Raw genomic sequence first — 72,089 nt, 5'->3', positions numbered from 1 at the left:
TTCAAAGACACTGGGAATTATCACATAATTATGCATTTGTTCTGTCATACAACACACACACACACACACACACACACACACACACACACACACACGTCTCAGAAAAACCACCAACATTTCCACCAATAGTATGACTCCTGAAAAGAGTTTAAGTGGGTTTTGTTTTTTTTCTTGTAGCTCTATTTGTCCCTAGGATGCATCTCCCTAGGGACCTGAAGTCAAGCTGAAGTTTTCAAGTCCATGGAATAGTTTTTCTGCCTGTGGTTATGTAAACTGTATTGACATTTAGGATAATTTGTTTCATTTTATTTTCCAGGATTACTTTTTTGACACATAATTTTATAAAACATTTACATGGTTTGAAGGTCAAGTCTATAAAACCAAATATATTTAAAGTAGTTTGGCTTCTATTTCATATCTTCAACCCTATTTCTTCCTACATCTTATAAGTAATCATTTGTTTTTAAATTTTATGATTTATTCTTCTATTGCTTGTTTTTAAAATGTTACATAGGGCTTCCCTGGTGGTGCAGTGGTTGAGAGTGTGCCTGCCGATGCAGGGGACACGGGTTCGTGCCCCGGTCCGGGAAGATCCCACATGCTGCGGAACGGCTGGGCCTGTGAGCCATGGCCGCTGAGCCTGCGCGTCTGGAGCCTGTGCTCCGCAACAGGAGAGGCCACAGCAGTGAGAGGCCTGCATAATGCAAAAAAAAAAAAAAAAAGTTACATATACACACACACTCACACAGATACATATTTCCTTTTCTTAGACATACAGTTGACCCTTGAACAACAAGGAGGTTAGGGGTGCCCACCCTCCCCGCAGTGGGAGATCTGCATATAACTTTACAGTCGGCCCCCAGGATCCTCATCCCTCATAAGCAGATTCAACCAACCAGGGACTGTGTAGTACACCAGTGTATAAGTGGATCCTCGCAGTTCAAACCCGTGTAGTTCAAGGGTCAATTATATATACACAATCTACTCTGCTCTTTTTGCTTACTATATCTTGGCGGTCACTCCATAGTGATATATAGAGATATTTCTTTTTTCTTTTTAGATTGGTTGAATTTATTCAGCCAATCCTTTAATGATGGATATTTGAGTTGTTTTATCTTTGTTGGCAAAAGTAATAGCTTTGTACTTCTTCTTCGTTCCTTCCTTCCTTCCTGCCTCCCTCCCTTCCCCCCTCCTTCCTTCCCTCTATTCTTTCCTTTCTTTCTGTATTTTCAGCAGTATATCTTTGGAAAAGGCTCCTAAAAATGGAATTGCTGGATATAGAGTAGTTAAAAAAGATTTTTTTTAAACAATCTCAAACTTTAAAAAAGTTGTAGAGTACAAAGAACATTTATTTCCTGCACCATTTGAGAGTCGGTTGCTGAAACGATACCCTATCAGCACTGAATCCTTTAGTATGTATTTCCTATAAGCAAAAACATTTGCCTGAATAACCACAATATAACTATTAAAATCAGGAAATTAACATTGGTCCAATACTACTATCTAATCCTTGGACTCCAGTCAATCTTTGCCAATAATAATCTTTAAAACCAAAGGATCCAGTCCAGAATCATGCATTATATGTTGGTGTAACCTCTCTTCAGTCTCTCATTTTGGAACTGTTCTCTCTTTCCTTAGCTTTTATGACCTCAGTATGTTTGACGATGACATGTCAGTTTTTTTGTTGTTGTACGTTTTTCAATTTGGGTTCATAGCACTACTAGGTTTTTTTGGGTTTTTTAATGTATTAATGGTGATCATGTTCTTCTTAATTGGTGTCAGGGCCTTGGGGGAGAGGGCGGAGCAGGATGAAGGGAAAGAAATATCTCTAGAAGAGAGGGGCCCATCCCCCTTTGGAAATGTGTTTATCTCACTGTACACAAAGGATCAGGGCCTTTTTTTATGGAGGGTGCGGGTAGAAAGAGGAAGCCGATTCCCCGGGAAGCTCTGCCAGATAAGAAATCTGTCTCTGTAAACTCATCTGCTTCTGTGTTTTTGTATCTCCCTCCTTAGCTTCCTCCTTAGTTCCAGTAAAATTATTTGTGAGGGAGAAAAAAATCCTGGTTTTGTTTCAGCTGAACTAAGGGGAAAGGAATTGATCAAGAGAGCTGGTTAAGAGAGGGCTGCTGAACACCGTGTCAGCTGAGTCTGCCTTTCTTGGGAGTCAGACTTGGCAACTGGCCCTTACATAAGGACGAAAGGAAATCCTGTGTGAAAGGTGCCTGCATGTAGCAAGCACTTGATGGCTAGTTACTATGTAGACTGTTAAGAGCTCTTCGTTCCTCCTGTCAAGGGCTCTGTTCGTACACCTGTTATAGGCCCTACCCTAGTGAAATTGTGTCTCTTTACAGGACTGAGGGTACCTGCTGAATGGGGGCCGCGAACTCTTCTCAGAGCTCAGCAAGGGGAGTGGCATTACATTAACATGTCTTGCAGCTGCCTAACCCATTAGTATGCAGATTTAGGAGGGCTTCAGTCCCACAGCAGGAATCTTCTCCAGGAAGAAGGTGGGTATGGGCCGCTTATTAATATGGGCACATGTTAATATGGGCGAAGAAAGGAGAACAGTGGGAGTATTCACAAGAAGGACCTGGTGATCATCTACTTGCTGACCATTTTAGGTCCATCAGCCAGAGTAATTTCTTTTAAATTGAACTTGAGGAGAGAAGGAAGAGAAGGGAAAACAGGAAGTTAAAGAGTGTGTGATTGGTTCCTTTTCAAATCCAGGATGCAGGAACCTCCAGAGAGACCCAGTTTAACCAGTGCTCCCAGGAGACCCTGCAGCCCAAATCTAGCCAGGCCCAGCCCTGGAACTCTAAACCCTGAGCCCATCTGAGACTTTAGTAAGTCAGGAAGCAATTTATGTTAGCTGAATTTGTAAAGCCACGTTTTCTTTACAGGCCGAAAAATATAAATAAAAAAGGTAAAACCATACACCCTTAGTTGAGTGAAAGTGTTTGCACTGTTTGTCAAAGATAGAACAGATGCGATTTCCCCTAAGGAGGGGTGGTGATAGTTTGACGGATGGTGTCTCTGTGTGTATTTAATTGGGTAAAATCCCTAAATAGAGTGAGTCCTTTTTTTTTTTTTTTTTTACCTGATAGGAACTCCAAGCCACTCAGCAAGGAAGAATCGAGGTACACCTTCAAACAACAGCTCTTAGGTAAGCTCAAAGTCTTACAAGTCAATATTTGCTTATAGGAACTCTGTGTACATTCCAGACATTTCATATTTGGGTCTTTCTAAATTCCTTGTTTCTGATGGGGTATTGCCTGGGCATCACCACTCATAAGATGGTCCTTATTCCCCTACCCGCCCCCCTCCTTTGGCTTTTTTTGGATGAAGCGTTATTTTTTATCCCTCTAATGATTGGTATTTGGCTATAGTTGGAGCTCTCTTGATAAGAGGGTTTTTTGGCATTTAAAAAATTTGTGTATCATTTTATGAATTGGGGAGAGACAGCACAATTTGACGTTAGGTAGAAAAGACTTTGTTAAAACACTTGGAATTTAAAAGCTCTTCTTTCCTTGTAATGAGTCCTTTGAAAGATAATCTGCTTGGGGCCCTACGGAGTTTCTGAGGAAACATGCAGCTTTGAGGGGAAATGCTCTCTCTCCCCCTCTGGTCCCACAAGTGTGCATTTCTCAACCCGACACTCTAGCTGGATCGCTCTGCTTCCTGATGCAGTAATCAGATATTTTGGTGAAGAAAATTTTAAATCGTGCTGTAGTGGGAAGGTGGGATTTCTTTCCTAGCATGTAACTCAAGGACACATTTTCCTCAAAAACCAGGTATTACATTTTGGCCTCTCACAAGGTGTCCAGCCCATTACTATGAAAGAGCCCACAGTCTCTGCCCTTGGAGAGGTTACCATTCAGAATGGAGCAGAGGCAGCTAGCCAAATAATTTACACATGTGGTAATTGCAATAAACTTTTATTAGTGTTGTCAGAACATTTGACACATTTATTGCATTAATTGAGCCCACTGCCCAGGGGTTCACAAAGGCAAATACTAAAATGTATCAAATCTAGGACTTCCCTGGTGGTCCAGGGGTAAAGAATCCTCCTTCCAATGCAGGGGACAGGGATTCCATCCCTGGTCAGGGAACTAAGATCCCACATGCCCTGGGACAACTAAGCCTGTGCACCGCAAGTGCTGAGCTCGCGTGCCTCAACTAGAGAGCCCAGGTGCCGCAAACTAGAGAGCCCGTGCGCCACAACTACAGAGCCCATGTGCCCTGGAGCCCGTGCACCCTAACTAGAGAGAGAAAACCCACACACCACAACTAGAGAGAAGGCTGCGCGCCGCAACAAAGGCCCGACACAACCAATAATAATAATAATAATGATAGTAATGATGAAAATAAATAAAATATAAAATAAAAAATGTATCAAATCTGTTATATATTGCAATCACGCCATTGATCCTTTTTTTAAACCTCACTAAGAGAGGAAAAAACACTGCCAATTGTAATATAAATGCATCCTGATTTCAGAGATGCTAAAAAGTTGAAAATCTGCATCTTCAATGAATGAGATGCAGTAATTCCTTCCAGATTCACCTGGAACACAACTAGGAAAACAATCACAAAGCAAGGTAAGAAGCACCATTAGAGAGGTCTGAAAATGTGCTAAGTTGGTCCAGAACAAGGAGCAGCTGATGCTAACTAAGAGGCAAGGTGGGTAGGCTTCCCAGAGGAGGTGACATTTGAACAAGGTCTTAACGAACGAGTAAGGATTTGCAGGTGGAAAAGACAGGGCATTTTGGACTGAGAAAATTACAAGCACAAAGGTAAAGAGGAAATGATAATCACATTCAGGGTTTCAGATATGTGTTCCAACTTAAGGCCCCCAACACAATGTTAGGTGTTATGTTGTATTATTTCTTCTGTCTTACAGAGGACATAGGCACAGGTTTAGTAATTTGCCCAAGGTCTCTCAGCTGGCAGTCAAGAAATATTAACTATTGCTATTATTTCAGTCCAGTTATGTGGGCCATTGTTCTAAAGCTGTACTATCCAATATGGTAGCCTCTAGCCAGGAGGGACCATTGAGCTACTTAATAGTCACTCGAAATGTCGAAATGTGGCTATTCCAAGTTGAGATGTGCTGTAAGAATAACTACACACTGGATTTTAAAGACTTAGTAACCCAGAGTTCCCTGGCGGTCTAGTGGTAACGGCGCTTTCACTGCCGTGGCCAGGCTTCAATCATTGGTCGGGGACTTGCAAGCTGCATGGCACAGCTAAAAATAAATAGACAAACAAATGAATAAATAAAGACTTAGTACCCAAAAAAGATTGTAAGATATTTCCCTAATAATTTTTATATTCATCACAAGTTAAAAATGACAATGTTTTGGATGTATTTGCTGAAATAAAATATATTCTTAATTTCCTTTTACTTTTTTGTAATCAAGAAAAAATTTTAATTACATATGTGGCTCACATTATATTTCTGTTCATCAGCACTGTTCTAGGGTGGTCTGCTGCGAGGGGGCAGGGGGTGGGAAATGGTGCCCAAGGGCCAAGGCATGCAGATGTGCCCAGGTGTGCTGCTCCCTGCCAGGAATCTCCACCTGCAGAGCCTCACACACTGGTGCCTCGCTGCTTCGGTAGCTTGCCCCACGCTCCATGGCTGCAAGTGGCAGAGCTGGGCTTGGAAACTGGGCAGCCCAGCCCCAGAGCCTGCCTTTGAGTTCCAGAAATGTGACTGATTGAGATGTAGTTGGCAGTGAGTGCAAGGGGCCAGGGTCAGGGCATTCATCTGTTACCCTTCAGGGAACAGGTTTGTGCACATTTCCAGAAGGCCTCTGAGGAGTGAGTGGAATGCTGGGAATTTCTGGCACCAGCGGCAAAGCCTCAAGGAAATAACTTCCATCCTGAACCAGCATCCTGTGAGAGCCAGGCGCTCCGGGTGCTATGTAGGAGGGCAACGAGGTTTTGGCCCATTTTAGCGAGCTTCTGTCTGAAGCCTCAGCACCGCACAAAGATCCAAGCTCCTCCACGCCCGGACCCCTGCTTCCTAACATTGTTCTAGTATCTGCCCCACCTCCTGCCCACCACACACCCGGCTCCCCGTAGACCTCACACACTGCTGAGGTCTTTGTTAATCCTCTGCAACAGCTGATGGGTCCTTTCCTATCTTGCCCAAAAGACCAACTCATCCTTCAAGACCCAGCTCAAACATCACCTTTACTCCCGCCTTCCCTGACTCACCCGGTACAAAAAGTATCACCCCCTCCTCTGTTCTCTACCTATCCGTGGCCCCTGCTTGATGATGTGCTCTACCTGGGTGCTGGCAGCATCCTACTTGTCCTGGCCGCCCCAGCGGTGCCAGTGTGTGCACACACCAGATGCTCCATGCCTGCTTTGCAATGGAATTGAATAGAATCATATTTAACCAACTGAAGGAGAATGGTGACAGCTCCTTCACAATGGAATTCCCCTTTGCAAATCCTCAGGAAGGCCAGTGGCTCCTGCCTGTGAAAATGCAGGATTGAAAGAGGAAACAGGTAGCAGCTGTTGTTTAACTTCTGAAATGGTTGTTACAGAAGCAAACCATGCAAGAAGAAACCCCATGATAACTCACCTGTGTGAGTCAGCAATGAGGCACATTCCTGGGGAAACAGAGTTGGTTTAGCTCACAGGCTCTTAATCTGTGAAACTGAGTCACTCTCCCTCGCAGGGGTCTCATGCTCTGATGTCTTAGGGCAGGGATCCCCAACCCCCTGGCCTGGCCTGTCAGGAACCGGGCCGCACAGCAGGAGGGGAGCAGCGGGGCGGGCGAGCAAAGCTTCAGCTGCCTCTCCCCATCGCTCGCATTACCGTCTGAACCATGACCCAATGCCGTCCGTGGAAAAATTGTCTCCCATAAAACCGGTCCCTGGTGCCAGAAAGGCTGGCGGCCGCTGTCTTAGGGCTCAAGGCACAACTGGGGGCCTGGTCTGTGACATTGGAAGGCTTCTATGCTTGATTCTTCACTTGATTCATTTGTTTCTCACAGCAGCCTCACGGAGTGTAGGATGTTTGGGGGTATTTTCATTGGTCTTAAAGTTTGGTCTCATAAATTAACAAGTTGTGACAACTTCTCCCACCTCCGCATGGTTTGATGTTTTCCTTTCAAACCCACTACTGATGGTCATAGTGCTCTGGATCACGCCTTTTGAATCAGTACTTGCTTCCCCGACTGTAGCCAGATGCTGACAGCTGCAATTAGGTGGCTGGTGATATCTTTAAGACGGCAGTAGGGCCTGGAGGACACGCCACAGGCCCTGAAAAGGAGCCCCGTGTCAGACTCAAGAGCCGGTACATGCTGCTGTGTCTGTGAAGGAGTTGTCCTCCCACCAGAATAAAACTCTTATTCTAAAAAGAAAAAAATTGACAACCTCCGCCAAGCACACTGTTATTCTACCCCAGGAGCCTGTCCATTCCATCACGTGAAATATTATTTTGCATTAAAATTTCAATTATTTTCCTGTAATGTCCAGTGAAGATTTGGCACCTTGAAGCCAGACAACTCAACAGGACGATCTCTCAGTTTTCTTCCTGGTTGTAAATTTGTATCATAAATGTTGGAATATGTACAAATTAGAGAAGGAAACCTGCCTTCTGCTCAAAGTGGGGAATTTGTCTATGCAGTCAATGTGTGAAGAACTGTGTAGTGGAATGATCTGCTGATACTTAGCTTCTGTGGTAGTGTTCTCATTCTTCTCCCCCTACTCCATCTCTTCCTCCTGCCTCTCTTTTCTACCAAGAAAGAAATCAGAAAGTCTGGGTGGGTGACCTGTTCTGAGGTACTGCAGTAGCTCCCTCCATCTGAGGGCAATAGGGCCCCTTAGAGGCCATCAGGATGCCCAAACATAAGAAGTGATGGGTAACCCTGTTTGCTGGAAATGAAGACCTTTTGTATTTCAAGGGTTGAAAAGGAAAGGTTGCCAGACCTACGGTGGCGTGGTCCCTGGAGATGGAAAGTTTATGGAAGTTTGGGGTCTGCAGAGCTGGACAGCCTGATAAAATCTGATGCAGCCCTCTCAGGTGACTGGATCTTTGGGGAAAGATCACATAAGGGACTGAAAATTAGCACTAAGAGCTGCAATTCTGGGAACCTAAGCAAGGGACAGTCTCAGCTGGGCTGAGCATGAGGTCTCAGGAATCTCCTTCCCACACAGATCTTCAGCAGCTTGTGCAGAGCCCTGCACAACATCATCCAAAGGCTCGTGCGGGGCATCTTCCACAGCCACGAGGCGGCAATCAGTGACATTTCTTCCACTGGCGTGTAGAAGTCAGGCTGACCCCTCTTTAATCCAAAAAGAGTCCTCAAACTCTGCACTCCCAATGCAGGGGGCACAGATTCAATCCCTGGTCAGGGAATAAAGATCCCACATGCCCCGTGGCACAGCCAAAAATAAATAAAATAAAATAAAATAAAATAAAATAAATCCTAAAAAAACCCAAAAAGAGTCTTCAAGAGTTTGGACGAGTCATGGGGTGGGAGACAGCCCCATGACAGAGATGCTGGACTTTTTGCTAATCCCACAATCTATTAAATGATGGGAAATTAAGCCACTTGTTTTGTGTGAAAAAACTAAATATGACAGTATTTGCCCCCTGGATTTCTGGAGCAATCCTACTGGTCATTATATCCAGGATATGTGTATATATGAACAATTTGAAAGCCAAGAAGTTTTCACCACCAGCCCAACATTGAAAGTTGCTGAAGGTGCTGACCCCACGCTTCTGCCCTGATGGTTCTGAGATTCACTGAGTCAAAAACAAACAGCAGAAGCCGCTTAGTGTACATTTTGTGTTTATAATGAGAAATGAAAATCATTACTCTTGGGGCAGATGGTGCTAAATCAAAGCAACACGAGAGCCTAAGCTTTGAGACAAGGTTTGCCCATAGTCATTCTGCATTTAATAAACGTCCATAGTACCTACTCTTTGCCAAGCACTGTGCTAGATACTAGGGAATAAAGTGATAAAGCAGACGTTGTCCTTGCCCTCTGATATAGTGATGGAGAAATACATTAACGAAATCATTACTCAAAAACGTAACTGGCTGTAGTTAGCACTGGGGACTAATTATTATTTATTTTCAGGCTGATTAGTTTTCAGCTAAGAGGATAGATGAGACTCTAGGTATAGAGTTCAAGATAGCAAAGAGTTAAGCCCTGCATGGGGCCTTGCAGAGGCTGTCCCAGGGGAAAAGAGGGGCCTATTCATCAGTCCTTGGGCAATGGGTTGGTTCTTCCTCTACTGTCATTTCAGAGAATGTATGCTCCCTCCGGCATCCTTGCTGGCCTGGAAGGTCACTGCAGGCTCAGGGTGCCACAAACACAGGATTGTTCACTCTCTTTGGCTGGAGAACTGGGCTGGGAACCAAACTGGCCCGCAAACTCAGGTTTCCCCATTTCATTTCAAGGGCAGCCAACTTCAGGGACTTAAAAACGAGCTTATGGCAACACTGAGAGTGATGGTGAGGGGAGCCAAAGTCAATGCCATCGATAGACCATGCTGCCTTCAGAATAATTTCCCAGTATTTGAAACAACTACAGAGTGATTGCCAGAGGGTTCAGAGGGGAGGAGAGTTGGAGTGACTTTGGCTAGTAGGTTGTATGTTGAAATAATATGAAATAATACAAAGAATTTCCTAGGAATCCCCGACCTAGTCTATTTTTGAACAGTATGGTTTTGGTTTCTTCCTATAATTCTTGGGCATATGGTGAATTAATATGGAATTTTCTATTAATTAGCTAATTAATTCAACACATATTCACTTTAGTCCACTCTTTTACTAACTATAAGACCTTAGGTTACAATACATCCATCCTTCCTTCCATCCAACTGATCATTTATTTAGTGCCTACTGCAAGTCAGACATTGTGCTACACACAAAGAAGGGAACCTAACCCAGAATTCACCAAATCTCGTGCCATTCATCTCTTTTCCAAGCACATTTCCTAGATCCCTTTGGGAGTCCTTTTCAGGTTGGGGCCACATGACTGGATTCTAGCTAATAGGATAGAGTAGAAATGATGTATGTTACTCTCAGGTCTGACCATAAAATTCATTGTGTAATCGTCCAGTTTCTTAATTTCACTTCTTTGGTGAATCCAGATGGCAGCAATATGAGATGAAAGGAATGTGGATCCCTGAGTCACCACTTGGAGGAGAGCCACAGAAAGATTGCAGTTTGGAATTTGTTGTAACCTAGCCTCGCTTTCCCTAACCAATACACACTCTCTGAGTGCGGGGATGTCTAAGCTTAATACTGAAAGAAAAGAAGAAATTAGGCTAAGTCAGGTAATGTGAGCACTTTTAGCTGTATTTTTCCAGCTAGAAAAAAAAAAGTATATAAAAAAAAGCCAGCTTACCAAACAAAGCCTTGAATGAACCCCAGGTTTCTACTTGAACAACCGGGTACAGTGGTTGCATTCATCAAAGTAGAGGTTGTAGAAATTTCCTGAAACACTCTGACTCACACTTTACAAAGTTTTAACAAGACTAAAGGAGGTAACAGGTTAGTTGAAGAAATCACTTTCTTATCATAAAAATGGATCATCTACTTCTTGACTACTTGGAGTTTACAGCTTAAGTGTAGAATAGAGGAGAGCAAAGATAAAATGTCAAATTCATTCAAGTCCTAGAGCCTTGGATTTAGATTTTTTTTTCTCCCCTTCCAGGCAGGTTCTTCTTGTCATTTGCTTCCTCGGAGAATGCTTTGCTGACAGCTCAATATAAAGCAGTCACCCAGTTACTCTCTATTGAATCCCCCTATTCTAATTCTCTGTGTAGCTCCTCACTGTCTGATGGTTTTCTTGTTTATGAATTTGTTTGCTCTATTGGGTGTCTTCTCTCACTAGAGTGGGGGAAATAACACTTTGTTCAACATTATCTCTAGCATACTGAACAGTGGCTAGCACAGAGGAGGGGACCCATAAATGTTTATCAAATAAATGAATGGAAGGCAGCCAAACAGGAGTGAAAAATCAGATGTTTTATTTTGCAACAGGTTTGCAAATCTGAATGGCCAAGCTTGAGATGTGCTTCAGATGAGAACTATGAAGTAGCCATGTTTATCATTCTGTATCCAAAAAACCAATGTCAATTGACATGGATATCTTGCAAAATTTCTCAAATGACACATTGAAGCAAGTCTATTCCTGGAGAATTCTTTCTTTAGACTTGAAAAATTCCCAGAGATGCAAATAGTTTTGAATCTAACATAGTTGATACACATTAAACCCCTCTATTGCAACATGTCTCAGATAAATTGATGCCTAGGATGCAATTTTTGCTGTAGAGGCTGAAGGAAGCAAGATCTCTCTTTCAAAAGGGATATGAATTCTTTGGCTTGGACCTCCTCTACCTGACCTAACTTCTCTACACCCTCAGCCATGGGCATTTCAGATCTGAGTTATCAGGAAATCATAATAACGTGTGTGTGGGGGGGTCTGTTCCATGACCTAATATCATCTTCATGCAATCAACTAAAATCTCAGTTTTGAAAGTCATGTCTGTAATGAGTGTAAAGACTTAAAAGGATGTGGTTGCAATCCTGAAGCTAGAAGCTATAGACAGAAAATAGGTCAAGAAAAAATTGACAAACAATATCTGCATGGAACTGGATTCTGCAAGGGCTAGCCTTACTGGTTCAGCAAACAAGGAGGACTCCTCAGGAAGCTGCCTGAGAAACTCATTTCAAGCCTTGCTAACCAACTAAAGATGGGCTCACAGAATAATAGCTTTAAGAACAGTTATATCAACTAACACTTACTGAGTGCTTACGGTATGCCAGACACTCTACCAAGTGCTCTACATGAATCACATACTTAATTCCTTATGGCATGTGCCAATAAAGGAGGGATAAATCAGCTCTTTATGGGCCAGGAAGCTGAGGTTGATTAACTTGTCCAGGTATGGACAGACTTTCCTGACTCTAAAACTCAAGGTTTTAATTACGACCCCTCCAACCTTAACATTCATTGGAATTCATGAAAAATAGTAACACTTCTAGAGTGGCCAAAAAAAAAAGAAAGAAAGAAAAGCATAGGATATGAAAATGTATAGATACAGATATATTTCATTTGAGTCTTCTTATAATAGAGAGGATCAAAGTATTCAATTCAGGAGACAGCACGTGGTGTTGTGGGAGGTGTAAAGTATGTCAAGGCCTCTGTGTCCTGTCTCATTCCTGCACTAACCACTCCTATGACTCTAGGTCCCTCACTGACTTTTCTCTGTCTCAGTTTCCTAGTCTATAAGATGGGACTAATCTCTGCTCTGTATTTCCCAGTCCTGAAAAACTTTCTGAAAGGCCTAACAGAAGAAGGATTCTAACTTAGCTTGTCTAAAACCGTTTCAATCCATTTTAGCCTCCAGGACTTTTTTTTGCTGCCCACAAGGAACACAGGAAAAAAAACAACAAACCACCATATAATCACAATAAAAATCTCATCTGCACTACAGGAAACCTAAACCATTCTCTGTGGCCTATATTGTGCTTTTTCCCTTTAGAGGAATAAATAGGAAAGGTAAAATCTTATGATCCATGCCACGGAGGATTAACTTAACTTGTCCAGGTTAAGCAGGAGGTAGCTTGGAAGAGGGGTAGACACCAAGTTTTCACCTCTAGCTCTAGTGGGAGGCAGCTGGTATAATACAGCAGCCGAGAAAATGCCAGGAGAGTAGAGGTTGTGCCATATCCATCTACTTAAATTTCTTCAACATTTTTATTATCTGCTGTACAAATTATAAAGCTTCAGGATAACATAATTTTGGTGTTTTTAGGTAAAAATCTTGGATTAACTCCAGTTTTCTGGTCTGCCTGCGTGTCCCTGAGAGGCAGAGGTAAATCCGGGAGGGCCCTGGATGCTGGGCTGGGGGTTTGTGCATCAGGAAGACTGTAATGCCCAGAGGTGCTGAGGGACCTGGGCTTGAAGGGCTCTGTGGTTGAAGGGTGGAGCCCAACAGATGGTTCAAAACAGTATTCTTCCTTCCACAAATGTTGATTGTGTGACACATGCCAGGCATTGTCCTGAGCACTGGAGATGCAGTAACAAAGAAGATAGTCTTTTATATCCAGTTTAGGAGACTTGAAGCAATCAGACTTGGGCTTAAATCCTGCCTGTGCCACTAATTAGCTGTGACCTTGAGGAAATACCTTGACTCTTGGAGTTCAGCTTCTTCAACTAGAAAGTGGGGACAACCTCAAAGATATGCTTGTGAAAATTAAATTAGATTATGTAAGTGAAGCTCTTAGCACAGCCACTGGCATACTTAAAATGCTTACAATGATGTAAGCCCTAGGAAGCAGGGATTGTGTCTTGGATTCATTTTGAATAAATGGTGCTTGCCTTAGTACACAGAAGGTGCTAAAAGCACTATCTGTAGAAGGCTTAAAGGTTAATAGAAGAGTCAGATTGGAGGCCAGGAAGCAAACTAAGGGTCTGGAACAGGATAAAAAGCCAAAATATCAAGAAGTAGAAAAAGCAGGGACTTCCCTGGTGGTCTAGTGGTTAGGGCTCTGCGCTTCCACGCAGGGTTCACTCCCTGCCTCGTTGGGGAACTAAGATCCCGCAAGCCAAAAAAAAAAGAAGAAGCAGTAGAAAAAGCAGAAACAGGATGTAGGAAGAGAACATTCATAGAAACTAAGGTTACTGATGGGGATGCCTCTGTACGAGGTGGTAGATGTACGGGTGAGCACAGACCAACCAGCTCCACAGGCTACTGACGCCTCCTCCTTGCTCCCATGGACACACCCTGCTCCCTTCTAGCAACAAACAAAACCAACCAGCATAGCAAACAGTTCAGTTATGAGATATTTGCCTATTGGGAGAGCCGGGGACCGAAAGACAGGCTCTTGCGATCATAGCCTTCGCAAACCAGGGCCCAGTTTGAGCCGTGGCTGCTCAAACTTCCCTTCTACCCCTTTTAGGTGCTCCCCGCACCATCTCCCTTAGAGGGAGGGTGACCACAAGTCCACAATGTCCGAGTTTAAGCTCATGTCCCAGTGCAAACATTAATACAGGGGAAGGAGTATACACTGCATATACAACTGGTATACGGTATACACTGTATATACCAGTCACCAAGGGATCTTGCTAAAATGCAGATTCTGACTCAGTAGGTCTGGGTGGGGCTTAAAAGTCTGCATTTCTTAAAAACTCCCAGGTGAGGCTGATGCTATTTGTCCAAGGACCACATTTTCAGCAGCAAGGATCTACCACTGACTCTTAAAGGTAACTAGTCAGTATCACCTTTAAATTGCAGACTCTGAGACCCCAGCCATCTACTGGTGTGTCTCAAGGGCTCAGAAAGACCAGCTGTGAAATAACTCCCCTTTATGAATTTCTACTTGCTTTTCTACCAAGCCTTTTCTTTGGGTTAAGGGAGTACAAACAGAAAATCAACCTGTTAACCTCAATGAACACACCTTGGTCTACATGCAGGGGAAGACATCAAGGGACCTGGCAATTATGAGGTACTGGGAGGGTAGCATGTCTACCAGGTCCAAGGAGCCACTCTGGAGTTTGTCCTTCAGATGTCCTGGGGTTTGGCTGGGAGACACATGTGAGGCTTTGTTGGACCTGGTTAATATACTACGGGCCAAGTTCTGAAAGAGGCACTGTGGAGGGTGAGGAAAGCCGCACTCTCTGGCTTTAGGGAATTTTAAACTAAGAGATAGGATTTCAGATCCTTTGAAAGTCCCAGCTGACACATGCAAAAGAAATCACACAGAACACCTGGGTGCTGAAAAATAAACCTGTAGGGAACTGAACTGGATGAGGTGGGAAGAGCGAGACCTCCAGGTAGAAGTGAATTTCACACTGAGTCTTGCAGGGGATAATCCAGGGGCAGTAGCAGAAGTGGATAGAGGATGTTGCTGAGTTAAGGGACTGAAAGGTGGAGGTACCCAGGCAGGAAGAAACAAGTTCGAGGAGGTGTTTTAAAAATTGGAGAGAATAACCTCACTCTGTCAAGGACCCGCAGGGCACTCTCCTCCAACAGCTCCTGATGGTGACGATGGTGAGTGCCTGAGGCAGTGACCAGACCACATCCTGCCCTCCTGCTCAGGGTAGTGCGGCAACCTGCAGTGCCTGGGCTTTTGGAGACTCCCCAGGGGTGTTATTTTGATCGTTCTTGCCCAGAAGTAAAATAACACCCAACGAATGAGCTGCCGATTGCAAACTGTTGGAATTACCTCCTCCTTCCCTGTCCCTATTCTAACCTATCCTGGAGTGGCCTCACTTGGGCAGAAAGGAATGGTAGAAAAAAGCAGATTTTCCACGCATTTCATAGCAGGGTCAAATGAAAGGCACAATCAGGACTTCTGAGGGAGAGAGGAAGGGCAGAGAAAGGGCTGCCTTGCTGCAAGACAAAGCTGGGTGAACAACTGACTCTTTCCCTCATTGACAAAGGAGAATGAGGGACTTGTGCCAGGCTGACTTCAATTGACTGGAGAAAAGTAACTTTTGTAATTCATGGCACTCTGCATACTCTGGAAATGCTGGCAAAGCAGTGAGACAGGCACGCACCCTTCAGGCAGAAAGAGCATGAACCGTGAGACAATTTTGGGCTCCAAGGTCAAGGATGGGGTTGTTCAAGGTGCCAGGGCAGCCTTGGGGAGGCAGGGGCTGCTGGGGTAGGGGTCTGGCAGTGCCTGCAGACCTCTGGGTCTACCACTACCCCTGCCCCGCCTGCTGGGCTAGAAGGGGCTGCAGCTGGCTCTGCCCACTTCTGTAATCACGTGGGACAAGGTTAGCCATCCCACAGCTGGGTGCTGTGGGATGTTGAGGAGAGCTGGGAGACTTCTCTGTAGGGAGGGAGGACACAATGAACAAGTCGGAGATTTGTTCTGACTGCGGCAGGAGAGAAGCTAGTCTACCCTCTCTGTCAATTGGTCAACAAGACACTGGGTGTTTCCACTGGGCTCAGCATGGCAGCTGAATTTGGCTCCCGCTGCCTAATTAATGGGTTTGGGGTGTAGGTAGTGACTTAGCAAGGATGAGGTATATTGAAGTCTTGTCCCCTCAGCCACTACCTAAACCTCAAAGAGGAGGAGACAACCCTGTTGATGGCCAATACTGGATTTCTCATCAGTGTTGGTGAGTGTGGCCAAGCCAGAGGTCATGATTTAGAACAAATAAATGTGAAGTTTCTTACATTCAAGTGGTCTGGGAAAATCCCTACTAATTACATGGTGTAAACCTGCTGTGATCATGTGCTAAGTTGGGTGGCAGTTGAGTACTGCTGTGGTGAAGTAGAGCGATCCCTAAGGGCCAGAATGATCAGGAAAAGTTTTGTGGAAGGGGGAGAACTGGACACAGGTGCTGAAGGATGGGCAGACTATGGATAGGGAGAGGAAAGTGGGAAGGCATTCCGGGAGGGAGGGGCAGCATAACCAAAGACCCTGAGATGAACATGGTGAGTTTATGGGGCTTTAGAGGGATTAGGCTGTTTGGAGTTTAGCAAGTGCTTTGAAGAGCATGGGAGAGAAGAGAGCACAGGTAGCTGGAGCTTAGAGAGGAGCTCACTGCAGGACCCCACAGTGCTTAGGAGGGCCTCAGCTGTCAGAGTCTTCTCCTGAGACGCATCCTCAGCTCCTTTGGGGCTTTAGGGAGATCTTTCATCAGAGTTCCAAGCACTTCAGTTGATTTTCAATTCCCCCTCACTGAATTTCCATGGATGGGAGCCAAAAAGACTGGTGTCACTTATCAGACGTACTAAAACTCTGGTGCTGAAAGGATGAGGCTGCTCCAAAGGGACCTTTGAGAGAGAAATATGGGTGTCTTAGAAGTTTCTAAAGTCTTTTAAGCATGGATCCAAGAAGGCAGGAGGAGATGCTGAGGGGAGACCCTAAGGAAGCAGAAAGACTTTGGGCACAGGACTGGCTGTGGGGCCAGGAACCTGGGCTTTAAGAAAGGGGCAGCACTGGGGAGAAGCTAGATAATGTGAGAGTCTCAGGCCACTGCTATAAAGGTGCTGCACTGTGAGATCCTGGGTATCTGCAATACCTCCTCCTTCTGGAAGAGACATCAGGGCTCCCTTGAAAAGAGAACATCCAGGATCTGTCAAAAGGACAGGACAGAAAGAGGCAAGAATGTTTGCTTTCACTACTTCTATTCAATTTTATACAGGAGTCCTAGGCAGAACAATTGGGCAAGAAAAAGACATTAAGGACATACACATTTGAGAGGAAGAAGTAAAACTGTCTTTATTTGTAGATGACAAGATCTTGTTTGTAGAAAAGCCTAAGGAACATATGAAAGTCTACTGGAGGGACTTCCCTGGTGGCACAGTGGTTAAGAATCTGCCTGCCAGTGTAGGGGACACAGGTTTGAGCCCTGGTCTGGGAAGATCCCACATGCCGTGGAGCAACAAAGCCCGTGCACCACAACTACTGAGCCTGTGTTCTAGAGCCCGCGTGCCACAACTACTGAGCCCAGCTCCGCAAGAAGAGAAGCCACTGCAATGAGAAGCCCGTGCACCACAGCGAAGAGTAGCCCCCTCTCACCACAACTGGAGAAAGCCCGTGTGCAGCGCAGCAACAAAGACCCAATGCAGCCAAAAATAAAAGTAATTAATTTAAAAAAAAATGTCTACTGGAACCAATAAGCAAGTTTAGTGTTGTGGGTTACACTATTAACAAATAATCAAAAAATGAAATTAAGAAAATAATTCCATTCACAGTAGCATAAAAAAGAATATAATACTTAATGAAATGAAACGAGTGCAAGACCTGTACACTGAAAACCTCAAAACATTGCTGAGAGAAATTAAAGAAGATCTTAACAAATAGAGACATGTACTATGTTCATGGATTGGAAAATTCAATGTTGTTAACATAGGAATTGTCCCCAAATTGAGCTATAGTTTCAACACAATCCATATCAAAGTCCCAGCAACTCTCTTTGGGGTAGGATTTGGTAAGATGATCCTAAAATTCATATGAAAATGCAAAGGAGCTAGATAAATCAAAATAATTTTGAAAAAGAAGAACAAAGTTGGAGGATTTATTATAAAGCTATAGTAATCAAGACATTGACCAAAAGATAGGTACCTAGATCAATGGGACAGAATAGATTCCAGAAATAAACACTTACATTTATGGTCAGTTGATTTTGACAAAGCTGTCAAGGCAATGCAATAGTCTTTTCTATAAATGATGCTGGAACAATTGGATATCCATTTGCAAAAAAAAAAAGAACGTATATCCTTACCTCACGTCATATGCAAAAATTAACTCAAAATGAATATAGAACAAAATGGAAGAGTTAAAATTATAAAATTTCTAGGAGAAAACATAGGAAAAAGCCTTTTTGAACATGGATTAGGCACAGATTTATTAGATATGATACCAAAAACATGAATTATAAAATTTTGATAAATTGGACTTCATCAAATAAAAAAACTTTTGCTTTTCAGAAGATACCACGCAAAAAATGAAAAGGCAAGCCACAGACTGGGAGAAAATATTTGAAATCATACATCTGATAAAGGACTCATATCCAGACTATATAAAGAACTCTTATAACTCAATAAGAAGATAAACAAATTGATTTTTTTTTAACATGAGCAAAAGACTTGAGTAGGCATTTCGCCAAAGCAGATATACAAATGGTTGTAAGCATATGAAAAGATGCTCAACATCATTAGTCATAAGGAAATGCAAATTAAAACTACACTGAACCACTCCCACCCGCCACTAGAATGGCTATAATAAAAGACCGACAATGTCAAATATTGACAAGGATGTGGAGAAACTGGAACTCTCATACATTGCCTTTGGGAATATAAAATGGTATACCTAATTTGGATAACAGTTTAGCAGTTTCTCAAACTGTTAACTACATATTTACCATATGACCTAGCAGTTTCATTCCTAAGTATTTACTGAAGAGGACTGAAGATATATATCTGTATAAACATATGCAAATGTCCATAGCTGCATTATTTATAAGAACCCTCAAAGGGTAGCAAAATATGCCACCCCAAAATATACATTTTTGGCATAAGGATTATTTTGAGAAACATCAGACACAGGAGAAGCTCTGAAAACAGAGTAGAAGTTACTGTTTTGCAAGTGAAATTTACATTTATGAAGGAAGTCTCCATTTGTAACATTGTCTCCCTCTCTGTAAAGAAAAGGATGATTCTAAATCACAAGAGAATCTAAACAATGGAGAAAACACTGACTTAAATGGGGCTCCATTACCCTTGTTTACCTTGCTCTTCTTGGTAACCTCTCATAACTCCACTACCAGCCTCCCATACACAACTCTCTTTTGTCTTTAGCTGAAGATGGTATTTAAGCTAGTAGCTTAGGCCACCTAAGGGAGTTACTTATTTTATTCCTGGATATCTCCCATATGTACTTGAAGGTATACATGTTAATACACTTCCTTTTTAAAAAAAAATCTGTCTGGGAATTCCCTGGCAGCCCAGTGATTAGGACTCCACACTCTCACTGCCGAGGGCCCAGATTCAATCCCTGGTCGGGGAACTAAAATCCCACAAGCCACACTGGTGTGGCCAAAAAAAAAAAAAAAAAAAAATTAATCTGGCTTTCATTACAGAGGTCTCAGCCAAGAACTCAGAAGGGTAGAAGGAAAATTATTTTTCCCTCCCCTACACCCCAAGCTGGGTATAATCCAAATGTCCATCAACTGATATATAATAGATAAACAAAATCTAGTACATCCATACAATGGAATACTACTTAGCAATAAAAAGGAATGAACTACTGAAAAACATGCAATGACATGGATGAGCTTCAGAAACATGCAAAGTAGAAAAAGTCAGACACAGTAGACATTTTGTATGATTTCATTTATATGAAGTTTGTAGAAAAGGCAAAAGTATAGAGACAGAAAGCAAGTCAGAGGAGTAAAAGTGGGAATGGGATTGATTGTGTAAGAATAAGAGGGAAATTTTTGGTGCAATGGAAGAATTCTTAAACTGGATTTTATGATAACTGTGATGATTGCATGATTGTTTAAAGTTACTTTAATTATCAAACTGTACACTTATGGTGGTGAATTTTATAGTATGTAAATTATACTTTAATAAAGCTATTTAAAATAAAGTACAGGGAGACTCCTAGAGAGATCTCTGGGCAGAGGCTGTGGTGTATGTGTGTGCGTGTGCATGTGTGTGTGTGTGTGTGTGTGGTTGTCACAGGAAGAGAGAAAACATCTATGGGAGATAGTTATGAATTTAATCGCAGTGGAAAAACACAGGGGTTCTGGAGCCAGGTTACTGGGTCTGAATCTTGGTTCTCCCACTTACTACCTGTATGAACTTGAGACAAATGACTTAACATCTTTGAGCCTCTGTGAAATGGGGCTCCTGATAAATACCAAGGTAATTGTGAGCACTGAAAGGGATGTATGTAAATTGCTTAGTTCAGAGCCTGACACCATAGTAGGTATTTGCTGAGGGAAAATTCTGGACCAATTACTTCTGCAGATGATTCAGGGCTTGGTAGTAACTGTAGAATTACGGGCCCTCTGGTGCGTTGCAGCAGGATTATAAGTCTCTCACTGACCTGATTTAGCAGCTTTTTAAATGAGGAAGCCTAGGAGCCTGGGCCAGAAGCCTTGGGGTTCAGTACTGGCTCTACCGCAATCGTACTGTATAACAGTGCTCCCTGACCTCTCTGGGTTCCTAATATATACCCCACCTTCCAAATAGGGTTGTTGGGATGCTTCTGAAGTCAGAGCTCACTGCCAACCTTAAGTGTCCTGTGTAAGGTAATAATGGCGCCGAGCACACATCGGGGGCTAGAGTCCAGTGTGAAAGAAATATAATCTGACCAAGGTCCCTGTGCCTATGGGCTGGGATATGTGAATATTAGCTCAGCAGGAGGCCATGGAAATTTTCATAAACTAAACTGGCATTTGGAGCTGAACAGGAAAGATGTGAACACAGGATGTTACTGAAAATGGTGACGGGCAGGGCTGCTACCTGAGGTTTTGGCAGGCTTCACCCCCTGCCGGTTGATTGAAGAAGGATGTTGGATCGTCAGGAAACAGGGATTTAAAATGATCCCACAGGAAGGTGTGAATAACAACAGAAGTAACAAACGAAGCCAGCCAGGCCAGGTCTGGCTGGGGGTAGGTTGGGGGCGTGTTGGTTGAGACAAGTGAGTTCTCACTTTCTTCAACACTTTAGGAATTTCTGACGAAGAGCCCAGCTGGTATTCAAACATGGCTTTGTGATAGACTCCTTCACCTCCCTTCCCCTCCTCCATTAATCTCTCCTGGAGGAGCAGAGGGACGAGTAGTGGCTTGAGGGGCTAGCTCATTTCTGGTTCAGGACACTGGTAGCCCTCCATGTAACAGTGTGTAGTGGATGCTTGCTATACTTCTGGAGGCCCAGCACAAGCTCCTACCCTTTTCTAGTAAGATCACTTGGAGTCTTATTTTGCGAATTTTCTCTCCTCTTTATGTACAGTCTAGGTGGGGCTGTCAATACAGGTAAACTGCCCTCCTCTGGCCAATTAAACTCTCCCTCCTGGACTCTGAGTTGAGATGAGTGATGGACAAGGATGGGGAAAAAAAACCCAAAACACTGTTGGAGAGGAAATTATGCCAGGCCCTCACTCAACTTTTACTTACACCTACAACATGAAACCCAGCCCTGCCCCAGTTTCTCAACCCTCCATCTATTTTGTGAGCCCCTGATATCATTCCGAAAATTTCTGTTTTGCTTACGTTAGCTGTGGTCCATTTCTGTTTCAAAGAACAGACATGGGGCACGGCTCTGGCACTCTTGCTCGGGGCAGTTTTCATAGAGGACATGAAATGGGGGCAGAGAGAGCCCAGCTTCAGTCACCTACTTTAGTTATCGACTCCTCAACTTTCTAACCGTGTGACCACAGGCAAGTCATTAAATCCCTCTAAGCCTCAGTTCTGTAAAATGGAAATACTATTGCTTTGCAGAACTAATTTAATTCATTAGGATTAAAAGCATTTATTTATTCCTCCAGTTACTGTACACCCAGCAGCCACCATTTTCTTGGCACTCTGAGGAACCAGAATAGAAAAGTGAATAAGACAGACATAGCACGGTCCCTGTCTTCATGGAGCACATACTCTAATGGGAAGAGAGTCATTGAACTTAATGTTTACAAATCTGGTGTTGTAATAGTTCAAGGCCCTGTGAGTGTGGTTCATAAGGGGATCCAGGGAATCCAGTAGAGGGCCACATATGGAAGGCCCTTAATAAATGTGACTTTCTCCTGGCTGTTGTCTTCATCATGGTTCCTTTGCCACTGAATAGCCCACCTGTATCCACATTCTTAGAGCAGAATTAGGACGCTCCAGAGAAGTCCTGATTTGATTCAGTGACTGAAAATTTGCCTATTGTGTTTAAAGCAGAAGTTGGAAACCACTCAACCCAACAGATGGGCCAACTTGGTGGGGGATCCTTACCCCAGGATAAAGGGAGGCCAAAACTAAAAGGTTGATGAAGGGAATAGGAAGGCACTAACACCTTCAGAATTGACTACGTCTCAGACTAATAAGGTTTGCTAAGAGTCAAGAAGGAAGAGGCGTGCCTAAAGTTGATATTGACAAAACAGAGCATGCAACTTCTCTAATCCACTAGGTACATTTCTAGCATAAAAAGTCTCAGGGCTTCCCTGGTGGCGCAGTGGTTGAGAGTCTGCCTGCCGATCCAGAGGACACAGGTTCGTGCCCTGATCTGCGAAGATCCCACATGGCCACTGAGCCTGCGTGTCCGGAGCCTGTGCCCCGCAACGGGAGAGGCCATAACAGTGAGAGGCCTGCGTACCACACACACAAAAAAAAAGTCTCAAAAATGATTCACAAAATGTTAGCACCAGAAAAGACTTTAGAGAACAGTTAGGAATCTCTTTCATTTACAGATGGGAAGTCAAAGTTAACTGGAATTAAGCCTCTTATCTGTGTCCTGGGTGTGTAATCTGTGACACATTTAGACCCCTGCTAAGTAGTGAGAGAGCCCAGACTGGTTCCTTTTTCACGTGGACAAATCTTGGTGGATACACCCCCTGAGAAACAGTCTAGGTTAACCTCTCAAAGAGCAGGCACCAAGGGAGTGAAGCTCTGTGCTAGGTCCTGGGGAGGGACAAAGATAGTAAGACACAAGTCTTTAGGATCCTTCTGATATAGCTGGAGAGCTGAGATACACACAATGCCTTATAATCACACAAAGCAGTGATAAATGGGAACTGTTCATTGGTCATGGCCACAGAGATGGTACCATTTCCCTCTCAATATCTCTGAAACCTGTCTGATAATTTCTGTCCACATTTCTCCCCAGTCTCCTACTGGAGGTGTCTTCTCCTCGGAGACCTGTATCTATTAATAGTAGTAATATCTTCCAATCACAAAGGCTTGAAATATTTTTTCTCTCTTTTCCTCATCCCTGCATGCAGTTAGTGACTAGGTTCTGTTGATCTGATCCTTAAATTCTACCTCATTCTGTCCAAAGACACAAAGTAGTATTCTTAGTACGCAGCTCTTATGTCATTCCCCTGCTCAAAATCCTTCAGGGTGTCGCAGAAGAATTTGTAGAATGAAACCCAAACTCCTTAGCTTAACATCTGTTTTTCCTCATGATCTACTCCCAACTCCCGTTCTCCCACTTCCTCTCTCAAGTTCTGCTACTTTCCTGTATATCAACCATGTCTTTTTCTTTGGTTCTCTGACATCTGGGGCTTTGCTGACCCCAGAGGGACTGCTCCTCCCAGGGCTAACCGATTCCTAGAGGTGGTAAATGACTAGCCCCTGAGTGCACCTTTCGAAGGCAGAACAATCAATCCAGAGCCCACACTCCCAACCACCCCCTCTATTGGGCTTTCCCACCTAGGGCTACTATTCCTCTGCCCGAAACACCCCAGGGCCAAATACCAAACAACTAGGAATGATCTCTGTGCCCCTGAGCCCACTGAAATTATTCACATTTGCCAATCCCAAGCCTGTTCACTCTGTCTTGCCCATTTCTCCCCATGGAAACCACAATAAAAGCTCTTGCACGTGTTTTCCTCTGCTCCTTCTGCTTCCTGACCAACCCTGAGTCTTCCCTGTGTGGCCCCCTGTGGTATGGCATGCCACCTTCTCCTGGGACCTGTGAGTATGACTATCTTTTCAATGGCAGTCCTCTCCTAATTGGTTGTTCTTGCCAGATCTAAATAATAATAAAACCTACACTTGTTCTCGAGGAGCTCTCTCTGCTTCCCAAATAAGCCCCTGCTCTCCTGCACCCATGTCTTTGCCCATGCTATTCTTCATTCTCCCTCTGCAATTTCTGCATCTTACAATTCTATCCGTCCTTCAATGTACTCTTAACAGCACTGGCTTGAATCACTGGTGATTTAAAGATGTGTGTGGGCCTCCCTGGTCGCGCAGTGGTTGAGAGTCCGCCTGCCGATGCAGGGGACACGGGTTCGTGCCCTGGTCCAGGAAGATCCCACATGCCCTGGAGCGGCTGGGCCCGTGAGCCATGGCCGCTGAGCCTGAGCGTCCGGAGCCTGTGCTTCGCAACGGGAGAGGCCACAACAGTGAGAGGCCCGCATACCGCAAAAAAAAAAGAAAGAAAGAAAGAAAGAAAGAAAGATGAGTGTGCGAGGTTCACAGTGGTTCATGAATGGTACCATGGGTTGGCCAAAAAGTTCGTTAGCAACCCAAAAAGTTCGTTCGGGTTTTCTGTAACATGAAAAACCCGAATGAACTTTTTGGCCAGCCCAATATGTCACACAGTAACTGGAAGATAGGGTCAGGCCTCAAAGCCTAGTAGGCTTTCTTTGTGTTCTTTTCAATCATTGTATTGGCTCAGGTCCTTTGAATATGTGCAACAGAAACTGACTAGCCAACTTGAGCACAAAAAGGATTTCCTGGAAGGATGTTCGGGCAGCTCAGGTAATTGGAGGAGCTGAAGGACTAGACCTTGGATGAAGTGGGAACAAAGGCAGTCCCAGTGATATGAGTCCTTGAATCTTCCCTTAAGATCCCAGTCTTTCTTAACAAAAAAAAATGTTTTTTTAAAAAAAAAAAAAAAAAAAAAAAGATCCCAGTCTTTAATAGGACTCAGGTCAAGTCTACTCCCTTAAAGTTTCAAATATCTGAAGGTGAAAATTTGAGGGACCCCCACCTGGTCAGGTGTAAGTCCTGAATCATTTGGCTACGGTAGGGTGTTTGGGAGGGGGCAAGGTAACCAAACACTAATATGATCACTCCCATGTATTAGAGACGTTTCCCAAAGAAAAAGGGAACTGTTGAGGCCCGGGCACACACCCTAACTTGAGTCACCTACGGCCATCTTTCTAATATTTTAAATACTATGTTCTCCAAATAAAATTGGATAATGGAAGGGTTGGATGAAAACAGCTCCAAAGCAAAGCATCTTGAACAGTTCCACAAATAGTCATTGAATGCTTACACTGTGTAAAGTACTATGCTAGACACTGGGTGGGGAAAGAAATAAGGTTGGGATGTGAAAATCAGTAAGATCTGGCTCAAGGATAAGATAAGCATATAAATCACGACAATACAAGTCAGGATAAAGGAAGCCACGCTCCAAGACGTACAAAGTGCTGTGAGGTTTTACAATATGGAGAGATTCCTAAAATTTATATGCAGAGGAAAACCAAAAAACTAAGGTCCGTATTTTCCTTCTTTTTGCAACTTCATCATATGCTGGAGAATCTATACATGCATGACTCCGTGCGGAAAGGAACACAATGTTCTTATTTTCACCTACTGCAGCCCAGCTGCCAATTCAAGCATGTCACCCTTTAAATGTGCACTTAGGGAAGCGTCAGTTAGGGGGCTCATGTGCCACTGCCAAGCCCTGCTTAGATGGACTGTATAAACACGGTACCTGGGAAGGAAAAAGGGACTTGCTAGAGGAGAATCCTGCCTATACTCCTGAGAAGATTGCAGATGATCAGGGAGACACTTCTGAAGGTCTGTGGGCACAGACAAGAAGAAAGCTGTGTGCAATTCTTACTGATAGGGTTAAGGACAGGACAGAGTCCTTTGCTGATAACATCGCCATACAAGGAGTTTGCTGCAACGTTTCATAACTCATGAGCTGCAGGCCCAAGGCCATGCTGTTGCAACATATTTGGATCCATCTCACATTATGGTGGTGAGAGTGAGAAGAATTTAAACATCTGGTCCCATTGGGATTATCCAAACAACTTCTTTATTGAGAGCGCCAGGTGCACCTCATGACCTCTCAGGGTCAGGAAAGATCAGCTTAGGATCTGATACGGGGGCGGGGAATCTGATATGGGGTCTTCCTCAATTACCACCAATCATTTGGCATATCTTTAGTCAGTGGTTATGGGAGGAGGCGGGGACGAAGGGGATGCAGAGGAAGGGAAGGCTAAAGAAGCAGGGAGGTTAAGGAGGGAGGAGGGTACATATGCTTGGGAACAGGTGGGAAAGGAAAGGAAGAACAGGAGTTGTTAGCACGGTTTTCACTACTGAAGTAGGGGAGAGTAAGTAAACAATCAGTCTCACCTTTAGCAGTAGAGAGCCAGGAGGTGACCCGTTGAGGGAGGAAGTGAGCCAGTCAATATTTCTGTAGGCCCACTTTGGGTCAGGTGCAGCTGCATCTTCTTTGACTTGGGAACTTACTTAGGGACAGAGAAACCTCCAGCATTTGCACTTGGAGACATACGAAGATGCAGCAGACACCTCCTCAACCTTAATGAATACATGGGCTTCGTCTCTAGAACGTAGCTTTCTTTTAGCCAGATGTTCGGCCTCCAGCCCTGGGTCAGAGAGCTGAGACCGCTTTTGTTTGGAAGTTGAGAGTTCATGCTCACACACAAATGAGATGCCCTCAATCTTAAGGCTCTGGTCAATACTGGGGGAGTCAGAATGGGCAGTGTGGATTTAGCTCACTGCTCATAGTCATGAGAAGGAAGAGCAGAGCCTCCCATTCAGATTTCTGACATTTATCTCCAGGTGAGGTTGTATTAAGTGGAACTATATGAAACAGTTGTTTTTCTAGGTCAAAAAAGTGGTTGAAGATCAGTAATGTCATGTGGCTTAACTTAATACATAGCATACATTGTAAATTATATATGTTGATGATAATTTGTTAGATGAAATATTTAAAAATTATCATTTTTGTAAACCTGCTTTGTCATCTCATTCTTTTATTTTTATGTTTTAAAGTTATTTATTTATTTTTGGCTGCGTTGGGTGTTCGTTGCTGTGAGCGGGTTTTCTCTAGTTGCGGCGGGCGGGGGCTACTCTTCGTTGCGGTGTGCGGGCTTCTCATTGCGGTGGCTTCTCTTGTTGTGGAGCACGGGCTCTAGGTGCACGGGCTTCAGTAGTTGTGGCACGTGGGCTCAGTAGTTGTGGCGCACGGGCTTAGTTGCTCTGCGGCATGTGGGATCTTCCCGGACCAGGATTCAAACCTGTGTCCCCTGCATTGGCAGGCGGATTCTTAACCACTGCACCACCAGGGAAGTCCCTTGTCATTCTTTTAAAAATAATATATTGGGATCTTTAAGGAAATGGAAGTGACCCTTCTTGACTCTGGCTAAAACTGGTTCTACCTTTATCTTGGGACCCTCTGACACACATTTGCATGAGCATCACGTGCTGGTCAAGACCCAGAGCACATCCTTAAAAGTGCTTCTCATGTTGAAGTCTGAGTCTTTTGCTGAATGTTATACCTCAGCCTAATTTCTATAACTGTCTAAATCTAACTTTTCCTGTTATGTATTTTTCTATCACCATATCTGTTTGGTCACCAGATGGCTGCTCACAAACATCTTTTCTACCTCTTCAAATTTTCTGCAGCCTCCCAAACTCTTGCTCTGCAAACCACGTTTAACTTCCTACAAAGTTTGACATTAATTCTAAATCCACTAGAGAATTCAGGCCAACATAAAACCTATTCATTAGTGCAGCAGCTGTCAAAAGCCCACCTGGCTGACTCCGAATGTACAGATGTTGTTGTAGGGGAAAAAAAAGGCCTAGTATAGGTCCCTCCTACCATTTCTCTTCCTCTGCTTCACTGAGCTCTTCAAAACACAAAACAAAATCGTTTGCTTCACTTTGTTCATACTGTGTGCCTATGTGTATACTATTGTTATATGTGCTCATTTTTCAACAAAGATTTACTGAGACCCAATTTCGTGCCAGGCATTGAAGATTCGATGGTGCATAAAATTGACGTGATTCTTGTTGTCATGATGTTTACAATCTAGTAGGTGATACAGATAAGACTGATGATATAGGCTGTAAGCACCACACAGGAATGACTGGAGGCTACAGGGTGCTATGGGAGCACAGTCATTCCTTACCATAGGGGTCTGAGTGTCTACTTGTCCCAAGCACTGTTCTAGAGCCTAGAGGAAGAGATGATAAATAAGTAAACTGGGAGGCCTATATGAGCAGGCAACATTTGAGCAGGGTACTGAATAGTGACAGGATCCAGGAATCAGGGAAGAAGAGTACGGTACACTGAACCCAGAATGAGAAGTCAAGGAAGCCTTCCTAAGGGTGGTGATGTCTGAACTGAGCCCTGAAGGATGAACTGGAGTTATCCAGGTGATGGTGGCTGGGGTTTGGTGGAGAAGAGTTCCAGGCAAAGGAAGCGGGATATACAGAAGCCCAGGAGAGAAAGAGCAGAACATGTAAGTTTGTGACTGAAAAAGATGAGTGTGTGGTAGATGATCACTAGCTCCTCCTTTGCCTGGTAAAATTGTTTTGATTGTGTAAGGGCCAGCATTTTGGGGTACCTTCTTGTCTGTTTTAGTAGCCTTACTGATACACCAGTCCGAATGTGTCTAGACAGCTGACAGGACGTGCCAGAGGAACTCCTGCCATCTGGTGGACAGACAGAACATCACAATGCATAGAAGATTAGCATTACTATAACGTCGGGCTCACAGCATCCCCGATTATCGCGGTTTTCCATTCAAAGGTATAAAAGCCCTGATGCGCTAATTTTTTTTAAAGGTTAAGGAAGAAATATATACAAATGTTCTCAGGCCCTACTCCCCTGTATGGGGGAGATGAAGGGAAAATTGGGGGCAGAAAGGAGAACAACTGTGTACTATGTCAACCTTATACTTAGGAAGCAGGCTCTCATTCCTCCAAACAGTAGATAGGCGTATCAACCCCGTTTTGCAGTTGAGGAAACCAAGACTCTCAGTAAAGGGAAAAGCCAACCTTGGCTGACTCCTTTACATTATACTGCCTTTAGGCAGGGTTTTTTTGGATTGTTAGCCGTGCTGCTTGGCTTGTGGGATCTTAGTTCCCCGACTAGGGATCGAACCCTGGGCCCTTGGCAGTGAGAGTGCTGAGTCCTAACTGCTGGATCGCCAGGGAATTCCCTAGGGTTTATTTTTAATCGACAAAGGGTGAGTAAGAGGGCATTAGTTCTCTGGTTGTGACCTCTATACTTTTAAGTGTGAGGACCTCAATGAAAATACTTAAGGCCCCATTCGGTGCTCAGAAGGCATTAGAAGACTCTCCATTATACTCAATAATATATACATCAGCTGGTTCCCAAAGAAGAGAACTTCAAATGCCACATATGTTATAGTGGACACATTTTCAAAGCTAAAAAAAGTAGAATGCATTTCTAACAATTTCACACTACTTCTAGTTAGAAAGACATTCCAACGCAATTTGGATGCAGAAAATATTGGAATTCTCAGAACACATCAATGAGGACTGATATTTTTGTAACAGAAGCTGCCTCAGAAAAATCCAAGATGAATAGGGTCCTGCACGTATGAAGATGAATCGCATTAGCAAAGCATAATCAAGTGTGTATATAATGATTTCCCATAGGAATTTACACATGCTTATAAGTCATTAAAACAAACTGATTTTGTTGTTGTTATGGTGCTTGGCACACAGTAGGCGCTAAAACCATGACTATAATAATTATACAATTTTTGCTCACTTGCCTCTTATACAAGGATGTTAAGGGTTATTAAAAACAGAATGTCCACCAGCTGTTCTCTGTCTCTGAGGTCAAAGCGATGGGAGTTGGAGTGGAGAAAAATTAGAAATGATATGGATGGGAAGGGGGTGAGAAGCTGGGAAATTTTAGGACAGACTACCACGGGAAAATGTTATAATCCTGTAGATGTTTAAGAATGAAAGTGGCTGCCTTTAGGCTGAGATTATTTTGTTGGGGTTTGGAAATAACCCCTGGTGTCAGGTCCTTCGTCAACCCGTTTTGACTGAGTACTTAAGTCTCTAATGCGTTGGTAAGAAATGTGTGTGTGGGGGTGGGTGGGACATAAAACAGTCTCTACCCTCCTACAATCTGGGTACAGGGAACCGAGAAAACGATCCTTTGGATTGGAGTAATCAGGGAAGGTTTTGTAGAGGAAGGAGTGGGACTACTGGTAGCCTAGTAACAATGAATGCATCTGGGCTAAGGGAGGGAAAGGCAACTAAAAGTCCAAAGACCTTAGGGCTATCCTGAACCTAAAGCCTGGCATCAAAATCATGCCTTCTTTACACTACATATTTGTTGGGGGGGGGAGTGGGAGGGGACGGTCGACTGGAGATTATGTAAGGAGGGATGAGGCATTTCATTTTTCTTACCATTTGGTGTCACTCCCTATCAAATAAGTTGTACCAAACAGGAAAATAGGCACCCTTCTTAAGAGAGGCTTTTGGCTTATATCTTGCCAAAAGAAGCAAATTAATTAGGTGTAAATTAAATGCATGCACTCAACAAATATCCATTGAACACCCACTCAATAAATGCCTAGTCACACCGTACAGGGGCAAACAAAAAAGATGTTTCTTCATAATACGCAACACAGAGATGTAAAGATGCTGGTATTTAACACATAAAAGTGACTGAAATTTTAAAGAGGAGTACACATTTGATATGGCCATTTTTGGGGGTTTTTTTTTTTTTTGCGGTACGCGGGCCTCTCACTGTTGTGACCTCTCCCGTTGCAGAGCACAGACTCCGGACGCACAGGCTCAGCCGCCATGGCTCACGGGCCCAGCCGCTCCGCGGCATGTGGGATCTTCCCGGACCGGGGCACGAACCCGTGTCCCCTGCATCAGCAGGCGGACTCTCAACCACTGCGCCACCAGGGAAGCCCCCATTTATGGAGTTTTAAAATAAAAAGTGAAAATGACAAAAAGGACACTCGCAGAACACCAGACATTCATTTCACTAACGTTGGGGAAAAGCGTAAAGGAGCATGGATAATATTTGTCTAACGATTACTCATATACATACACATACAGTGGGGCTGGTTTTGATTTCAGTCAGAACATTTGTGTGTAGGAAGACCAGCAACATGCCAGAAGAAACAGAGAAACTTCTATCGGGTAAAAAAGCAGTAAGATGAGTGTCTAGAGAAATTCGAAGGTGGCTGGATTCCCGGGCCCCCTGCTCCTTTTGCTTATGGACAGAGCTGAAACAACAATGTGAGGCTACGGAGCCATACATCTGTTTCTGATTTACTGTCTTAGTCTTGTCCTAGTTGGAGTCATTTCTAGATCATATGCTACAGTCTTCAGAGAAATTACAGAAGGAATTTACACAAAGGGTGAATACATAATTAAATATACACATATAAAGACATACCATGAATAGAATGTAGACAAGAAACGTATGCAAAAATTAGAAAGAATTATCAGATGGCTCTTTCATCTTCTGATTTGTGCCACTCACCCCTGCAGCTGACAGTGTTGTTATTACTGTTCTGATTTCAGGATGTCAGAAGCCTATCCCTTGGTTCATCTTCTTGGTTCCCTACTAGAGTGGGTGACCTTGGCCTTCTCCAAATCTAGAACTAGAGATTAATCTAGATGCTATTTGGTCTCCATTTCCCTTCATAAGATAGGATTAAATTTTCTAGTGTAAATCCATTGCTTTCCTCAAAGAATCACTTCAGTAGGGTCCAAGATGGAATCTGCTTAAGGGCTAGGTCAGTGTCGTGTTAAATTTAAATGGGCATTTTGCATAGAGTGCATCAAAATTCTAAACCATCTACATGTTGGGAGTTCCCTGGCAGTCCAGTGGTTACCACTCAGTGCTTTCATGGCTGGGGGCCTGGGTTAGAGCCCTGATCGGGGAACTAAGCCCAGCACGGCCAAAAAGATATAACATTTACATGTTTTGTAGTCATCTTTCTTGCCTTATAAAGGGTTTGTACATGCTCTCCAAATAAGTTCTTCGCTCCTCTAGAATTCTTTTACATACATTGCTAATTTTTTAAAGTACTCAAAACAGAGATTAGGGATAGGGAAATTCTATTCTCTTAGTTCATTTTCTTCTACTGGGAAAAAAAAAATAGCAGCTCAGATTAAGCACAAATTATTTTGGAATCTCTTTCTTCTGAACTTCATTTTTATAATTTTCTCACCCAACTTCCAACTGCTTTGCGAAGATCATGCCTTTTTACTTCAGGTATCTAAAATGTCATTATTTACTATATACTTGCCTTAGCACTGAACTTTGTGGTGACTTTGTTGAAAATCCTGCTGTAGTTTGACACAGCATTAACTACTTCTGATTACTTATCTAGTACATGGGTGATAATACCCAGCTTTCAAGAAAGGAAGATAGTTGAAACACCTAATTTGACAAAATTAGGAAATGGCAACGTCAGTTCTAAGAACATAGGAAAAAAATCTGAACAGAGAATTGACATTTCTGCCTGGTGTTAGTGTTCTTTAAAGACCACAGACAGCACACACAGTTGTAGGCGGAAACAATACATCTGCAGACACTGGCAGACAGCATTACCCGCCAAATTTGGCCACAGTTTCTTAAGATAAATAACTTTTCGGTGACGCGTAGGGCTGAAATTACATAAACAGCAGAAATTACTAAGACCTAAGCCTACGAGTTTTGTGGGTTTCAAGATTTCATGCAATCAATACTCTGACATCTGTAACACCATTTTGTTACTGATGCCAGGAACGTAAGAGATTAATAACATCACTTGATGACTTATGTTCAGATTTTGAATAAACTAAGTTTAATTCTTTGGAATAACCATTCTTGAGCCACATTTTTATTTAGGTCATTAAGACAACTATAAGCATCTCCTTATAAGGAAAAGTTTCATTAAAAATGCTAGAGAGCTGCAGCCTGTTTTGAAAACCAATACTTGTAGCTTGTTATATTAATAGTTATAAATGTCTAAAGCTTATTAAATGAAAACACCCATAAGTTTTATCTCAAGAGTCTGAGCAATAAGAATTTTAAAAAGCTGACAATGAAAAATAGCTGAATATTCTGGGAGATTCCATAGTAATAGGAAATGGCATTAACTAGTTACCTTCTCAATCTTCCCCTAGAAATGACTATTCTGCCTATTAATATCATCTTTTAGGGAGATATCTGTCGTTATAGTGTTCAGAAGGCTGAAAAACCTGAAGAATATGAATAGGGAAGCTCCTTCCTAATTTTTAACTACAAAACACCAAAAATTGAGGCAACATTCTCCAGTGGGATTGAAATTCCCTGAGAACTAACTTGTAACACTGGATATCTTTTAAAACACTAGCTCCTTTTACCTTCCCTTACATATCAACCAAATTCTATTCTTAAAGTCGAGTATTTCAACTTTTCTATTCAAAAGACATTAATGGAAAGTTGAAACCACAGCCCTGAATATTAAACTTTCTTAGAGAATGTCTCCTTACTTGCACTTTTGGTAAATTTTTCTTCCTGCTAATTTTCTGAGAATATGTTAACTTGATTGTGAGCCACATTTCTATAAAGAAATACATCTATCTTTCATATATTACTTGAGTCAGGTCAATGTTTGTTAATCTACTACCAACTGTTTGCCGAACAGAGAGAATTCATCAGTCTCAGAAGGAAAATAATCCTAGTGGTCAATACTTTTTAAAAAAAGGGCATTTTTCAAATGAGTAGTCTGACATTGACATAAAAAATATAAAAGGATGACTTTATTAAACATACAAATTCAAGAACATTCAAGTTTTTTAAAAAAAAGATTACAGCATGAGAAGATAGCAGATCAATGGTAATGGTATATATATATATAATACTTGCCAAACAGAGTACAGATAAGACATACTAACTTCAGTGCTCAAAACAACAAAAAGAATGTTGTATCTTCTTTAGCTGTATTATACCTCTATGACTACTAAGTGGGAAACTTCTCAGCAGACCCACACTCGCAGACTTATTTCCCATAGTAAATTTGATATGCTGTCATTGATATATATATCATTTTGAAATGTCGTAATATATAAACCCCTATCTTAGTTCCTTTTCTACATTGCCTACTTCATTAGAACTCTTCCCAACCTACCCCAAGACACTAGGTAAGCATCCTTCTCTGAGCAGGACCAACTTGGTCAAAACAGGATATAGAATGGCTCTAGGCAGAGGAAAAGTCTCCAATAATATTCTCAATTCTGTGTTCACTTTTCCTTTTAGCAGCTACCTAAGATGGTATGAAAAAACCATACATGTTTAGAGAAAAAGAAAAGCATTTTGGACTATCAATATCTACCTTAGTCCTGCAGCTTCCCTTTATCAACCAGTGAACACATTATTTTAATTTCTCAACTGTGAACACAGGCAATATTTAACAAAGCACCCAGAAACTTTGTGGAAAGTATCATAAAATTTCCAAGGAGAATGTGTTAGGTGGGGGTAGAGAAGGCAGAAAAATCAAGAGAAACCATTAAGAAAAACATGGCAATTCACACAAAAAATGCTTTCACAAAATACTTTTAAAAAATGAATAAATTAAATTCAATTTTAAGTAATATCCCCCCAATATTTTCTCATTGTTTTAGTGTTCATAAAAGGTATAATATAAGCCTCTAGAAAAGGAAATTATCTTCTTTACCTACAGAATGGTTAGAGTACCAGCACCAGGTAGTTTTCCAAAAGTACAGATAGTTTGAAGAAACCAGTAAACTAAGTCTTTTGACTCATTTAATTCCTGTCACAACCCTTAATTTTAAGACTCGTACCTTGAACCTCTATGTACTAGGCTAAAACTGCTCTTATTTCTGCATATGGCAGTGACAAGTAATTAGGGAAATGAAAGATCTGATCCTACTCGGGTAGATCAAACTCAAAGATCATTTTGTTAGTCTAAGAACTATCCTAGTCATTTTAAGTAATCTTAATCCATATTTTAGAATCTGTCAGGAGATTTTTAAACAAATTATTCACCCTGCCCGGGTCTCCAATCAAGAATTTATGGCTATTACAAATAACTCTTTTTCACCTCACCTCACAATACACAACAGCAAACTTTAAAGAACAATAATCATAAGCCCATATCTTTGAAAAATGGATGCAACAAAGCTTCTTCTGCTGTTATTCTTGAAGCCGGATTTAGATCTAGGAGTTTATCAAGCAGGTCGTAAGCTGCATCAGGTACCTCATCCCAGCCTTCTAGATTGGTAGGAGACTCATCAAGGTTACCCCCACAGCCATTACTGTCCCCTTTACACAATGAATTCCCTGAGTGCTGTGCTTTAGGTGTTTGTATGAGGTGAGCACCTTTATGGTCCATCTTCTCTGAAAAAGCTGGGTCTTGAGAAGTGAGCTCTTGTATATCACTTGTTAGTTTAGGAGTGTTAGAATTTACACCTCTGAGCTTCTCACAGAGTTTTCTCAAGTCTTGTGCTGGAACTTCTTTGCTACACAATATTGATTTGCCTAAAAGAGAAAAAATATACATATTTTATATTATTTGAATATATCAGAAGTCTCTCCCATGAGAAACATGCAAGTCCAACTGCATGCTTTTTGGATATATTTACACTGAATATGAGATAGAACATCACGTGCTATATTTAAGTTGTGTTTTACCTTACATAGCTGAAGGTCAAATCATAAAGTGAAAGATAGTAAGTAGAAAGCAGTGACTTAATAAGGACTCACTTGACTCTGTCAAAGTCTCCAGCTTCATTATATTCTACTGTAATCTTTAATCAGCAGCAGCTCCCATTCCCTCTCCCCCTTCCAAGCTTCTACATGCCTCTAACTACATGGTTCCTGTCTTTGATTAGGATGCCCTGCACCTCCCCCCCAACTCCGTGCCCAGAATATTCCCACTTAGGGCACCACTCAGTTCAAGCATTACCTCTAAGATGCCTGACACTCACAGAGTTGATCATTCTAAGCTTCTGTTATATCCTGTGAAGGTTTCTATTATTACTTTTGCTATTCTGTATTGTAACTGATAAAATATATGTCTGTCTCACCTGCTAGACTATGAGCTCTCTGAAGATAGGGACTATCTTATTTATCTTTGAACCCCCAAAACCTAGACATCCATACTAGGTACATACTAGGTTCTCAATTAATGCCTGTTGGACTAGACAAAAAGGTATTATTCTGCTTCTCACGTCTTTGTTCAAATATCACATCATTATTACAGATGCAGTCCTTAACCAACCTATTCAAAATAGCTAAGCCTTCTTCACTCCCTTTACCCTTTTATTTTTCACAATACCACCCATCTCTCTGACAGTATGTAGTTGTTTATTTTTTCTCCCCCATTAGAATTTAAGCTCTATGAGAAGAGACTCAATAATAGTCTACCTAACCTAGTACACATACGGTCTCAATAAATGTTTTTAAATCAGTTAATAAACCAACCAGATCTTCGTTTTAAAAAATATGTCTTCGAAACAATTCCCCAACAAAATTATTAGACACGGGCAAAAATAAGCTAGGCACACAAATAGGCAATAGTCTGTTACTTTTGCCGTATTTCCTTATTAAATAGAAATGGCTCTAAACAATGAGTTTGCACAGCACTTACATTCCTTTCTGGGGCATGTGGATTGTTAACAAAACAATCTATCTCTGGATGTGGATTGTTAACAAAACAATCTATCTCTGGATGATAAAAAGTTACTTTTACATACACCATACACTCATCTCTGCTGGACAGGTGGACTAAGGTGGTGGGAAAAAAGGTGGTGGGGGGAAGCAGTGAGGGGACAAAGGAAATAAACTACCCAAAACTAAGTTTGTGGGGGTATAGTGTGTTAATCCTGTTTTACTTTTAAATCTATTTCATTATTCCTCTTCTCTCTAAAAAATTATAGCCAGAGGAGAATAGCTCAAGGTTTTTCTTCTGAATTTATTTAATTTAACGAGTACTTAATGACAGTCTACAATGGGGCCAGGTCTAGGGGTTGAGGACAGAGGGGAAGGTTACACACAACACAAGAGAAGTAGAGAAGTGCTCCTACTGTTCTGGTAAGTCTCTTTGGGTCATAAAGGGGAACAAGGTCATCGCTGTTGAAGTTCTGAATCCTTTTGTATTCAGCCCAAAGTTATAGTAAGATTTGACTGCAATACAGCTGACCCTTGAACATCGAGGGAGTCAGGAGGGCTGACCCCACGCAGTCAAAAATCTACATATAAATTTATAGTCTGTCCTCCGTATCTGCAGTTCTGATCTGTGAATTCAACCAACTGTGGGTCGTGCAGTACTGTAGTACTTACTGAAAAATAGCTGCAAATAAGTGGATCCAAGCAGTTCAAACCCATGTTTTTCAAGGGCCAGCTGTAACTACAGAAGTCATACTAATGAAACTAAGACAAGTGCTATATAGCATTTTTTAAAATATGAGAGCAAGCATTACAATGATAAATCTCTAAAAGCCCTTGCCTGTTATGCTATCATGATGCTTGCCCTACGATGTTTTTTTGTTAGATGTTGCACTTGCATTTTTGGTCATCATTTACTATTACAAATGGGGGAGATTTGAGCTCTTCAACAAAATGTTTAGGGTGTGATATATTTCATGTTCATAAACTTCTTATTAAGTTATTCAATAGCAGATGATAGTTTTCCCCATCAGTTGAAAATAAACATTCTCATGTAAGAATACAATTTGCAAGGCTTTGCTTCATGGTTCCATTTCCCATGTGTATATGTAATATCTCACCCTATCACCCTCAGATAAAATTTTCTTATTATAGTTTCAAGAAAGGTGCAAGTCGTAGACTGACTGTGTTGCAGAACCACAACCGCCACTAAGCCTTCCTGGTGGATCAGACCACGGCACTGGTGCCCAAGTGAGGGACAATCATTTTTGCAGTAGTTCTTACTCAGAAATAGTTCTTGGTCAAAATCACTTGTTTTTTCAAACTAACAAGTCTCAACGCTTTCTAGGTATCATACTTTTCTGAATCATATTTTCCAGGAATAGGTGGGATGAGACAGGCATATGTATTTCTTGAAGTTCCTCAGACAATTCTGATATGCACCCCTGATTAAGACCCACTGATTCTGGGGCCGGGCAACAGGCAGCCCAGCTACTTTTGAGGTGGGCTGACTGAAATTTTGTCCCAAAGGAGTGTTCCATATTTTGGGGCAGCATGCTGACTCAATTACACCCACCCACTTTGGAAAGTATTAACTATAATTGTGCATGGAGAATAAATACAAGGTGGCCATTTGAGTTCAAGTTGTTGGCAAGAGCAAGGCTGAGATAATTCTCAAGTGCCCTGTGAGGTACACTGCATATCCCAGACTTGAAGTACAAGAACTTGTGTAGCTAAGATGACTTCCCACATCCAATAAATGCTTATAATATTACTCCATCAGTAAAGGTATTCTGTTCATTTCGCTTCTCCACTACTCTAACCCTAAGGAACCTGACAACAACATACATCCTATTACGTCCCCTACTGCAGTCCTTACTACACTGTATTATAATTAACTATTTACTTGTTAATACAGACTAAGAGTATTTAAGGCAGGCCCAAGAGCACCTGATGCTTAATAAATACACAATAAACAAATTAAAACATATTATGAAAAATATTTATGCAATAAAGTCAAACCATAACTACAGGGAGTTAAGGTTTTATTCCTTATTCTTTTGTTTAAGATTATAAAGTTGAACTCTAAATACTGGAAAAGTGAAGTACTCTGCACTTGATAAGATAAACTGATTACATGTAGAGAAGAGAAGTGATAAATTATTTTCTTACACAATGCAATTGATTTTCAAGCAACTGAGAAACTTTGTATCTAACACCAGAGAACATTATGAATATGTTTATTTGTAAAGAGAATTTCATAATAATTTATTAAGTGATTTGTAGGAGATAAATCAAAGGTATTTGTTTTGTTCTATAATATAAAACTGCTTACCAAAAGTTTTAGCAGCCTGGATAGTTTCCCTGGATCCACGAATTGTCATAATTTGAGCCAAAGCGGTTAAATCATCACTTGCTTTATAAAATGGATATCGTCCACTAAGCAAAGAAAGGAATATGACACCTGCAGACCACATGTCAATTGCTGTAACAGAAAACAAACTTTAATTTTACTCCTACATCAGTAGTTCTCAACCTTTACTGTATATTCAAATCCTCTTAAGAGCCTTAAAAAAATTTTGATGCCCCAGCCAATCCCCTCAGAGGTTCTGATTTAATTGGTCTGGAGTAGGGCTCAGGCATCAGTTTTTTTTTAAAGTTTCTCAGGTGCTTTTAATGATTTCAGGGTTAAGAATCCCTGGTTTAACATCCTTAATGCAAAATACAATATTTTCTTTCTTGAGTAACATGAAAGCTGCTAAGTTTAAAAGGATATCTCATCACTAAGTAAATGCACATTTTATAACATCAAAATAAATCCGAAGTAGCTACGTAGGAAAAAATCTGGATGTACCCCAAGAGTTACACACCATAGTAATGAAAGTGTTTCACTTTAGTGAAAAGCATTAAACGTTAGAAGCTCATCTTCAGCAAGATGTTAACCCTAACTTTTGCTGTAGAAACTATCAATCTCTAGAATTCTGGCAGTTATGACTAAGACCAGCTCAGCCTCATGAGAATAAACTCATTTTAAAAAAAATGTTTAGGGGGACTTCCCTGGCTGTCCAGTGGTTAAGACTCTGCACATCTACTGCAGGGGACATGGGATTGATCCCTGGTCGGGGAACTAAGATCCCACATGCCTAAGATCCCACATGCCGTGTGGCCAAAAGAAAAATGTTTAGGGACATCTTCTCTCCTAATGGCTGAACTCCCAGTATCATCAAGTTATTGGCTCTACTCCCTTGGCCACTGCATCATCTGCCTTTCTTGGTTCCCTTTGTACCTCCACCTGCTCCTTCAATGTTTCCTGTAAGCCTTAAGGGCTGAGGTTACCCAGAGTTCCAACTTCTACCCTATATACTCTCCCTTATTGGCCCATACACTTCACAGCTTCAGCTACCTTTTATATAGTAATGATGACAGTCAACTGTATTTCCAGTCCAGACTTCCCTGTGCTTCACTTACTTTTATTCTGTTGGACATCTCTATCTGGATGTTCCACATATATCTCAAACCAATTATGCCCCCAATCATCTTTATCTTTCCCTGTACACCAGTTACCTCTTTATTCTCCCCTTGGTTACTGGTACCCATTCAAATCTCCCAATGTAGGAGTATGAAAAACATCTTGGATGCCTTTTCCCCACCACTTCATACCCAAATCCCGCATCCAATTATCCATCAAGCTCTGCCTTTCCAATTCTTTGCTCTTCTTTTCAAAGATTTTTTTGATGTGGACCATTTTTAAAGTTTTTATTGAATTTGTTACACTATTGCTTCTGTTCTATGTTCTGTTTTTTTGGCCATGAGGCATGCGGGATCCTAGCTCCCTGACCAGGGATCGAACCTGCACACCCTGCACTGGAAGGTGAAGTCTTAACCACTGGACCGCCAGGGAAGTCCCCAATTCTTCACTTTTCTGTTCATTTGTATTATTACTGCCCTCGTTCAGGTTTTCATCATCTCTCACCTGGACCTGGTCCTCTCTGCACACCTGCCAGAATGACCCCTCTAGAATACAATTATTACCATCCCTTTCCCTTGAATAACTTTCCAAAACCTACAGGGTACAGTCCAAGCCATATAACTGTGATCCGAGACCGTCTACCTTTTTCCAGGTTTATTTCTCACCACTCCTTGACTTTCATCATACATTCTAGCAACACTAAACTTTTATTGATTCCTGTATGACCATGCTATTTCTTGAGTTCCTCTGCTCATGCAAACCCCTCACTCCAATTTACATTCTCTTTTCAGACGTTCTATCTTCCATGAACTTCCTTCCATAATCCCTTCAGATAAGGTTAGATACCCCTAAAATACTCTGTATAAAGTTTTATAACCATACTTAACAGGTTATTTTATATTTGCGAGTATGTCCTGACCAGAATGTAAGCAGAGTTTCGTTCATTTTTTATATCATTAGCAAGCACAGAATAAACACAGAACAAATGAATACATTTCTGTAAGGCCCATAATCCAAGTGAACAGCAGGGTTCATCTATTCAATAAGATGTTCCATGACAACTCTTTCAGGCTATAGACTTTTTTCTTTTTCAGAAATCTCTTTAATGCTATTATATTGTTTTCACAATAATAAAAAATTTTAATCAAACACCCAATCATATATGTATCACAGAAGAATTTTCAGGTATTAGACAAACATAAAATGTTGCAAGTCTTAAGTTAGCAAATACTACTAAACACAATTTTTTTCCCCCACAAAGGTGATGTTAAAATTATTCCTGGTGAAATTGTCTTGTAAACAGATAAGCAAAATGCAATCTATCGGGTAAAAAAAAAAAAAAAAGGAAACACTAGGATTAGGAGCTTTCATAAATAGCACTATCTCAAAAATGGGAATGCCACACTGCTAGAACCACTTACATAACTTAGTTAAAAGCAGCAGAGCTCAAATTTAATCATAAGTAGACAAAAATCATAAAATAAAATACACCCACGGCAACCAATTTAACTGGGTTCTGTATTTCTAGTGCAACATACCTGTAGTTTGGTTGGGGCACTTTGTCAAGACCTCTGGTGCTCTGAATCCTGGTGTACCTGCCCTAGGTGCAACCTGCTGCCGCCTTATGATGATGAAATAAGATTTTTCTAGTTATGTAAAGTTTAATTATTTAAGACCAAAAAATAACATTTATCAATTTAGTTCACAGTAAATTCTACCTTGATATCTATATAAATAAAAGTTATTACAAAGCAAATGATAATCCAGTGTGATGAAAATCCTGGATTTTGTTTCTATAGGTCTCTCCCCCGACACCAGTTCCCAGGCCTTATTCCAGAAGGGTTGTAAGGTAACTTCCAGGCATAGAAAGAGGTAGTATAGAAAGAGTAGTAACTTCCAGGCATAGAAAGAGGTAGTATAAGAACATAACAGAAAAATAGAATACAATGGGAACTCTGAGGTATAAAAATTTATTTCTGTTTGGAGTGATTAATTTCTGAGATACCTGTTCACTTATATACTTGAGTTAATCAGGAAAGGCTCATGAAAGCTTATAAAAGTCTTGAAGGGAAGAAAAAATTTATGTGGCAAAGAGTTGGAGGTGGGAGTGAGAGAAGAGTTCTAGTATTTGGTTCAGGTTATTCTACACAGGCAAGAAAAAAGAAAGAAAACAAGATTAAATCAGCAAGTAAAACATGCAATTCTGAAGTTTCATAAGAGCTATCCCTACCCCTACCAAAATTATTTGCATGTAAAAGTAAATGTGTTTTCCAAAGAGCATTTGCATGTGAAGGGAACAAATATGACAATACTTCTCATTTGCTCTTCAAGGTACCAATCAGCATTAGTGCCTATGCAGTTCACAGAACTGCATTTTTCCCTTTCACTCACTCAAATCAACTGTCCACCAAAATCAATGCAATTTCTCATCTTGTCTGGCAGCATGCTGGTGATTTTATAGCACCATCAAAACACATTACCTTGAAAGGCAAATACTGCAAACTTTATCTGTTGCATAACAGTCACAGGTCAGGCTAGCTGGGCAAGAACTGGCAGTTTTCCTCATCACACTACTATTCATAACTTTTGTAGAAATAGCCTTCTTTTTTGTTGCTAATTTTCTAGATAGTAAATCCACAGTCTTTGACTGCTTCATAAGCTGTAAAAGAAAAGTCATATTCTCTATTTTCATGGCATTTAACATGATGCCTTTGAGATGCTAGTAGAGCAAAAAGCAATAGGGGAAGCATAACTTTCAAAACTGCTGAATGTGCTGTTGGATTGTAAATAAACACTCGTCTATCAAAATATTTAAGGTCTTTTTAGGTTACTATGTTGAATAAACATATTAAAAATTTACTAACCGTTCCTAGTTTGGTGAATATTTGAATTACACTTTATTAGAACTTTTCCTGAAATGTTACAAAACAATTACATTCTAGTGTCTAACTCCATTTCAGAACTGTAAACTGCACAATTACATTGGCTAAAATCAGTTTTAATTTGTTCCTCATGCTATCTAGCTGCTACAGGATATCGTAAGTCAATTTAAAACCACTTAACATTGGTGATAATTTTGTAAATTTTACAAACATCTTTACGCTATCAACTGTGTGTCAGAAATGTGTTAGTTGTTGGGAGCTCACGTTCCAGCCAATGAGAGAAAAGGCCTTAACGTCCTAAATGTTCCTTTAGAGAAAGAGCAACAATAGTCAGCTAATCAAAAATGACAAAAAATTCCAAAAGAAAAGTTCAGAACTGGAGAAAATGAAAGCATTGACTAGATGCTCAAAGCAGTAATACCTTCTGCTAAAGCAAAACTCTTAAAAACTTACTAATAATAAAAGCTAGCCATTCCCCAAATTCTCTCCAGTGTACGACTGACTGATGATTGCACTATTAAGCTACATTACTTACTTTCACTGCAGGGCTCTCATGTGAAATGGAGCTGTGTATATTGAAATTTCTTTCTCCAAAAACAGAGCGCTGGACAGAAAGGCCTACAGATCCCTCCTACAATACCAACAAAAACAAGGAAAATAAGGATTATATCTGTAACACTTTCTGCCAGCTGTACTCTGCCATAGTTTTGAAAGAGTTAAGTGACATAAAACAAAAACAGCTGCATCCAAGTCATTCTCAGGCACCAAAACACTTCTGTGAAAGGAGAAAACAGTCTAGACAGAACTCTTAACCCCCATACAATGTTATCATAGTCCACAAATATATATAACTAAAAAATTCTAAAACCACCTGCATGGATGTTACATTTTGCTGTGCAGCTAAAATGGAGATAGACACTTCAGAATTTTTCCCCTATAACTAATGCTTTCTTTTAAAAAGGGTAATTAATATGAACTTTATAACATGCAGGGAAAATTACTTTCCGTTTTTGTTATACAATGCAATTATAATGACAAAGACATTATAAATCTACCAAGCAAAATTTTCAGTTTTGAAATCATAAAACAATCCATTGTAAATCTTAGTGAAATCTAATCAATTTAATATATAACACGTGTAAACAACATTGTTTTTTGTTGCGTTATCCTAGAATTATAACTCCCCATGTTGAATGGAGTACATTTCTAAAACCGTATTAGTACTTAAGAAATAAAAGAGGTAGAACCTTTCCATCTTTTCCTTGTTTAATCTGAATCTGTGCACTTGTGTAGGGCCTTTTAACAGCAGTTTTTGTGGTAGGCTGCTGATCCAGCTCCTTAGGTGCTGCTGGGCTGCTCAATGAAATTTTGTTTCCGGTGATTACATAGGATTTATTTTGTGAACAGCTTTCCTGCTGAGCTTCAGACTGGACAAATTTGAGAAGCTCTATTTTCGTATCGTGGGTTCCTTGAGCCAAACCAAAGTCTACCAAGGCATACCTATGAAACAAAAATAAGCACTTTTACTTCTCTGTAACAAAGCTTAGTTAATATCATAATATGCTCAAACCATATTCACACAGAAACTGTATTCTTTGGGGGATAAATTAAGGATTTATAACATTCTTGAAAAAAGAAAAGTAAGTTTTACAGACAAGGTAAGGATTTAATAGCTAACTACTGAAAATTAAGGCAAGATGTATCCCGCACAAGAAAACATCTTTTCTCCCCTTCTTCCTATGGCTTGTGCAGACAAGGCAACAAGGAATGCAGGATGTAAACACAATCCTTTGTCCTCTGATGGTGGCAGAGATGGCACCATAGCAGATAATTTTTAATTAAACAAGTTTAAAAGAAAAATAAATTAAAATCATGGTTTAAAAATCTGATTAATTAAAGAAAAAATTAAAAGTCAGGAATACAAAAGCCCAAGAAAAGAAGTTATGGTTCTATTATCCTTATTATACTCAATATGAGCCATTATATAAACAGCAGTTTTTAAGTTTTCAGCTTACAATGCCTCTATGTATATAATCAGCATAAAAAATAGTCAAAAACCAAAACTTTAGTGTTGAAACATGAAATTGGCTATCATGTGGTCCAATCCCCTCATTTACTAGAAAAGAAAAATGAAGCCCAGAGATAAATGTATAAGGTTAAACAAACAAAAAACTAGACCGTTTCTAAGTCTCTTTTAGCTATTTCCACTGAGCCATGGTACACCTCATGACGTACACTGTTTTACTAATACAATTTTTTTTTCTCCTTGAGTGTATTTCCCTTCCTCAACCACAGTGAAAATCTGAAACAGAAAAAGATGTGTGTGGCTGTTACAGGATGCTCTGCATCTAAGAGATGGACCCCACAGCACAGATTCAGTCAAGTATTAAGTATTTGCTGGTAACTTTCCATACTTACTTTCTCAAGCGCCTATTATATAAAAAATTGCTGGGCTTAACATCACGGTGAACAATACCAAACTGATGAATGCGTTTCAAAGCTTTGAACAGATTAAACATATATTCCCGTACTTCTTGAAAAGAAAGAGAATTCAAAATGTCCTAAAATAAAGTTATGAATAAGGTTATAAGATTGTTTTAATGAAATATTTAGCTAATAAAAATTCAAGAAATATTAAAACCTACCAAAAAGGACTCATGTTCCAGATATGGCATAGCAATAACCACATGATCATTTTTCCTAAAGCAGTATTTAACTCCCATGACATTGTCTTGCCCCCTAGTGGAAAAATGCACAACGAACTTGAGAAGAAAGGTCAAATGAACTGAAACTTTATGCAGTTTTTTAAAAAATGCAGTTTTAGCAATGCATAAATAATGCCAGAAAACTAACTTAAAACCATCACCATACAGGAGAGATTACTCATTTAACTGACTTATGCAAGATAAAGGTTTTTTTTTTAAACAAACAGTATCAGTTATGAGGTTATAATTCAAAGTGAGATAATTATAATTTTAATTGAGGAGGTGACAGAATGGGAAGGAAAAGATGAATAATAAAAATGAATTAACAAGACTTAGTAGCAGATAAGATGGTAACAGTAATAAATAAATCAAGTAAAAATTAATAATAGCTAATATTTATTGAACATTCACTACATGCCAAGCTCTGATCTAAGCACTTCACACCTATCAACAAATTCACTTAATTTTCACAACAACCCTATAAGGATGGTGCCATTATTTCCTACCCCCCCCTTTTTTTAACATATAAGGAAACTGAGGGACAGACAGGTTAAGGAACTTCCCCCAGGTAACTCAACTAGTAGGTCATGGAGCCAGAATCTGAATCCAGGCAGTGTGCTCCAGACCTAGACTCTTAACCACTATACTATACTACCTCAGAGAAAGGTGAGGAAAATAGGGTAAACTGGATTTTCAGAGTTTTGAGACTGAGAAACTAAAACAACATGGATACCAACAAAATATGTAGAGAAAACAGGAAAAGAAGCATCAAAAACCAAAACCTCATCATTCTGATAGAGATATCTAGATACAAGACTATATTTTAAGTGAGAAGTCAAGTGTAAGTCAGTGACAATATTATAGATAAATGATACCTAAAGCTGTGAAATTATTAGAGAAGAGAAAACTGAGCCTTGGAAAAGTCTCACGTTGGAGGGCAAAATAAGGAAGGAGCAGAAAGCCCAGATAGGGACATCCGCAAGTGAGGAGTTTTCAAGGAAGGGGTGATCAACAAGGAGGTCAATTAGAATAAGGACTGAGGGAAGGCTTTCAGTCTGGCAAAGAGGAATTAACTGGCAAAAAGAAATTAACTAATTTTCAGAAAGCAGTTTAAGTGGAAAGGAAGAGGCCAAACAGGATTTAAGGAGGGAAAATAGTATACAATGGAAACAGAACATAAAGATAATTTTCCTGAAATATCTGTCAAAGAATAAAAACCAGTGTGGGAGCTAGAAAGGAAGCAAGATCAGGTAGACTTTTTTTAGCATGCACATTTTTGAACAACAAGGAAAGAAAAAGTGGTAGAGGGGGTTATTTAAAGTGTGGAAAAAGGAATAATCTTATTCAGGGGACTAGAAGGTATTATGTAATCATGCCTTACAGAAGCCATCTTATCCTCTTGTCTTCTGTAATAAACAGAGGGGTAAAACAAATTAATAGGCGTGTTTATTCATTCAATAGATATTTAGTGGGCACTGTTACTTGAGACACTATGTTAGACATTAAGGATGAGGAGGTAAATTAAAATTAACGTGATTTCTGCCCTCATGGACTTTCCTAAATAGTGGGCAATATGGATAATAAACCAGGTAACAAATAATGACAAATTATGGTAAGGGTTTTGAAAGATATCAAAAGGTGCTGTGACAATAAAAAATAGAATCTAATTCAGAGAAGACCTCTTTGAAGTGGTACCATTCTTGCTCAGAGCAGAAGGATGAGCAGTTAGCATGCAAGGACTGGGAGGGGTCTTCCTGGATAGGGAAGAAGTATGGGTAGTGGCCCTGAAGTGAGAAAGCTCTTGACACAAATTTGAGAAGCTAAAGAAAATAGAGCACAGTGAAGGAGGTGGAAAGACTGGCATGGGATAAAGTTGGATTTTTTTTTCAAAGAACATTGGGAAACCACTGAAGAACTGTTAAGTAGTGGAAGTAATAGTATCCAATTTATATTACATACATACATATTTTTATATTTTAAGGATCACTCTGGCTGTTTTGTGACTATGGGATTAGGAGGGGAAGAGAAGAAGCAGGCTACTATAGTAATCTAGACTTGGACTGAGATAGCAGTTGAGAAGACAAAGATATGGATGAGATTTTAGATATATTTTGGAGGCAGAATTGCCAGGACATGGTGATGGAGTGGACTAGGAGAGAAATGGAGAAATTGAGTGTGATTACTAGGTTTCTGCCTTGAGTAACTAGGTAGACTGTGGTACCATTTGCTGAGATGGATAGATGAAGGCAGATTGTTGCCATAGGTAATTTTTGGGGCAGATGAAGGTGAATTAAAATTTAGTTTTTTGCATATTAGGTTTGAGATGTTTATTAGGTACCCAAATGGAAATATCAAATCGTCAGGTGGATACATACAAATCTGCAGTTAAGAGGTCTGAGGTTAGATATACACTTATGGGAATCATTACTATATATTTAAAGCCATGTGGAATACATGACACCACCTAAAGAAGTCTAGAGAAAGAAAGTCCAGGATCAAGCACTGAGGAACTCCAACATTTAGGGGTCAGGTGGAAGAGGAAGAACTGGCAAAGGATACTGAAAATGAAAGGCCAAATAAAGCAGGAAGAAATCAAGGAGTATATGGTAGTACAGAAGTCAAAAGACAATGGTTCAAATCAATTATGTTAAACACTGCCAGGAGTTCATGTGAACAGAAAAAGGAACCGGCAAAACAAAGTCATGGTTGCCCCTAAAGTAGTTTCCATTTAGCATAGAGGAGAGCAGCCTCACTGTGTGTGTGTGGCAAAAGGTGGGTGTGGAAGTGAAAACAGTCTGTGCAGGTAATTTTTGAGAAGTCTGGCCATGAAGGGAAGCAAAGAAATAATGGAGTAGCTGGAAGGGGGACGGCAGTACAGGGAGGATAAGAGATACTACATCACGTCTCTATGTTGACAGGAATGACCTAGCAGAGAGAAACCAAACAGAAAGACATGCCAGAGGATTCTGTTGTTCAAAATAAAATGAGATGAGGGTCTCTCAATATCTGGGGAGATGTGAAATATAAGTTCCCCACATTTAAAAAAATATCTACACCATGGAAGCCAAGGTTTATGATTTGGCAGAAAGATTAGAAAAAGAAGTGGTAAGAGAACAGGAAGTCAAGCTGAGCCTCAGGAGAAATCCACTTTAAAAATTAATATAAACTTAACTAGCCATTCCAAGATTAGTGGAAAAGTGCTAGCAAACTGCAAACACCTGACTGAAGAATATGTTTAATCCACAATCTCACCATCCCTATTAGATATCTACTTAAAAATCTTAAAAAATATATACAGCAGTTCAATTAAAAATATCTTTAAATTGCCTACCCAGCCACTGTTAGGCACTGAAGCTCAGCTGCAATTCTTACAGGATGACTTGTTGGAATTAAGTGTTTCAGAGCAATTTTCTCTTCAGGTCCTACTTTTAACTGTGTTGTGGCCAAATACACAGAGCTGAAAGTGCCTGTAAAACAATTTATTAGATTTTTCAATATTTGGTTTTTAAAAATGTTTATGAGACAATGCTAAAATAATTCTTAAAAACTGTTTGGAACCCATAAAATTATCATAATCTGTCATCAATATTTTAATGACACTGAATACAAAAAGCAAACACCTTTGTAAATACAACTTATTTTCAATTTTTAATACATTCTTAACTGTCCTCACATCTTTAGGGGGTATATTAATTCAGCAAAGCTATATAGTAAATCTGTTTAACTGAGTTAGCATAAAATATTTCCATGGTATGACCCAATCTACCAAGTATCTTTCTATAATATTATCATTGGAAATTACTTTCTTAAGACTTGGATTCAGTTCTGTTAGAAGTAAAAATGATAACAGTCTTAGGGGGCAAAAAAACCTTCATTTTTTATTTTAAAAAGTTTTTTTAAACTTTTAAATTCACCATGAAACTAAGGAGAAAAAAATATAAGATTTGGTGGTCAGTTAAATCTGAGAAATACTGAGTTAAAGCAAATTGATAGATTATTTCTAGAACTTTAATGTACTGAAGTACATCATAAATAACCAAAAGGGAGCTATACATGCTATAGTTTTCAAACTTATTAGCCTTAAAACACACTCCACTCCTCCCCCTCTCCAGGAATAGTTCGCTATTTGTTATGAGGACATCAGTTTTCCAGAATAAAGTTTTTGAACACTAAGTCAGTGTTCAAAAAAAGGTAAGAAAAAAAATATAAAGATTTGCTTCTTACATCCCAAATCATCTCATCTTCTAATCTCTCTGCCCTCGCTGACTCAGCCTTTTCTCATCTCACACTTTCCATTGTGAAAAGCAAGCAATGAATAAATGGAAGTTTTGTTGTTTTTTTTTTTACTGTTAAGTTTTTATTTACTATTTCTCAGTATAGTCACTAAAAAGTTCTATTATCTTTTATCTTCTCAATCCCTTCATATCTGTCTGCCAGATTCACCCTTCATTCAATCAATATGATTGCCAGTCTCTCAGTGGTATTTACGTAAATACTGACTATCCTATAAATATTGTACCACTTTATTTTCAACATTTTGCCATGAAAAATTGCCATTGTTCAACATACAATTCTACCTAAACGCAATGGAGAAAGAGAAAAAAGATTCAGCTTTCCATGATCAAATCCCCCCACTTAAACTTTTTATTTTTAATAATTATCTTTAATAATATATTATTAATATAGCAATACTTTTAAAAAAGCAAGCATCTTCCTTTTTATTTTTAATTAATTAATTAATTTTTGGCTGTGTTGGGTCTTCGTTTCTGTGCGAGGGCTTTCTCTAGTTGTGGCGAGCGGGGGCCACTCTTCATCGCAGTGCGCGGGCCTCTCACTGTCATGGCCTCTCCTGTTGCGGAGCACAGGCTCGAGACGCGCAGGCTCAGTAGTTGCGGCTCACGGGCCTAGTTGCTCTGCGGCATGTGGGATCTTCCCAGACCAGGGCTCGAACCCGTGTCCCTTGCATTGGCAGGCAGATTCTCAACCACTGCACCACCAGGGAAGCCCCCAGCAATACTTTTAATAGTATAAAATTATAAAGGTTAAAATAGGACTGTTCATTTTACTGTAAATATTTATTTATTCTTAGATTCTTTCCAAGGAAAAAAGAAAAGCTGATAATTAGTAATATAACCATGGTCTTAGTATTTTTAAAAGGGGTATTTTTCCAATAAGAAATAATAATGAAAATCAAGATTATATAAAGGAAAACAGGAGGAAAAAAAAGCTTATAAAGATAATGAAGTATATCCCCAGATTACCTTCTCCAATTTTGTCCTTAATCTTAAACACATTACCAAGCTGTGGTACAGCTTCATAAAGCTTCTGAATATCTTTCTTAACACCTATCGAGGAAAAAAGAATTTAGGTACAATTAATTACTTAGGTTGAAAAATCTCAATAAAATAATTTCTAAAACATAAGTAATTACATTACAAATAAAAGTATCTATAATAAACTTTAAACTCATGATAAGACTAAAACCCCATCAAGTTGCTCTAACTCACACACCTCCTGAACAGACAAAACTGCAAAGTAACTGAATCACTCACACCCAATTGCTGCTACTCTGAAATTACATACTAACATATAGATACATTGTCACTGCATAGAGTACAACACAATGAAGAGGCTAAATTTAAAAAATAACTAAACAATTTGTGCTGCGATCACTAGATGGCATGACAAGGACACAATGCAATCTTCTTGAAAACTGTTTCTTTCCCCCAAAGATACAAAATCTTACAGGCTTGGAAAAGTTTTACATATTGAATATTCACAGTATACTCTAGAAAGAAGGTCTACTAAAGGTCTCAAGAATGTTAAAAAATATATTCTTTAAAAATTGTCCCAATTACCAGTAGTATCCTATATCTTGACAGCAGAAAAATCATTACTTTTAAATAAATATAAGCTCTTTACAAAAACCTACATGGTTAAAATTCAGAGAGGCAATAATACAAAATGTGATAAACTACTGGATACAAAAAAGAACTACATACTTAAGAGTCCTCAGATTTTATTACAGTATCTAGGCCAAGCATCAGCTACTTTTAAAGTTATAATAGCATTCTGCATCATGCAACAGTTTTAAGGCATTTTCAAAGCACCTTCACACATATTATCTTTTCAGATCTACATAACAGCACTGTGATATTGGGAGAACAGAAATAATTATCCTGATCTTTCAGAGAAGGAATCCATATTCAGGGAAATTAAATCACTTATCCAGTTTCACAGAGGTACTGCTGGTAAGTTTATAGACTCACTCATTTAACAAACACTGTGTTTTTAAAAGTGCCCAGCAATTGGCATATTAAAAATACAAATGAACAAAGGTGGTGGAAGCCCCTGTTCTCTAGGAGCTTAGCCTAGTGGAAGAGACAGATGTTAAAAGCTCACTTTTAATACAAGATTTTAACTGTAATATTAGAGGAATGCACATATTACTAGGTAGAAGGGGGGAGGGGAATGAACACTCCTGAAGGTGCCAGGTGGCTTCAGGTGACTGTTAACCTGTGTTTTGAAGCATTCACCAAGTAGAGAAAGTGCAAGAAGGCATTTTAGGAAGGAACTACTATGTATGCAAAGACATGGAAAAGGAAAAAGGCATGGGTTATTGTGGAGTGAGGGGAGAGTAGGAGAGATAATAAAATTCAATGTGGCTGAGGAAGGAAAGGCAGAGGATGCAAAGGAAGGCCATGTAAAGTTTTTAAGCAGGAAGATGACAAGTGGAGGATAAATCTGAGGTGAAGAATACTAAGAATACTAAGAGGTGGAGATTAAATAAGAGGCCAAGAAGACCTAATCCAGTAGCCTTTCCACTACATCACTCCATCTAAGGTAATGGGAAGAACTTACTTAAATTACCCTCACCTTCCCATCTACCTTGCAGATGAACTGGAGAAGCTTCATGGATTTCAATATAACAGGCAATATAACAGTAATCCTGTGAACCAGTTTTGGAGATGACAGGCCTAAATCAAAATGCTGGCTCCACTATTACCCAGCAGATATGACCTTTCTAGAGCACACAGCTTATCCTCTGTGAGCCTTAATTTCCCCATCTATAGAAAAGGGGGCATAACAGTACCTATGCCGCTGAAATACTGTGAGGATTAAATGAAATAATATACACAACACAAGAGCAGCTACTAACACAATGCCCGACACATTGTAAATATTAAATTATACTGGTGATTCTTATTGCTGTGGTTACTATTATTAACATTATTTCTTTAGGGCTTTTGCTCTTACTATTCCCTCTGCTTGAAATCCTCTTCCCTTATAACTTTGTATGGCTGGCTCAATTGTCACAGTTTCCACTGACATCGCTAGTTAAATCAGCGCTCCTCCCATTATCCACATTACCCTGTTTATTGTCTTTGGAGTTCTTATTCACTATAAAATTATCCTGTTTATTTATTTGTTTGCTGTCTGCCTCCTCCCACTAGAATATAAGCTCCACCAGTACAGGCTCCCTGTCTGTATAATTCACCACAATGCACTCGGCTCTTAGAAAACTGCCTGGCATGTTTGTTGAATGAATGAATTCTTACTATCATCATGGTTGTTCAGAGACAGCTGTAGAAAAAAAAAAAAAAAAAAAAGCAAAAGTTTACAAGTTACAAGAGAGTGAAGCCAAAGACAAAAGCAATCACTTCACCATCAGCGACCACACTACTTCTCTCTCGAAAACAAAACCAAGGCCTGGGGGAAAAGCTGGCTTTCTAGCAGTAATAGTTGCCACAGTCAATTACAATCATTCCTAATGAGTGTCAAGTCCAACCAGCTTCAAATTCCAGTGTCATAGGAAAGGTATCATGAAAAGGCACTACAATGATATATTCAATTTGTTATTACATTTCTTTGATTCTAAGACACAATTTTAACGACTCTGAAATTGGGATGCAACTTACAACTGTTGCTGGCCAGCATCAAAACTTATACAACAGGTGTCAATGACCTGAAGAAAATTCAAGAAATCACAGAGGAGCATTCACATTTAATCCTTAAGAGCCAAAATGGCTGTAGGGAGGAATAGTAGAGGTGGTGAAGTAGAAATCAAATGTAGGCCAGCTCCACATAACTGGGTTGTTCTTAAGAACTCATTAACAATGGCTTTTTTAAAAAATGAATTCTTCAAAGAAATTCTGCATCACTAATGTTTGAGAACAGGGACTTCCCTGGTGGTGCAGTGGTTAAGAATCTGCCTGCCAATGCAGGGGACATGGGTTTGAGCCCTGGTCCGGGAAGATCCCACATGCCGCGGAGCAGCTAAGCCTGTGATCCACAACTACTAAGCCTCGCTCTAGAGCCCGTGAGCCACAACTACTGAGCCCGCATGCTGCAACTACTGAAGCCCACGCGTCTACAGCCTGTGCTCCGCAACAAGAGAAGCCACCGCCGTGAGAAGCCTGCACACTGCAATGAAGACCCAATGCAGCCAAAAAAACAAAAACTAATGTATGAGAACAATATTGTGAGGGGAAAAAAATAGGATATTAACAAGTCTGAGTATAAAAAGTGATTCAGAAGGGACAGATCTGAAATGTTTATTTTCCATTTCATGTATGTCCCAGAGATATACAATTATTTGTCTAATTACATCTAAAAGAACTCTTCCAATAACTATAAAAAAAAATTCTAGGTGTTAAGGAAAGCACTGTCACAGTATAACTGGCAGTATTTCTGAGAAGTACATAAAATAATGGTGTATCTTACAATTAATGGTGTTTAGGTATGACAAAATATTTTAAGAACCATTTGTGGTCTCTTTATTACTAAATGTATTGAACTGTTTGTGTGCATGCTTTGTTGTATATACATGATTAATTATACCAAAAGCTTTGTAGTAGGATGATATAGTTTCATGTGGCTATTTAAATTAAAACTAAATAAAATTAAAAATCAACTTCCTCAGTCACATTAGCCATATGTGACAACATACAAACATTTCTGTTAGTGCATAAAGTTCTAACGGACAGTGCTGATACAGAAAAAAGCCTGGAATCTAAAGAGTCTGGATTCATTCAACTCCTATAATTAAACGACATTACTGTTCAGGTTTTTAACCCTTAAAACAAAGGAACTGGATTAGATGAACTTTACCTTCCAACTACAATGCTCTATGCTTTTCCTACGAGTTCCACATTTTGGAACTTCCCTTTGCATAAACATCAGCTGGCAGTTAGTAGTAGAGGTGCCGGTTAACTGTTAGAAATAAGCAGGAAGAAAATATAAGTAGTAAGAAAATACTGTAATGCAAGGCCATGTGAATGACTATGCAAGCTCAATGTGCTTCCACACCACCACTCACTTACTATGCACTTACATATCTCTACAAAACTCAAACTATGTTTATATTAAGGTTTCCTGTCACTGCAGAACAACTTTGATGTTTCTGAACAACAGAAAAATTTCCTGACAACCAAAGTGAATGAAAAATCCCCAGATTATGAATTGGGAGATGAGAGTAGACAGTGAAAGAGAGTACTCATATCAAAAGCTAGAAAATACTACTAAAGGCAGAGACCAATGAATACATACTTTGAGGACTGGGGAAAGACCCTGAAAAAAGTCCACAAACTAAAATATTATTTAGGTCTTCATTAAATATTATGAAGGTCTACGCTTCTGTTTTGAAATTTTAAGCGAATTTTTTTTCTGCTACATAATATATCCAAGTTGGCTACAGCAACAGCATCCTTAACTATACTCCCTGCTTTCACCCTCATCTTGTTCCACATAAAAGCCAAAGAACTACCTCCTTTCCTCACCCCTCTCTTCGACTTCACTCCCATCACTCTCCCACTTCCACTCACATGACCTCCTAGCTATTTCTAAATGCTAGGCACACTCCCAGCTTAGGGCCTTCGTACTTGCTGATTCCTCTGTCTGGAATGCTCTTCCCCAGATACACGCACAGCTCACTCCTTCTCCACCTTCAAGTCCTAGTTCAAATGTTACCACACTGAAGCCTTCTCCAACCAATTAACACTTACTAAAATCACAATCTCCTCTCCCAATACCTCCTATCTCCCCTTCCCCTCTACATTTTCTTCACAGCACTAATCACTTTTGAACATACTATTTATTCATTTTCTATCTCTATCCACTAGATTGAGGGCACTGATTTTTGTCTGTTTTACGAACGGATTTATTCCTAGCACCTAGAAAGGTGCCTGCACATAACAGACATAGACATTTAAGAAATATTCATCATACAAATGAAATGTTTTCAATTACTTAGCATGGAGTAAAATTGACCTCCAGGAATATATGTCATGCTTATTCTGGGGCTTCATGTATTGCCTAAAATAATGCTTCCTATAACTAGGGAGATCATATAATTTAGCCCAAACTGGGAGAGTCTTCAGAGTGAAAGGGGGCACTAATAATTACACTGTGACAACAGGTATAAACTGGATCTGTCTCAGGCAGACCAGGACGTTACCTATAACCCACTTTAGAATCGTAGGCTAAGAGCATCCATATAACACAATGAAAGCAAGCCTTCCAGTACAGTTCAACAGTATGGAGGAGACATTCAGTATATATACAGTTTATACTTCATTCTTTCACTGGAAAGATCTTTATCACTTACTAAACTTGGCATATGGTAGATACTTAAAAAAAAAAAGCCTGCTGAAAGAATGAAAGAATAAACATTTGAGCTAATACTTTGCCAGGTACTTTGTTCACCAGCATTTTTCTTAATAGGAAAAAATGGAAAACAATCTACAGGTTCAATAAGAAAAGGCAATTAAATAAATTATACAATACCATGCAGTGGAACATTAGGCAGTCCAAGTGCAGAGTATTTAATTACATTAAGAAATGTTCAAGATATATATTGCTAAGTTAAAAATGGAGATCAGAAATAAGTTGGCTGTGATCCTAATTCAGTTTTTAAAAAAATGTATTTCTGTATGCACAGGAAGACCAAAGAAATATAACAAAATGTCAACAGTAGCAATACCTGTACAGTGGGATATTTTCTTACTTTGACTTTCTGTATTTTCTTCAATAAGCATGTATAATTTTTATCAGAAAAATAGTTATAAAAAGCTGACAAATATCCCAAAGCAAAGGGTGATACTATGCAGGCATTGTACTAAAAATTTTACTTTATATCCTTTGGATGAATGATATCTAATCATTCAACCTAATATTTTCAGGTACCTACTATGTGCTCAAGACTGTTAGGCTCTGGGAATACAAAGATATATAAAAAATCCCACCATTCAAAAGTTATTACATCAAAGGAGAGTAAATCATATTAGATCATGAGACAGTTATGTGCCTGGACTTCATCAACTTTACTCCTTATTCAAGTCATGTTTTTGATATAATCTTAGCTTTTATTAAGGGTCAAATAAAAAAGAACCATATGAATAAAATTTCAGCATGTTTTATAAATTATCAAAGGTACTGTTTATAATGCTCAATGTTCTGTTACATATAAAAGCCACCAAACTTTGGAAATTTGGAATAAAATTCACATCACTCTTCATTTCCTAGCAGGTTTTCAGAAGAGTGTTAGAATAGTAATTTTTACCTGAACGTATGCTACAGCCAAGTCAGATTCATTCATTCATACACTCTGCCTAATGCACAATGTACATCAGGAGCTATACAAGATACTGCCTTCAAGGACCTTATAGTATAACTGAAGAGACAGAATGAATACACAGAGTGCTAAACAATACAAGAATAATAATAATATAATGACTGTTATTGTATTATGTGTCTGATGACATAGGGAAAGGTGAACCATGAAAAACAGGTAATTGCAAGAAAAATGGAAGGCAAGAGGGAAAGCATCCATGAAACTGGATGAAAGTGGCATTTTAAGATTATTCTAGTGGCAGTGTACAAAATGAACTGGAGGATGAAAAAAGAAGTGAAAGCAGGCAGTTTAAGTAAGAAACTTCGTTGTAATTCAGGAGCAAAGTGTAAGGGAATGAATTAATGTGGTGAAAGTGGGAATGGGAAGAGGCAACACTATACATACTAAAAAGAAGTAAGATAAAATTGGGTGACTGGATGAGGGGAGCAAATACAAAGCACAAGTTAAAGATAACTCTAAAGTTTTAAGCATAGAAACTTTAACTGGAATAATAGTGGCTTTCATCAAATAGGGACATCAGGAATGGTACTCATTTTAACATCAAAGATGAGTTTACCCTTAGTCAGAAAGCAAAAGTATGGGATGTCATATTTTTCTAGGGTCGAGTTAAAGTCTATTTTGTAGTGTATAAGTATATATCATGGACGAAAGGTCAAAATTAATATTTTTGAAAAAGCACTAAATATGCTTAAGACAAAGAGAAAATAACATTTAGCTACATTTTAAGAAAAGAAAAGAGAAAAAAAACAACAGTCAATTGGAACTCCTATTTAACCAATATTTATTAAATGCCTGCTATGTCCCAGGCACACTGCAGGAATGAAGGTGTGTGTTACAGTGTACAAGATTAGGCATTGTTTGACCCTCTCCTTCTCATTTCAAGGTCTGGGTAAGGGTGAAACAACACTTCATGATGTACACTGAGATATAGTCCTTCATTACTGCTACAAACATTTCATTTACTTTTGTCAACTAATTCTGCCTTTGAATATGTAAGTTAAAGTCCCTCCAATGCCGATTTCTAAATTCCAGCTTAATGCAATATGGTGATTAGAAATAAGAACACAGGTCTAGAAGAGAAATTCTAGTTTGGGTATCAACAAACTTTGTGTTCTTAGACAACGACTAATATTAGACTGTAGCAACTTCATCTGTAAAATGACATGGTTGGACTACAATCCTCCTTCTAAAATGCAATCCAATCCTAAATCTAGATCTTATGAGGCTTCACTGATTCATAAAATGCTCCTATATAAACATACAACTCACTTTAAGATTCAGGACGTGTTTTTTGTTGTTTGTTTTTAAATAATCGAAATTACAGAATTGTTGCCTGTACATCTTTGGCAATGAACACATACCTGGTAGTTTAAAATTCTGCTCATGTTTTAATGAGCCATCCGCCAGAAACCGGCCACGAGGAGAAAAAGCCGTTGGCTCCTGCATCTGAATCCCTAAAGAAGCCTCCATCGCAAAGCGACTGCGGCGCAAAACGCCAGCTAAGGGGTCATGTCCACAGGGGGAGCAAAGCAGCTGTGAAACTCGGCATACTGGAGAAGATGAGAAGTTTAAATCACTCAGTGAACTAAGCACTAAAAAATGCTACTGTCCCCAAAGGGGCAAACAATTAAAAATGCACCGTATGTCCAAATCCCCAAAGGAAGGAAAACTGTGAGCCATTTCTAAGGATTCCATGGGCTCCACTTTCACCTCCCAGAAACACCGGCAGGGGGCCGAAGGGAAATGTGCCTAACAGAGGAGTCTCCCTGGCAGCCGCCGTCAGGGGCAAGGGCGGCGGTGGGAACTGCAGAGGCAGCGAATGCGGGGGGAGAGGCCTTAGTGGGGAGAGCGGTTCGACCTGAGGAAGAGGGCTGGAGGAGGAGATCGTTTGATTGCTGAAAGGGAGTGCCAGGAGGCTTGTCCAAGGCCCCACGCAAGTTGGTGGAGAACTGATACGACACGGCTCACGAGCGCCGGGCGGAGGAAGAGAAGGGGGAATGAATGGGATCCCTCGGCGAGCGCGGATTGCGAGCTCCGCGGGGAAGGACCTTCTTCCCTCAGACTCCAGACCGAACGGGATGCTTAGTGCGCAGGCGCACGACTTTCCCGCCGCAGGTCAGGGGGATCCGAAGTGGGGGTGGGGTGTAGGGGGGTAACTGCGCTGCTAAAAGACCGGAGTCACGATCCAGAATTCGTTTCTAATCCCTCACAATCCCGCGCCAGGGAGCAAACCGTCGGAAACTCACGGTTTAAAGGAATACGATTTCTCTGGCTCCCCAAAGGCCTACGTCGCCGCCTCCGAGAGCGCCCACCTAGCGAGTCTGCCAAACGCGCCTGCGCAACACTTCTCGCGTTGCTGCTTCCAATTGCTCATGCGCACTGTAAATCCCTGTGCGCCGCGTTATCTGCTGCTGGGCGCTTGCGCAAGCGGGTTGGGTTTCTTCCGCAAGGCTGTGGCTGGCTGAAATAACGGTTACAGATATAAAGTCCGGGCATAATCATTTACTAAAAAATAGAGTGAAACGTAAGGTTAAGGATCTAACAGTATTTTCAGGAAAGAGGATAATTCAGAGACATAAAAGTCTCAGGTACTGGAGTCGTAACATATCCCAACTTACAGAGACATTGGGCACGCTGAATAAAAGACATTCATTTTCTTGACTCCCAGCTTCACTTGTTTTTGTTGAGTGCCCTACTTCTCCGTTAAAAGCAAGCAAACAGAGAAAGGCAAGTACTAATTGTTTATGGCTGTATTCGAAGAAATGAGCCCAGTGACATTCACTCAGTCGGTCAGTCAGTATATATTTGAGCCCTTGGCTCTGAGGCTGGTTTCTAGAGGCTGGAGTTACAGCGGGGAACACATGATAGAAAAAACCGCCATCCCTTTATGAAGCTAAATTCCAGTGAGGCAGTGGCAATAAACAAACAAATGAGCAACATTCTTTTTAGATATTGATTAGGGCTCCAAAGAAGGAAAAATAGTGGAAGGATGTGATGGTGACTAAGAAGGACTCACCATGATGGGAGCCAAATGGGAAAGAGACTAACTGGCAAAGGACAGAGTGAGTGCAGAGGTAGAAATGAGCTTGGTAAGTTAGAGGGGGGAAATTTCACAGAACATCAACACCAGACAGGGTTACTCTGTGACCATGATTGATCAAGACAAAAAAAAAAAAAAAAAAGATCACTGTAATCATGCCTGGATATAGACTAAACATAAACATTGTCCAAGCCACAAAAATGAGCAAACATTTCCTTATCCTGGATAATATGACTGAACTGCTGCTCCTGTACTAATTATTCAGTCATTCTAGATAGTACTAATTAAAATACACAATTATAGAAATAGTACTAATTAAAATACACAATTATAGAATTACTCCTGCCTTCCTACAGCTTCCAATCCAGAGCAAAATCCCTCTTCCTTGAACCCTTCCCTAAATCACATAACACAAACCCAAGTTGCTAACACCCTCTTACTGAGATGTCACATGGTTCTCCATGGTTTGCATTCTCACAGAAGCAAGTAATGAACCTAACTCGTTCAATTACAGTTGTGTTCCTAGCGGTCTTTTGCTGGAGGGCATTGACAGTAATCAAGTCCAAGATGCCTGTTAGATATCTAAGTGATAATGTCAAGTAAACAGATGAATATACTGGTCTGGAATGGATTCTGGGCTGGAGACATAAACTTGGTAGCTATGAGTTTATACATGAAACTTAAAACTTTGGGACTAAATGAGATTATCTAATCAAAGACTGTAGATAGAGAACTGGGCTAGGGGAATCTCCAACATTTCAAAGTTGGGCAGAGGAGGAAGATGGACCAGCAAGAGAATGAGAAGGAATAACCTGTGAGGTAAGAAGGTGATGTCATAGTAATCAAGAGGAGAATGTTTTACAATTGAACAGGAGTGGTCAACGATAGTAAATGCTACATGGAAGTCAAGTATCAAGGACAGAAGTGACAATGGATTTGGCAACATGGCAATCATTAGTCTCTGGCAAGAGTAGTTTCAGAGGTATAGTGAGATAGAAAGACTGAAGTGTATGAAGAACAAAAGGTGTACAAGTAGGACAAGTCTTAAGGTTTTGTTTCTTTGGTTGGTTGGTTTCTGGGTTTGTTTGTTTTTTGTTTTCTTTTTGTTGTTTTTGTTTTTTTGGAGGGGGAAGATCAGAGAAATAGGATGGTGGCTATAGTTCGTCAAATAGAGCAAGGGAAGTTTTTTGTTGTTGATGTTGTGTTGGCAGATAAATGCTTGTATTTTTGTGGGAATGATGTAATGCAGAAAGAAATATTTGATGCTAGATAAAAAGGGAATACCTACAGGAATGAAATTATAGAGGAGGATGAAGGAATGGATCCAAAGCATAAGGAGGGGGGATGCACCTTTGAAAAGAACCCAGATTCCCAACATTTTAACAGGAGGGAAAGACAGAAGATTTAATTCAGATGCAATGGTTTGTGTTTGGGTGGGAGAATAAGATAGCTCCTACCTGATCACATCAATTTTCTTAATAAAATATGAGATGAGGTCTTCAGCAAGAAGGGGATATTAAAGGTTGGAGGAGTGAGAAGGTCAGAGGTATCTTCTGAGAGTGAGGAGGTGAAGTGTAGAAAGATTGTGACATTGCCAGCGGGGTTGAATGCCCATTTTCTATTTGTGTCATAAATTTAAAGTGAGTCCAGACAGCATAGTGTTATGTTTATTTCTCAAGTAAACTTCAGTCAAGAGAATGCAGATGTGGAAAGGAATAGCTGGATTTAACTAAGGATGGACATCACACAGAGAGGGGCAAGTAAGGATATTTACAAGGAAGTGATTGTAATGATGCATCACGGAATCTCGGAGGTGAAGAGGAAAGATTTTAGGAAGGTGATAGATAATGATATGTATAGATTGATGGACTGTTGAATCAATAGATAGGTAGATAAGAAGTGCTGGGAACAATGAATTGGAACTCTCTCTGTAATGTAAGGATTGGTTATAATGGAGATATAAGGTTGAGTTAGAAGAATAGAAGTAGTAGATGGTTCACGGAGTGGGATTTCAGAGATAAGAGCATTCCACAGGGTAGTTAAATTTGCTGGAGGAAAAGTTGTGTTTTGGTGTGAAAAGATCAAATTATCCTGATTGAAAATATCCTGATTCCCATGCTCAGGCTCAGTTATTTTGCCTATTCCAATTTCTCCCCAGGCAGTAAGTAGTATCCCCTCCTCTGGGCTCCATTAGTACTTTCTGCTTGCAGCCATTTCAGCACATAGGCACAGGAAAGAAATGCAGAACCTCATCCCCACCCCATACCTCCTGGATCAGAATCTACAGTCCAGTGTTCTAGAACACTGGTTCTCAACCTTGCCTACACATTAGAATCACCTAAGAAGCTGTTAAAAATGCCGAAGCCCAGACCAGTTACATAAGAATTTCTGGGGGTGGGATCCAAACATCAGATTCTCTTAAAACTCCCCATTCGACTCCCATGTGCAACAGGGGTGGACAGTCTTATTAGTGGGGTTCAAAGTACTTGGGCACCAGGCGATCTGTGTTTAGATTCTAAGTGATTATAGACAGCTAGTATGGGGAAAACCAGGTGCCCACCAAGTAGAGACTTAATTTGAGTTGAGTACAGTCTCTTACTCTGGGAAGAGTGTGGAGTTCCTGGCTAGTTGTACAGTCAACGCAGAGTAAGTTCCCAGCACAACTTTCAAATAATTCTGTTCATCTCTTCTCTCTTCGTGGAGGTACCTACTAATGGAAAAAAGAAAAAGAAAGAACCGCCTAGTGTATAAAAAGGAAAAGTTATGAGAAGGCTTATCCTCTCCCCACTTATTTATTTTATCTTCACTATTAAGCTGAGAAGCTGAGGCACTCTCTTAGAAAGTCCTCAGAGATAGACAACTTGGCAATTACAAGTGACCCTCGAACAACACAGGTTTGAACTGTGTGGGTTCACTTATATGATGATTATTTCAATAAATATGTACTGCAGTACTATAGGGTCTGAAGTGGCTGAATCCATGGATGTAGAATCATGATTATGTAGGAACCATGGGTATAGAGGGCTGACTGTAAAAAATTTTGGACTGCATAGAGGGTTAGCACCCCTAATCCTGTGTTTTTTTATAAAGGTCGTTCAAGGTACATAACTTTTGAATATGAACAAAAATTGTCTCTTAGGGCAATTGCTGTAGACTGAATGTTTATGCCTCCCCCTGCTCCCCCCGCCTCAGCCACTTCACACGTTGATACTGAACCCTAATCCCCAAAGTGTTGGTATGAGGATGTGGGGCCTTTGGGAGGTGATTAGATGATGAGGGTGGAGCTTCATGAATGGGATTAGGGCTCTTATATAGGAGACCTCAGAGAGCTACCTCACCTCTTCTGCCAGGTGGGGACATAGCAATAGTAATAGACATAAATAGTTCTTGTCTATGAACCAGGAAGCGTGTTCTCACCAGATATTCATTCTGTCTAAATCTTGATCTTGGACTTTCCAAGCCTCCAGAGCTGTGAGAAATAAATGTTTGTTGTTTAAGCCACCTAATCTATGATTTTTGTTACAGCAGACTGGACTAAGAAATAGTCAGGTAAATGAAATAAACCCACATGTTATAAAATAAAATCCTAGATTTTCATGGTAAAATATACATAGGACAAAACACTTAGAGTTTCATGGGGAAAATGTGTATTTCAAAAATAAAATTATAGGGAATTCCCTGGTTAGGATTTCGTGCTTTCACTGCGGAGGGTGCAGTTTCAATCCCTGGTTGAGGAACTAAGATCCTGCAAGCCATGTGGCATGGTCAAAAAATAAATAAATAAAAATAAAATAAAATTATAAATTATTTAAAAGTCAAAGAGCTGTCCATGAGTCAATTCTGAAACTGCAGAAAAGCAAGGCATTTTGAAATACACAAAGGTCCACTAACGAACTGAAGTTTAGTTTCTCAATTAGTAATTCAGAAGAGAAAAATAACTGCTTTGCAGAATTGTTAGATACAGATTAAGTAAAATATTTAAAGCTCCTGGTAGGAAGCAACCTAAGTGTCCATCGACAGATGAATGGATAAAGATGTGGCACATATATACAATGGAATATCACTCAGCCATAAAAAGAAACGAGAGTTATTTGTAGTGAGGTGGATGGACCTAGAGACTGTCCTACAGAGTGAAGTAAGTCAGAAAGAGAAAAACAAATACTGTATGCTAACACATATATGGAATCTAAAAAAACAGAAAAAGGTTCTGTAGAACCTAGGCGCGGGACAGGAATAAAGACGCAGACGTAGAGAATGGACTTGAGGACCCGGGGAGGGGGAAGGGTAAGCTAGGACGAAGTGAGAGAGTGGCATGGACACATACACTACCAAATGTAAAATAGATAGCTAGTGGGAAGCAGCCGCATAGCACAGGGAGACCAGCTCGGTGCTTTGTGACCCCCTAGAGGGGTGGATAGGGAGGGTGGGAGGGAGACGCAAGAGGGAGGAGCTATGGGGATATACGTATATGTATAGCTGATTCACTTTGTTATAAAGCAGAAACTAACACATCATTGTAAAGCAATTATACTCCAATAAAGATGTTAAAAAAATAAAAGTAAAGCTCCTAGTGGAGCTCATAGAAGATAGCTAACATTTTAATTTATGTATTTATTCAGTAAATAATACCTCCTCACATTTCGTGTGCCTAGCAGTAGAATAGGTCCTGTCATACCGAGATAACTAAGAAGAGGACTGTTCCCTCAAGTAGTTTGAAGTCTATCTAGGGGTTGAAGTGGACAGCTTCCATACACATCCTTCACCAACTCAGCTTTAAGCACCTTTTTCTCAGGGAAGCCTCACCAACTGAATAGGTTAGTTCTTCAAATGCATGCTTCCACGGCATCTTGTACTCATTCTTTTACCACACTGTGCTATAATTGCTTGTTAATGTCAATCTTCCTCATTAGCCTTGTTATCTCTGTTACGATATGGACGAGGCTTGTCTTGAACATGCATGCACTCTGAAGCTGGACTGCCAGGGGGAGCAAGGGCAAGTTACTTAACTTCTCTGGGATTCAGTTGCTTCATTTACACAATGGTGATAGTAAGAGTATCTACTTCAAAGAGTTGTTACTCAGGTCAATGAATTAGTACATGTATATCATTTAGAACAGTGCCTGGCACAGTGTGAACTCTATGTGAGTGTTGGCCAGGATGACAATAATGGTGATGAAATTCTCTAGCACAGTACTTGACATGTGTTACGTAGGTCAGTAAATATTTGTCGAATGTTATTGAACTTGTCAAATAAATGAATGAGTAGAATGGAATAAGTGCATAGAAGAAGGAGTTATTAATTCTGAATCAGAAAACTTTTTCCAGGGGCGTTGAAGTCCAAGGTGGGATTTGAAAATTTGATAGAAATTCCCCAGTGATGGGGGAAGGAAGAGGCATTCTCTTAGGCTTTCTAAGAGGACTGTTCAGGGAACTATAAGTTGCTTGGTATTATTTCAGCACAAATAGAGAAAGATTGGTAGCAGAAAAGCTAGAGAGTAAACAAACAGGAACCTCATCGTGAAGCTTCTCGTGTGCTATTCTCAAGATGAGGGCGGTAGAGAGCTAGTAAAGGATATTAACTGCAGGAGAGAGAGAGAAAAACACAAGTTTTATTAAGATCACTTAGGAGAGAGTGTAGGAGGAAGTAGCTATAAGCAAGGTGCCCTTTTCAATAAATGTTTAGAGAGAGAGCAAACAAGAGTGAAAACTTGAAATAGATGATCTGTAATGGTCTCTTTATGGAAAAGTTTCAAAAGGAGTTTATTCCTACATGATGCTTTATGCTGCATACAAGTTCTTTCTATTTTGTTTGTGCTTATTTCTCCTTGAGAGCTGTTGAAAGGAGAGACGCATCTAGTTTGTTTATAAACTAAAAAGTTTACAAGAAAGCAAAAGTAACAACCCTGTTCTCATCCTTGCTGATGTGACCACAAGAATGTTATTTCTAGTGTTGCCAAATGTGGTCTCCTTTGCAGGAGAAAACAGCTGAAGCAATGATAACTAGGTCAGTGATTCTAATGAGTGGATGTAGGAACAAATTAGCCAATGAAGAAGACATCCCTTCTTCTGATGCAGCCATTTTTGAGGGAGGTGGATTAGTGAGCAGTGGGGCCCTGTGTGGAGTAGGGGCTAGAGAGGGGACAGCCTGAACCCTGGGCACAGGAGGAACTTCCTATGTGTATCCTGCTTGTCTGGGTGATGATTGAGACTGGGTTCTACCTTCTCTTGCTTCCCCCTGAAGATGAGTGTCAGTTGCAATTGAAGTCACAGTCCAGGAAAGGTCACTAACATGGCACTTGCCTCCAGACACATCTCTCCTGTGAGAAAACACCTAAAACAAGAGACTACGCTGCTCTGGGGTCCATGGTGGGAGAATATGAACAAACAGAACAGATATTCCCTGTATACAGGTGCTGGCTCACAAAAAGAGGCTGACAGCTGTTGGCACTACTTTCTTTTTGGCTTGCTGCCTCTCGAATAAATGGGCCTATTTGTTTTTAAAAACCTGGTGGATAGTTGAGAGAGAATTGGGATAAATGGTTCCCACCCCACCCCTGTTCTCAGGGCCGAGCTCCAGTTGAGGTAGGTGGATAATGTTTAAGCTTAGTCTTAAATTGGAATAGTGAGAGAAATGGACATTTATAGGTAAAAGAACACAGTAGTGGCATTGAGGGACATAAATTCTAGCAACGAACTAGGGGACTTCCCTCTCATCCAGGCATCCTGAATGGAAATTGGGAAAGTTCAATAGTAGTGCAATAAGGGAAAACTTCCAAGAATTCCCTTTCAATCCCGTTTGATGTATGTTTGAATTATTGGTATAATGAGAAGAAGAGAAAAGGATATATTGAATGGGTACTGTCACAGGCACTCAGTCGGGCCCTGTAGTAAGATCTTTATATGTGCTATCTCATTAATTCTTTAATTATTGAAACTATTTTATGGCCTAGGAAAATGAGCTTTAGAAAAGACTAAGTAAATTGCTGACGACTACCAGCCAGTAAGTGGCAGAACTGGAATCTGAATCCAGGACTCTTGGATTACAAAGGTCTTGGTTTATATTAGACCTCAACTATATTTAAAACAAAAATTTTTTTAAACAAAAATACACATAACCTTACCCATCTTAACCATTTTTAAGCATGCAGTTCAGTGGTATTAAGTCCACTCATATTGTTGTGTGACATCAGCACCAGCCATCTCCAGAACTCTTTTTTACCTTGCAAAGCAGAAACTCTATACCCGTGAAACAATAACTCCCCATTCCCTGCTTCCCTCAGCCCCTGGCAGCCACCATTCTACTTTCTATCTCTATGAATTTGACTACTCTATGTACCACCTAAAAGAGGAATCATACAGTATTTGTCTTTTTGTGCCTGAGTTATTTCACTAAGCAGAATGTCTTTAAGGTTCATCCATGTTGTAGCATGTCAGAATTTCCTTCCTTTTGTGGATTAATAATATTCCCCTGTGTACATATACCACATTTGATTATCCATTAATCGATCAGTGGACACAAGTTTCTTCCACATTTTAGCTATTATGAATAATGCTGCTATAAACTTGGGTGTACAAATATCTTTTCAAAACCTTGTTTTCATTTCTTTGGGGTATATACCCAGAAGAGGAATTGCTGGCTCATATGGTAATTCTATTTTTAATTTTTTGAGTTTTCCGTACAGTTTTACACAGCAGCTGTACCATTTTACAGTCCCATCAACAGTGCATAAAGGAATCTAATTTCTCTACATCCTTGCCAGCACTTCTTATTTTCTGGTTTTTGGTTTTGTTTTAGATAGGAGCCATACTAATGGGTGTGAGGTTGTATCTCATTGTAGTTTTGATTTACAATTTCCCCAGTGATTAGTGATGTTGAGCATCTTTTCAAGGGCTCCTTGGTCATTTATATATCCTATTTGAAGAAATGACTATTCAAGTTCTTCACACTTTTTGAATTGCATTTTGTTTTTGTTGAATTTTAGGAGTTCTCTACATATTCTGGATATTAATCCTTTATCAGATATATGATTTGCCAATATTTTCTCCTGTTCTGTGGGTTGTCTTTTTACTCCATTGATAATGTCTTTTGATGCATAAAAGTTTTTCATTTTTATGAAATTCAATTTGTCTATTTTTTTTTCTTCTGTTGCCTGTGCTTTTGGTGTCATATTCAAGAAATTTCCAAATCTAACCATTGCCCTCTGTTTCCTTCTAAGAGTTATATAGTTTTTGTTTTTATGTGTAGGTCTTTGATCCATTTTGAGTTAATGTTTGTATATGGTGTTAGGTAAAAGTCCAACTTCACTTGCTTGCATGTGGATATCCAGTTTTTCCAGTATACCTCAGTTATATTTTCAAAAATGTTTTGTTTAACATAGATAGCAAATAAGTGCCTCAGGCTAAGTTAAATTTGTAATTCAGTATGAAAATACAGTATAAGTAATTGCATGCTCCATTATTGGAAAGAAGATACTGTTTTGTAGCATAGTTTAAAGAGAGACACATCTCTCAGGATTAGGAAAAAATTAAAAAAAGAAGAAGAATCCAACCTATTTAGTATAATATTTATCTATCTTTTTGTTTTGTATACTTGTTCATCTATCCATCTATGTGGTACATATGGGTAGTTGTAACTCAGTTCCAAAATTAAAAACATGAAGAATGGAAAGATCTGTAAGAAATAACTGGCAATCTACCAAGGGAGAAAAAGTATTCATAAGATGAAATAAACATGCTATACTTGAAGGTGATTGAAGCATACAAAGAAAACAACCTATTTTCCCCCCCTAAAACATACAGATTTCAAACACTTTGGAATAAATCCTGTTATTATCACTAAAATTCAGAGAGACTCATAGGACCAAATTCATATTTTTAAAGTTCAAATGCAAACTTATGAAAGTTGAGATTTTCTTTACATTCACTGGGCTCCAATATAATGTAAAATACTGTCAGGACAGGGAGGTCAAGGGGCAAGTACTGTGATGTGTTGAGCCTCATCTCCTGGGACTAAATCTTGCTAGCATCTTATACCACTCCAAAATGAGCTGACAATTTTCACTTCAGCCATTAATGGGAAAAATATTCACTACAGTGAAGTCATAATTGTTTGACTTCCATTTTCTTGTTATCTTTAAAGAAGATGATTTAAGGTTTTGAAAAATCGCTAGAATTTCCAAGTTCAGGGCCTTTGTCTTGGCGCCCTTTTGCTAGAAAAGAAATATGCTTGAGAAATTTTTAAATGATATATCAGTTTTGTATGAAACTTTTAATACTCCTTTTTTTTTGGGTCTTCTTTGCTGTGCACGGACGTTCTCTAGTCATGGTGAACTGGGCCTACTCTTTGTTGCAGTGCGTGGGCTTCTCTTTGCAGTGGCTTCTCTTGTTGTGGAGCATGGGCTTTAGGCACGCAGGATTCAGTAGTTGCAGCACGTGGGTTCAGTAGTTGTGGCACGCGGGTTCTAGAGCACAGGCTCAGTAGCTGTGGTGCCCGGGCTTAGTTGCTCCGTGGCATGCGGTATCTTCCCGGACCAGGGCTTGAACCCGTGTCCCCTGCATTGGCAGGTTGATTCTTAATCACTGTGCCACCAGGGAAGTCCCTCCTGTATGTTTTTAAATTACAGAAGAAAATTATAATTAGTCAGCTTTTATTTAAAATACTTAAAGAGGTGAATGTTCATTATTTTTAAGACAGTTAATCAAGATATAGTTTAATACAGCAACGTTAGTTGGGGTTCAGTCCTAGTGATTTTTCAGATTTGGAACAACCATCTTCTCTATTTTAGGTTTTAAATACCAAATTTTATCCCAAAGAAGAATTTTACAGTAAGGTTGTAAATCCTTGCCCCTCCCCCAAAATACTAAAATAGAATTTAAAATGGAGACACAGGCATGGTTTACTCTGAAGCTTTAAGCACAATGATAAACTGTAACTCTCATAACTTTGATATTGGAGCATCAATGATCTCGGGCCAAATCTAGTTTGCTGCCTGTTTTCGTACACACGGCAAGCTAAAATGAATTTACATTTTTAAATTATTGAAAACACTTTTTTTTAAAAGAATACTATTTTGTGACACATGAAAATTACATGAAAACCAAATTTCAATGCCATAAATAAAGCTGTATTGGGACACAGCCATGCTCATTTGTTTATGTAATGTCTATGGCTGTTTTTGTCCTACAATGGCAGAGTTGAATAGGTGCCACAGAGACATGTGGCCCACAAAGTCTAAAATATTTTATGGAAAAAGTTTGTCAGCTTTTAGAGCCTCACAAAAGCAGCTTGCATTTTAGCATGAACATACGAATTAAACAAATGCCATTAAGGAGTGCAGAAGAAATTTTTACCATACAGTAAATCAGCTATTTAATACAGAGAAAGAGAGGATACAAATGCACTAGTATTTGTTGATTACAACATTTAAGAATTGAGACTAGTACTTTCTAACGGTAGTTTCTTTTTCTTGATAGGAGAGCCCCAATTCACCCTCTCTGTGTGAAAAAAATACAGAAGGCAGAGTGGAGGAAATATGGCACAAATCCATATCCTGAAGTCTTTAGCAGTGTGACTCTGGATGGACAATGACTTTGGTCTTTAATTTTTTTTTAATATTCTTTTTAAGACTCTTGATAACCAAGTGACATTATTTTTTTAAAAAAATAATTAGTTAATTAATTTTTGGCTGAGTTGGGTCTTCATTGCTGCTTGTGGGCTTTCTCTAGTTGCAGCGAGTGGGGGCTACTCTTCGTTTGCTGTGCGCGGGCTTCTCACTGAGTGGCTTCTCTTGTGGAGCATGCACTCTAGGCACGTGAGCTTCAGTAGTTGTGGCTTGCGGGCTCTAGAGCACAAGCTCAGTAGTTATGGCGCATGGGCTTAACTGCTCTGCGGCATGTGGGATCTTCCAGACCCAGGGCTCGAACCACCCATGTTCCCTGCACTGGCAGGCGGATTCTTAACCACTGCGCCACCAGGGAAGTCCCTGGTATTTAATTTTGATATGAAGAGGGAGAAGGCAGCAAATACTCAGTGCCTCTTTGAAGCAAAGGCAAAGATCCACTGAGCCTTTCCTTCTTGCATTTGTATAGCTGGTAATGGGTTATGGTAAAGCCAGTAAAATTACTTCAGTGTTCTCATGAGCAATGATTCTAATCCTTCTTAACAGTTTAAGTCACACTTATATTGTTACTCATACATTCTAATACAGGCTTTCTCCCTATCCACATGAAAAGGATTGAGTAGCACATGTGTCTTAAAATTTGGAGCAAATTATAAGTTACATCATAAACTTTCTTGGAGAATTTTTATGGCGCCTGTATAGAAACCTACAAGTTCCTCAGAAAGGGTAACTCTGATCTCAGAATATGTTAGAGGGACCTAAAGAGGGCCCCTTGCCTACTAGCCATCCTTGAAGGTAGTGAGTTATTGGCTTTAAGAAGGTATAGCCACTGTCTCTTGAAGCCATCACATAGCTAAGAAAGTGGCAGAGGGTGGCAACCAAAATAGAGAAGGGAAAATAGAGGCCCAGAAATGAAAATGATTGGTGCCTTCTTTCATGTGACACAC

At 40.1% G+C, this 72,089-nt stretch overlaps 1 protein-coding gene across 2 annotated transcripts; it reads right to left on the bottom strand.

Moving 5' to 3' along the window:
- Nucleotides 1-33,909: 33,909 nt before the first annotated feature.
- On the bottom strand, nucleotides 33,910-59,839 carry CDC7 (cell division cycle 7). 2 transcript variants are annotated; one of them, XM_024743638.1, is made up of 12 exons: nucleotides 59,730-59,839; nucleotides 58,845-59,033; nucleotides 51,113-51,196; nucleotides 49,183-49,318; nucleotides 45,792-45,885; nucleotides 45,565-45,707; nucleotides 44,394-44,646; nucleotides 43,682-43,777; nucleotides 42,745-42,923; nucleotides 41,803-41,885; nucleotides 39,131-39,280; nucleotides 33,910-35,667 (listed from the first exon to the last, which is right to left on the bottom strand). In XM_024743638.1, the coding sequence occupies exons 2-12, from the start codon at nucleotides 58,951-58,953 to the stop codon at nucleotides 35,273-35,275; spliced, it is 1,722 nt and encodes a 573-aa protein (XP_024599406.1). In that variant the 5' UTR covers nucleotides 58,954-59,033; nucleotides 59,730-59,839; the 3' UTR covers nucleotides 33,910-35,272. The 2 variants fall into 2 exon arrangements, with proteins under 2 accessions (XP_024599406.1, XP_024599407.1); XM_024743639.1 differs by lacking the exon at nucleotides 43,682-43,777.
- Nucleotides 59,840-72,089: the final 12,250 nt, after the last annotated feature.

Source organism: Neophocaena asiaeorientalis, unplaced genomic scaffold (assembly GCF_003031525.2).
Source record: "Neophocaena asiaeorientalis asiaeorientalis breed wild unplaced genomic scaffold, Neophocaena_asiaeorientalis_V1.1 scaffold317, whole genome shotgun sequence".
Classification (NCBI taxonomy): Eukaryota; Metazoa; Chordata; class Mammalia; order Artiodactyla; family Phocoenidae; genus Neophocaena; species Neophocaena asiaeorientalis.
The sequence above is the reverse complement of the archived record's forward strand: the minus strand, read 5'-3'. Positions and strand labels throughout refer to the sequence as shown.

What these genes read in the sequence shown, in the direction of transcription:
- CDC7 (XM_024743638.1), bottom strand. Translation starts at nt 58,953, where the DNA reads ATGGAGGCTTCTTTAGGGATTCAGATGCAGGAGCCAACGGCTTTTTCT. An exon ending in GCAGAATTTTAAACTACCAG is followed by an intron (nt 51,197 to 58,844) that starts GTATGTGTTCAT and finishes TTTCCTCGATAG; the next exon opens with GTGTTAAGAAAGATATTCAG. An exon ending in CCAGGCTGCTAAAACTTTTG is followed by an intron (nt 35,668 to 39,130) that starts GTAAGCAGTTTT and finishes TTTCTCTTTTAG; the next exon opens with GCAAATCAATATTGTGTAGC.